Source organism: Scleropages formosus, chromosome 6, assembly GCF_900964775.1.
Source record: "Scleropages formosus chromosome 6, fSclFor1.1, whole genome shotgun sequence".
NCBI lineage: Eukaryota > Metazoa > Chordata > Actinopteri > Osteoglossiformes > Osteoglossidae > Scleropages > Scleropages formosus.
The window spans coordinates 473,718-545,806 of NC_041811.1; the positions used below are offsets into that span (position 1 = coordinate 473,718).

General features: G+C 44.3%; 1 protein-coding gene and 2 long non-coding RNA genes across 4 annotated transcripts; all 3 read right to left on the reverse strand.

Moving 5' to 3' along the window:
* Positions 1-13,217: 13,217 nt before the first annotated feature.
* On the reverse strand, positions 13,218-14,783 carry LOC108931914 (uncharacterized). Its single transcript, XR_001965954.1, has 3 exons — positions 14,373-14,783; positions 13,876-13,940; positions 13,218-13,254 (listed from the first exon to the last, which is right to left on the reverse strand). It is a non-coding gene; the product is annotated as an uncharacterized LOC108931914 (long non-coding RNA).
* A 26,657-nt stretch (positions 14,784-41,440) lies between these two features.
* LOC108931918 (uncharacterized) lies at positions 41,441-44,210 on the reverse strand. 2 transcript variants are annotated; one of them, XR_001965956.2, is made up of 4 exons: positions 43,912-44,210; positions 43,337-43,515; positions 42,065-42,215; positions 41,441-41,761 (listed from the first exon to the last, which is right to left on the reverse strand). It is a non-coding gene; the product is annotated as an uncharacterized LOC108931918 (long non-coding RNA). The 2 variants fall into 2 exon arrangements; XR_001965955.2 differs by lacking the exon at positions 43,912-44,210 and having other exon boundaries at positions 43,337-43,859.
* A 696-nt stretch (positions 44,211-44,906) lies between these two features.
* On the reverse strand, positions 44,907-54,777 carry LOC108931917 (NACHT, LRR and PYD domains-containing protein 3-like). The gene is made up of 10 exons (XM_029253234.1): positions 54,695-54,777; positions 53,867-53,984; positions 52,616-52,729; positions 52,448-52,508; positions 50,895-51,117; positions 48,817-50,587; positions 48,506-48,682; positions 48,234-48,410; positions 48,064-48,110; positions 44,907-45,597 (listed from the first exon to the last, which is right to left on the reverse strand). Exons 2-10 carry the CDS (start codon positions 53,944-53,946, stop codon positions 45,077-45,079), a joined length of 3,171 nt encoding a protein of 1,056 aa, XP_029109067.1. The 5' UTR covers positions 53,947-53,984; positions 54,695-54,777; the 3' UTR covers positions 44,907-45,076.
* Positions 54,778-72,089: the final 17,312 nt, after the last annotated feature.

Below are 72,089 nucleotides of genomic sequence, written 5' to 3' on the forward strand. Positions count from 1 at the left end.
CAGAGTCAGTTGTGAGATAGACGGATCCTGCAGATGTTATGCAGGATGTATCTGCAGGACTGGGTTGTGACTTTGATGTGCTGAGAGAAAGATAGACTTGAGTCGATTATCACTCCCAGGCTCTTAGCTGAGGAAGTAGGCAAAATGAGTGAGTTGTTCAGTTTCATTGAGAGATCGTGGCAGGAAGCCAGGCCAGCTGGGAGCTGTGGAATCTCTGATTTGGAGAGACTGAGTTGGAGGTGGTGATCAGACATCCATGCCGAGATGTCTGATAAGCAGGCAGCAATGTGTGCGGAAATGCCTGATGCTCCAGGTGGAAAGGAGAGGAAGAGCTGGGTAGCATCAGTGTCGCAGTGGTATTTGAATCCATGGGAGGCAATGACAGGGCCGAGGGAGGAGGTGTAGATCGAGAAGAGCAGAGGACCTGTACTGAGCCCTACGGGACACCAGTTGAGAGAGGCAGAGGAGAAGAATCGGAGCCTTGCCATACCAGTTGATAGGATCTGTCGGATAGGTAGGACTCAAACCACCTTAGAGCTGTTCCTTTGATCCCAAGCTGACTAAGAGAGGAGAGAAGAATCTGGTGATTGACAGTGTCGAATGCTGCAGACAAGTCAAGGAGGATGAGGATCGAGGAGAGGGAGGCCGCTCTAACTCACTGGAGAGCATCAGACACTGCCTGGATCACCATCTCTGTGGAGTGACTAACTTTGAATCCACACTGATATCCATGTAGGAGATGGTTACGGATGAGGAATTCAGAAAGTTGATCACAGGCCGCTCGTTCTAGAGCTTTAGACAAAAAGGAAGGGGAAGGAGACTGGCCTATGGTTTTGGATTGAGTTAAGATCCAGAGAGGGTTTCTTTACCAGAGGTGAAATGAGAGCAGTTTTGAAGGCAGATTGGAAGCAGCTAGAGCAGAGTTGCGAGGAGTTGATGATCTTAGTGATGAAGCTGGAGAGTTGCAGGGAGATGGTCTGTAGGAGTGAGGATAGGAGCAGATCTAGCAAGCAGGTGGTGGGACTATGTGAAATCAAGAAGTTGGAGACTTCAGATTCAGAGTGGCTTGAATTTGGAGAGCAGGTCTTCACAGGGAAGTCCAGCATGAATAGGGCAAGGTGAATCTGAGGACTTGTCCGTGACTGCGTTGACATTGTTTTGTTTTTCAGAGACAGTCATCAGCAGTGAGAGAAGGAAGAGGGGACGGCAGAGGACACAGTAAGGATGAGAAGGTAGTGAAGAGTCTGTGGTTCTTTAGTTACAGATATATTTTGTTGTGGAAGAAGGTTGTTTTAGTTGAGGGGAGTGCAGAGTGAAAAGTAGCTAAGAGTTGCTTGTAGACATCCAGGTCCATGCGAGTCTTGGATTTACATCATCGTCTCTGTAGCCCGGAGTTTGGTCCTGTTAGTATGTAATATATCGGTCAGCCATGGGGTGGTACTGGGGTGTGCTGGTCTAGAAGATAGTGGACAGAGAGAGTCAAGAGAGGAAGATAGGGCAGAGAGGAAAATGTGACTAGCATTATCTGTTGGTAGATTTGAGAACAGTGCAGCAAAAGAGAGAGCAGACTGTGGCAAAGGCAAGGTCAAGGCAATTGCCTGCTTTGTGAGTAGCAGGGGATTGGGACAGGGAGAGATCAAAGGACTGTAGTAGCTACAAAAGGTTGGTTGCATGAATGTCCTCAACAGGCACATTGAAGTCACCCAGGAGAATCAACAGAGCGTTGTCCCCTTGGAGAGAGCTCAACAAGATGTCAAGGTCATCCAAGAAGCAGCCGAGAGGGCCAGGGAGGCGGTATAGAACAATCACAACAATAGTGACAGGGACAACATGCCATTCAAAATAGAACAGGTCATGCAGATGGAGAGGGAGAACAGAATATTCTCACCAGGGAGAGACAAGCAGGCCTGTGCCCCCACTTTTTTCAGAGGGATGAGGGGTGTAGGATAAAGAGTAGAGGAGAGGACTGCGGGTCTGACTATGCTGTCTGGGGTAACGCAGGTTTCAGTTGAGGCCAAGAGATCCAGTGAGAGATGGGAGGCATAACCTGCTATGAAGTCAGCCTTTCTTACCTCAGACTGGCAGTTCCAGAGTTCCATGGAGAAACTGAAGCAGGACAGAAGGTTTGACAGATGAGGATAAATCAGGTTACTATAGCAGCAGGAGCATCAGAGTCTCTGTTGGTGGTGGTGTCGCACAGTTCGGTTGCCGTAGACAACTTTGTTCGACATATTTGCTCCAACACAGAACATGATGTTGATGGCGGACTTTACAAGGTAGGGGTGGCCTCACTCCATTGCCTCTGACAGGTAGACTCCCTTGCCTCTGACAGGTAGACTCCCTGCACCCAAGCCTTTGCATGAAGAGGCTGCCGCTATGGGTGTGAGGGGAAAATAAGGTATAATTTAAATGTACCACTGACTCATAGCATGTGTTCTGTAACTGGTTCACAAGGCCCACTGTGTGAGAAGCAGGCTGTTAACAGGCACCAGGTCAGAGGTTATCTGATAAAGGCAGGATGTGCATATCAAGATCATGTCATAAAAGGCCAGTGGTCCTGCCTTGCCAGGAGTGAGTGAGGTCAGTTTAAGGTCAGCTGGATGATGGGATTGGATAGTTCACCTTTAGGATGAGAAGTTGTAAGAACGAAGAACTGGAAGGTTATTAAGCAAAAAGGTGGAAAAAATTGAACACACCTGTTGTAATGCCATGGAATGAATTACATATGAGCTTGGCTCATAAAAGCAGGCAAAGACAAATTGGGGAGACACCCAGTTTGTTGTTGTTGTTAAGTCTTTGTGTGTCCCAGTGTATTTCCTTCAGAGTCGGAAAGTGGAAACGAGAAAGTTTTCTTTCACATGGATCACCAGCTGCTATTTCTACCAGGCAAATTCACATCAGCTGAGTCCTAATCAAAATCTAAACTATTCCAACAAGGGAAATCAACACAGAGACTGAGCTTGGTTTTTATTTTATCTTTACCTAAGTTGGAGACAGAAACATATATAAAGTGTTTGATGTTCTGTACAGCAGTGGGTTGGACCGGATCCTGCTCTCCAGTGGGTCTGGGGTTCGAGTCCCGCGTGGGGTGCCTTGCGACGGACTGGCGTCCCGTCCTGGGTGTGTCCTCTCACTCTTCGGCCTTACGCCCTGAGTTGCCGGGTTGGGCTCCGGTTCCCCGCGACCCTGTATGGGATAAGTGGTTCCGAAAGTGTGTGTGTGTGTGTGTGTGTGTCTTCTGTACAAAATTAGAAGAGATGAGTTCTGACATGATAAAATTAACTCTTTCCAAGAAACACCTTAAGTGCTAGTTTTAAACTCTTTGTACAGTTTTACTGTGTTCTGTTAGCATTTTTCAAATTTCCACACTTTACTCCTCATATCCCCTTTCTCCATAAGCTTATACTGGTAGTTTCCTCTGTTCATATGTGTACTGTGGGTTAACATTTATCTTTAAGAGGACTTCCTGGTGTGGTAAACTGGGAATTAATTAGCAGATTGTCAATATGCACTTAAAATATGGTTCTCTCTTCCTTATTATATTACTCAGTATGTTGTGGAAGAAAACTTAGAAAAATTTCTTACAATGTCTTTTAGTCTCTTGAGGACAAAGCAGTGCAGTTTCTAAGAGATGAGTGGAACAAGTTCAAGAGGATTCTGAGTCAGGATTACCCAGCATGCTTTGAGCCTCGGGATGACAATGACTTGCTCAGTGAAGCTGAGATCCAGAAGATGTGTGGCAGAGAGGGGGCTCTGAAGATCACACTGTACATCCTGAGGACCATGAACCAGAAGGACCTTGCAGGCTCACTAGAAAAGAGTAAGAACTGTGTGTCTCTTCAGTCTCACATGTCTGATTACATTACTGCACCAAACCAAAGAAACATCTGAACAAATAGGCAATGATGAAAATGAATTGTCAGCAAAGTAAAATGAACAACAGAAGGAAAAAAACTTAAGTATTTCTTAAGATTATTTATGTTCCTTCTATTCATTTTAAATGATCTGTATTAGAATTTATTTGTTTCTATGCATACGATTAATAATTTTCTTCCGCATTTTTCATGTATTCAGTTTTTTCAGATAAAATCCTGATGAAATGTCAATGGAAATACAGATGTCATTTGAAGAAGAAATTTGAGTGTGTGTTTGAAGGGAAAGGAAAGCAAGGAAATCCAGTCATGCTCAATAAGATTTACACAGATCTCTACATCACTAAAGGTGGTACTGGAGGGATCAATGATGAACATGAAGTGAGACTTATTGAAACAGCCACCAAGACTCCAGCAATACAAGACATTGCGATTCAATGCAGTGACATTTTTAAACCCTTACCTGGAGAAACGACACTTATCAGAACTGTGCTGACAAAGGGGGTTGCAGGCATTGGAAAAACTGTCTGTGCACAAATTTATTCTTGACTGGGCAGAAGGAAAAGCAAATAGATATTTGTTTCATATTTGCTTTTCCTTTCCAGGACCTAAATTTGATGAGGGGTAAAGACTACACTCTGACTGAACTCCTTCACCACTCTGTACCAGAACTGAAAGAGTTTGGATCAGTTGCGCTTGAAAGACTTAAAATCTTGTTTATCTTCGATGGGCTGGATGACAGTCGACTTCCTCTAGATTTCCAGAACAGTCAGAGCTGGTTTGATGTAACAAAGACAACATCTTTGGATGTGTTGTTGACCAACCTCATTAAGGGGAATCTGCTTCCCTCTGCTCTCATCTGGATAACCTCCAGACCAGCAGCAGCAGGCCAGATTCCTCCTGAGTGTGTCCACCAGGTGACAGAGATACGAGGGTTCAATGATCCTCAGAAGGAGGAGTACTTCAGGAAGAGGTTCAGCAATCAGGATCTGGCCAACAGGGTCATCACACATGTGAAGTCAACAAGGAGTCTCTACATCATGTGTCATATTCCTGTCTTCTGTTGGATTTCAGCCGCTGTTCTTGAGATGCTGCTTGACAGCTGAGAAGATTTACAGGGAATATACGGGGGTGACTGTGTTTGAAAGCAGAAAAGGAAAGTCTAAGGGGTGTTAAAGAGGCTGGGAAGGCTAGCTTGAGGTGCAGGTCTCTGAGGAGAAGGGGTCACAGCAGTGCACAGTTAACTCCACATCCTTACAGCAATCCGCTCAGTGTAACCACTAGCACAGCCAATGCAGCGTTTTCGCCATGCCGAAATGCCCGACACTGGCGGGTCCATGTACTCGCCGCAAAATATCTTTCCGGAGGCTACGAAAAACAAGGAGCTGTCACAGGATTTGGCTGCACACTGGCCCTTCCCATCACCGATACAACAACCCTCCTCGTAAGGAGAGGCTATCCCACTGCAAGCAGTATTTAATTTATTTATTTTTATTTTTATAGAGTGCTTTTCTCACGCAGTGACACAGAGCACTTTAACACAGGCATAAAGCAAGAAAAACAAATACAAACAAAGACGACAGTCGACTAATGGCTACCATCATGAAGAACTTATTATAGAGCTACAAGTAAACCTACTGGCCACCAGGGAAAGGAACAAAAACTCCAAACTGAAGGTTAAGGGAGAAAAAAACCTCTGGGGGTCCACAGGCCAGTGGTTGCCCACCCCTCCTGGGCATTCTAGAAAGTAACAATTGTAGCCAGTGTGTAACAGGTAATAATGATATTGTCGGTAGATGGCATCTTGGATCCCCAGCTCGGCATGGAACGTCTCGATCGTCATGGCAGATGGGCATCATCCTCTGTCAGCATGGAATTTGTCTGTCACCACTGGCCGGCCTCCTCAGTTCTTATGTAGCGAGGTAGTGCTCAGCGAGAAGATAGAACAGAGTCAGTAATTTGTTACTTAAGTAAATTTAATATGCATTTTTATAAAGGTGATAAACAACCAAGGCAGGTTGAATTACATTACGAGGTGGAATGCCTGAGTGAACATATAAGTCTTAAGTCGGGATTTGAAAACAGAAACAGATGGGGCATTTCTGACAGTAACTGGTAGACTATTCCAGAGTTTAGGTGCTCTAAAACTAAAGGCGCAACCTCCTACTGAGGTCTTATTGATCACAGGTACTTTAAGGTAACCTGCATCTAATGAATGGAGATATCGTCCTGGGATATAAAAATTAATGATCTCACAAAGGTAAGCCGGAGCAATGCCATGTATTGCCTTATACGTCAAAAGTAGGATTTTATAATCAACTCTATAAGAGACCGGGAGCCAATGCAAGGATTTAAGTACCGGTGTTATATGGGCGTACTTCCTAGTTCTAGTAACAATTCTTGCAGCAGCATTTTGTACCAACTGTAGCCGGGTGCAGTCTGGTACGGACAACCCGACAATAAAGCATTACAGTAATCCAGCCTGCTGGAAACAAAAGCATGAACCAGTTTCTCAGAATCCCGCCTACAAAGGAAAGGCCACATTTTAGCTATGCTTCTTAACTGAAGGCAGTATGACTTGACAGTGGATCCGTGCAGGGTTATGGCATTCCAAGGTGGACATTGCCCTGACTGTAGGAAACCACACACCACCGCCAGCTCTGAGTTGGCTTCCTGAGCCTAGCAGAGCAATCCCGCGACATCACCAGACAACCCATCACTGGCCGTGTCCACCGCCAGCTCAGTGCAAGTCTCAACCACGGCCCCCTGCTGCTCCTCCAGCTGGTTGCAGTGTCTGCATGTGTCTCTGCTGCAGGGGCACTGAGAGAGTGTGTCTGCATTGGTTTACAGGTGTCTTGGCCGGTGTTAGACCTCGAAGTCGTACCCTTGCAGCAGTTCCAGCCATCGTGCGATCTGCTCTTCCTGCTCCTTGAAATTCAGCAGCCACGCGAGCAAAACATGGTTAGTCTGTAGCAGAGACCTGGTCCCGTAGAGGGAGGGGCAGAAATGTTGCAAAGGGGGTAGGAGCTCTTGCCAGGTGACGCAGTAATTCCTCTCTGGGGAACTCAGCCAGTGACTGTAAAACGCGACCACTCTCTCGCCCCCATCTCCTGCTTGCGACAGCATGGCTCCAATGCCCCCATCGCTGGCATCCGTGTCCACAACGAAGGTCTGCCCTGGAGCGGCAGAGCCAGGACAGGGGCAGACGCCAGCACTTACCTCAGGCGGCGGCACACTCAGGGTCAGCCCGAAAAGGCATCGTGGGGGGGCCATGTCTAGGGGCTCCAGGGGTAGGTCCCGGTGACAATATTCCGGGCAGGGTAAACATTCTCCTGTTTACTTTTTCCATGAAGGTTGGATTGTGTTAGTCTGGATCTTCACTCCAGACCTGTTCGCCTTGGGAGACCCTACCAGGAGAATACTGCTCCCGACGACATAACTCTGGAAATACCTAGATCACGCAAGCCCTCCTGCCATGCCAAGGCCCCGATCCAGGCAGGGTCTGCTAATGAATAAATGTAAATGTATAACAATCAGCACTAACTCATTTAGCCATGTATTGTAATTTATAGACCACAACAGTAAAATATGGTTAATATTAAAAGTAGATAATTACACTAAATGGAAGGAAGATCGAGGGGGCACAGTGGTGCAGTGGGTTTGGCTTGTGCCTGCTCTCTGATGGGTCTGGGGTTCGAGTCCCGCTTGGGGTGCCTTGCGACGGACTGTTGTCCCATCCTGGGTGTGTCCCCTCCCCCTCCAGCCTTATGCCCAATGTTGCGGTGTTAGGCTCCGGCTCACCACGACCCTGCTTGGGATTAGGACTTTCAGCAAGTGTGTGTGTGGGAAATGAAGGTAGCAAAACTGAATACACTTCAAATCCATCACTGAACAGAGTGAGTTTGCACTCTAGAGTATTTCAACATACAGTATGAAATTCTTCCCCTCTCTAATGATACCCCATTCAGTGATTTTTAAGGGAAGTGTAACTGATTTAACAGTAAAAAGTTAAGAATCTCAGCCCTTTAGTACTCTCTGCCATATTATCAAAACAAGATATAGAACACATGTCTAAGTGAAGTAAGGAACAGAGAAAGAGATAAGAAAAGAAAAAGAGAGGGTTGGAGGGAGAGACAGTGTTTAGAATCCAAAGCCCAGCAATAAACAGAAAATACGAACTCTGCTGGTCCACCCACCCTCTCTCAGAGTGTCATGCAGAACCTCCCTTGGAGGAGGGACAGTGTTCGTCGCACGCTGGGGTGACTGGCCGTGACAGAGTCGGCGGCCCACTGCAGGAGTGTTGGTCGCATTTTCACTGGCACATACTCCTTACCTTCTGGCACCACTGGTGGACTGGGCTTGGCTGCTTGTGTGTCCTGGAGCTCCTGAAAGAAGTGCCAGCATATTACAGTACAGAATTCTTTAATAACGCAAAACCAAGCATGCAAGACACACACACACACACATACACACACAATAGAACTGGAGCATTGGGTTTCAAGCTGCATCAACATCAGTTTGAGCATTACAGTTTGACTTATGTCCTCCATCTGTCCACTTAACTGAAATGTTGCCTACCTTACTGCCATCAATCAAGTGTTATTGATAATCCTGAAGGTTGGAGTGGCAGCGCTCCTCAACTGCAGCATATGCAATGCAATATGCATTTTAACATTCAGGATAGAAGTGACAACTGACATTTTTAATTGATTTCACTGTAGTTTCCAGTGTGACACATTTCAGGGTACCAACAGTTCTGAAGTCAGAGCACATGTATCTAAGTATTGGACAGACTCAGGATTATCACTAGGACAGGCAATTCAAAGTGTGTGTGTCCCAAAATTACTTGTTGAATGTAGTATCTTGTTCTTCCTTCATTTGTAAACTTTCACAACAATGAGTCCACAGAGCAGTAGAGCCACACTTACTTCAGCAGTGACAGAGCAGGGTGCTTAGAATGAAAAGACTTCATTTATCATAATGCCAGTTATAATGTATCAAATGTATGATAGTGTTGCACCTTAACACCAGAATGATGTCCAAACGTTCCAGAATTCTTTATAACTGTGATGCAAACCAAGTATTAATATTACGTTAAGTGGAGAACAATGTCATGTATTCATGACAAAGAACTTCCAGTTATTTATCTGTTCATATACCTGGGAAATCTTGACTGGGGCAATTCAGGGTAAGTACTGCATTTGAAGGTATTGCAGCAGCAGTGGGACTATCATGATGCCACGTGCAATGCCTGCTTATAAGTACCGGAGGGCTCTCTGTCCTGTATCCTCACTGCTCTGCACATGTGGCTGCGGCCCTTGCAGATGTTACCCCCACTCTCAGACAAGGGCACCTGAGCTGGAGTGAACTGAAAAGTGATAACGAGACCAGATGCGAGTTAGCATGTAAATGGTCCTGGTGGCAATTACTATTTTCTTAGATTTACCTTGTTTATAAAAAAGTAAAAAATAATCAATTCAATAATCACCCCAACACTTTCATTTAACACAAGCCAACCTTTACCACTTTAAAACTCGTATACAACATTTTCATGCATTATTATTCTACACCTGTAATTATGTCACATGTAATTGGGGTTCACTTAAATTCTCATAGTCAACTTCCTGTATCCACATTTGCTTAGTGTAGGCACCATGTTCTTTAATGCATTTTTCTCCTATCTGACTTCAATGTACAGTTACGCAGCTGAATTACTTTGAGAATGCACACAAATCAGCACATTTTTACCCACTATAGCGTTTACACAAATACCAAAATTATTTCTAGTTTTTAATACAACCCAGACGTAACAGCACACTTCTGTGAGTGATTGTTGCGCTCTCATTGGCCATCCCATCGGTGACACCTGCCGCCTAATAATGAACAACGAATAAAAGGCAGCTCCAGACGTCCCTACATTGCAGAACCTCTGTGAAGAGCAACTGTGGCTTCCCAAAAGGCCGTTGTCTCCTATGTACACTTCCCCCGACTTCCGGGCCTCTCGCGTGTTTCCTGTTTACAATGAAACCTGTCTCTCCTTATTACCGAGGTCTGCCGATCGCTGACCCCCGCCTGTTCCTTGGATTACTCTGGCGATAATAAAGCACAAGCACTGCGCTTTCAGTCCGTCGCCTCCCTGAAACCGGCAACCACAGTGATATTCACATCCTAAATTATAAGTACTGGTGCCCTAGTCAACTGCTGCTTCAGGTGATCAAAAGACTGCTGGCACTCAGTAGACCATGTGAAATGGGCATCCTCCCTCAAAAGAGCGAACATGGGCTCAGCAATACAAGCATACCCTGAAATAAACCTACGATAGTAACTTGTCATTCCAAGAAACTGTCGCACGTTTTTAACCATCTTCGGTGTGGGAAACTGCTTGATTGCGGCCACCTTACTCTCATCAGGACCAATGCCTCTTGGGGTTACCAGGTAACCCAAGTAATGAAGGTTTGGCATACAAACATGACATTTAGCCAGCTTCAATGAAAGGCCATCCTCCGCCAAACGCCCCAATACACTAGCGAGGTCTGTCAGGTGTTGGTCAAAGGTTGGTGAAGCAACAACAATATCATCTAGGTATACCATACAACAGGTGTGTGTGAGCCCTGCCAAGACAGTGTTCATTAGCCTTTGAAATGTCGCAGGTGCATTTGACAATCCAAAAGGCATTACTTTAAATTGATAGAGCCCTTTGTGAGAGATAAAAGCCGTCTTTGGTCTCGAATCTGCAGCCAACGAGACCTGCTAATAACCTCATGCAAGGTCTAGAGTTGAATAGAATTTACCCTGTGCCAAAAAATCCAAAGAGTCACCTACTCTTGGCAGCGGATAGGAGTCCCTCACTGTGCATTTGTTCACTTTCCTAAAATCCACACAAAATCTCGGCTCTGCGCCAGGCTTTTCAACTATCACGATTGGGGACGCCCAGGGCCCTGAAGCCGGCTCAGAAATATCATCCTCCAACATTTTAGAAATCTGCTCTTCGATAATCTTTCTTTTAGCGGGTGAGGCACGATAGGGAGGAAGGCACACTGGTTTCGCAGTTCCTGTGTCGATTGTATGTATAACTAATGAGGTCTTCCCCAGCTTTCCACTGAAAAGATATTCAAAGTCTCGTAACAGGCTTGCCAGCCTTTCTTTGTCTGCTGGAGGTAAAGCTGCCTGATCCAACAGCAGGATAAAATCAACTTTGGTATCCTTAAATGTCAGGCAAGCTACATGACCTTCCAAGTCCCCAAACTCCCCCTCCAACAGGCCTAGGTCTGGTGTGTATGTAACACACGTGCAACACATGGTGTAATGTTTTGTTCTAAGGCCAGTAGGTTCGTCCGTGGAGGTGTAAATAAAGGACCACTCGATTCGGCAATTATTAAAATGAACTATTAAACTGTACCAAAAACTATATTTTTCTCATTTCTCATGTACATTATTTTCAGGAAAACATTACCTTAAATAACATAAAACTGAACTCTGATAACTTAAGCAACAAGGGAAAAAAATAATAATTTGCTTACACACAATACACACCATACAAATTGTAGCAACTAAGGGCTAGACTAAGGGTGCACCTCAATATTATAACTATTAGGCAAACCCAAGCTAACACTTGTTTAACAATTAAAATTTAACACACTAGTAAAACAATCACAATCAGTATTTACAGTTCAAATATTAATTCCTCAGTGCTTCCAGTTTCAACACAGCAGTTCAGTCACCGAAGTTTAAATTACTTCCAACAGGGGAATCGTGTCCATTAAGTCGTGATAGTGTTCGTTATAACAGTAACACAAAACTTGCCAAACTCCTCACTTGAAGATTGGAAATCGAGTCCTTTTCAGTCTTCCGAATCCAAGGCTCAGTTCTTTGGGTGGCTCGCCATCTATGCCTTCGCGTAGAAAATCGTTGTTGCTCCAAAAAAAAATTAAAACTGACCGAATCCGTGTGCAACGGAAACAGCAGTGGAGTGATTTTCTCAATTTCTTAAATTTTATCCCACTCAGTCAAAAAGTTTCGCGTGTGCGCTCTATTCACGACGTTCAGTTACAAGACTGAATCAGTGGCGCTCTTCACAGAACTGCCACGTGGGAAGGCGGGACTTCCAGTTGTGCTCTCATCCTACTGGATGATTGACCCAGTCAATCAATTCTAAGAAATTAGGAAAAAATAAAAATAATTCCTCCCTAACATAAAATTATTTCCCTTAATTTATGTTAAATCTGCTAATCATGTAATATATTGTGTAATATATTTACAGGGTTACATGTAGTTTGCATTGTCTCCCAATTTAACGCTACCTGTGGCCAGATGAATATGAACATCTGCCTGGATCATGAAATCTGTACCCAAAAGAATGGGGCAAGACAGGTCCGGAATTACAGCAAAGCGATGTGTGAACAAGTGACCCAGCAAGCTCACGGGCAGCCACACAACACCTGAGGGAGTGCACTGTTTTGAGTCATCCAACTCAAGTGGGGAGAAAGTCCAAGGGAGAACAATATCCTCATTTATTCCACATTTAAGGAGAGTGGATGGATGGACTGCTGAAATGGACGCGCCAGTATCCAGTGTCGCTCTCAGAAAAACCTGGTTAACCATTATCATTGACGACAAAGGGGAGTTCTTAGACTTCCTTGGGCTGTCCTGTACCAAATTAAATGAGTGAGAACTCTCTGTCCTCTGGGCCCCAGTTCCGCGTTCTGGTTTCCACTTCGGGGTCTCTGAAACCTACGTGGTCGAGCACCCAGGTCACCCCTAGTGTCTTGTGGAGCGTTTGGGTTCTCTTGATCTGCCTGAGGACTCGCAGCTGCCCCCTCCACCAGGTTCTGTGTTTCCACTCTGCCTAGTTTTCTTACGCGTGGTGACACCGGGGTAAAACATTTGTAGCAGTGCAAGTTTGGTCGCCGGGTCAGCTGAGCAGAAGTGGCAGTCCTGTTAGGGGAGAGAGGCCCCAAGGCAGTGTGTAGCTCACGGGCAGTCAGGAGCAGCTCAGTTAAAGTTCTGGGTGCGGCCGCATGGAGGGCCAGTCTATACTGGTCTGAGACATGCCGGCAAATCACCTCGATCTGTTTTTGCTCAGACGGCGGTTGCCTCAGTCATTTGAACTCAGTCACCAGGTCAGCAACAAAAGTGGGAAATGGTTCATCAGAAGCCTGACCACTGTCTAAAATTCCTCTCCAAATTTTCTCTTCATTGTCTGTTGGTAATGGGGGTGCGGTGGCGCAGTGGGTTGGACCACAGTCCTGCTCTCCGGTGGGTCTGGGGTTCGAGTCCTGCTTGGGGTGCCTTGCGGTGGACTGGTGTCCTGTCCTGGGTGTGTCCCCTCCCCCTCCAGCCTTACGCCCTGTGTTGCTGGGTTAGGCTCCGGTTCCCCGTGACCCTGTATGGGACAAGCGGTTCAGAAACTGTGTGTGTGTGTGTGTGTGTGTGTGTCTGTTGGTAAGAATGCTTGACGAAAGAGGTCTGAGAAATGTTCCCATGACAGTAGGTGAGGTTGCATGGCAGAGTACCACTTCTGAGGCTCCCTCTCAAACAACCTCGTCAACTCTAGAAAAAAAACCGAGTACCAGATAAGCCAACCGCTGTTTTGTACAATGAAACAGACTGAAGCCATTCTTCTGGGTCAACAGAATCACCCCCATCAAACTTGGGTGGCACAAGGCTGGAAAGGTGAGCAGAACTAACCAGTGGGGGGTGTGGACATGACTGGGCTGTGCATTTGGAGAGAGTGTGTGCCGCAGCGAGTGTAGTGTGTCCAGGACGGGCACCAGCATTCTGTCTATGTGAATGTTGAGATGCCTGGGCATTTCAACTATTGCGTTTTGTGAGTGTGCGTGTAGCAGGGGTGGAGGTAAACATAGGATGGGTATGTGTGTCTGGTCTCTGTGAGTGTGAAGAGGTCTGGATCTCAAAGTGCTGTAGCAAGCTGTGTTGTAAGTCAATAGTAAGACATACTAAATGCAGATATCAGCATATCTACTTGTTGCTGTAACTGTTTTACCTGAGCAGCAAGACGCTGAATTGTGACCGAATCATCACCCAACAGCCCGAGTGGAACACCATCACCTTCAATGTAATGAGAGAATCAAAACAGAAATGTGACCACGAATAACTGGAAAGAAAACTATCCTAAAGCATGTTACATTAGCACATTTGCATTAGTAAGACACCCTATCACAATACATAAGAAAAATATTATCATCAAATATCACTGCATGTATTCCCCTTGAATTCAGTACAGTAGTCTTTTTTCGTTATTTTGCTATTAACATATATTACACACTCACATACAATTATTAACTTTTTTTTCTTTCTTTTTTCACGGTGCATAGAACTCTGTACACAGTGTCACTAGAGTCCTGTTTGCTGTTATGCGTCCTATCCTATTCCGAGGTTAAACCGCGTATTTCGGTAAACCAAACAAAAACTCCGCAGCGAATGGAAAAAAGACGAGGAAAAACATCCCACGGTCTGCCAAACTTTTAGGTTGCCACACACCGTGCATGAGTGAATGAAATGTCGTAAACTTAGCTGCCTCAGCAGTCCGCTAGTCAACGTGTGCGAGGCAAAGAAAAAGTCGAATTCCAAATAGTTTGCCTGCTTCGTCGTCCACCAAAAACATATTCCAAATACTGTCCATTGTCCAAACCTTTCCTTCTGGGGGTGTTCATTCACAGTTCGGGCGCCATTTGATTTGTAACGATCTGGCTAATGAGTTAGCCCCGATCCTCGTGTGGTGTATAAACCCAGACGGACACGGAAAAATGGAAGCTCTTCGTTTAATATAATCTTGTAGGCAACTATGGGTGACTTATACTTCACACAGCTGTCTTCACGATGAAATAAACAACATTAAAGTCCAAAACGTGCGAGGCACGAAAACGTGTACACAGCCAAGTATATTAGCCTGCGCGCACGGGGGGGGGGAGAAGGGACGGAGGGGTGGGGGCAACCTCTCGGTCTCCACAATAATACGTCATCATTACAGCGGGTCGTTACAATCCTTGCAATTTTACCGAGGATGGACAGTCACATTGCAGGGTTTAGCACACATATAAAGTGTTACATGGGGTGTATGCATAACTGTGGATCAATATAATCTTACTTTTTTTGGAGTTATTCAGTTACAGTGACATATTGTGCTATCAACCATATTTACAAAAAGGTTTTTTTTTTTTTTTTTGTTTTCCTCCTCTCCACAAAGTCCCTTGATACTCCTGATCAGTTCTTGTCAAGAACTCCTGAAATGAAGCGTAGGGCCTCAGGGGGCTGTAAGAAGAAGGTCCCTGCCTCAGAAAAAAGTTTTAAAAGGTGAGCGAGGTGCCAGTATTGTCTTTCATCACTCATCATATACCTTTTAGGAAAGATAAAGTCAAATGCAAATTTTAAAATTGCATTTATGATTTGTGTTAGTTCAAATATATGCCTGAATGTGTATAAATCTCTAATATCCAACACCACACTGACACTACTGCTTTAATAGACAATTCCACCACTGCATTTAGTTTAAAAACTTAACTGCACTTTTCAATCTGTCTGTGTAAACATGTAAAAAGAACCAAGTATTAAACTGAATAATTTGTTCAATGAATGATTTATTTCTATCAATGCTAAGATTATATTTAGAAAGAAAAAAATGAAATATCCTGACATTATTAGGGTTGAAAAACTTGATTTATAATTTTATATTATGATATTTCTACCCTCGTAAGAATTAATTAACATTTTGCATAACAACATATATAATTAGGGTTATAATGATATGGCTCCCATCCCAGGAGGCACAGAGTGAGAGATGGTTCATCAGTAAGTTTACAGTAGCTAAACACACACAAAGACACACTGATTTCAGATCAGTGACCAGCTGAACGGTGATCTCTAACTGTAGGGTCTTTTCACGTTTCTGTCCACAGTGTCCAACAGGAGACATAAGTGTCACCTGTATCCAGCTGTGTATCTATGAAGAGTGATCCGTCAATGATGCAACCTTGCTTGCACAATGAATTCGTAGCTGTACTTTAGTTTCCCCCATTAAAATTGGATGTTTGAGCCACTCCGTGTCACTGTATGCAGATGATGCTTTGCTCCTCCTCTCCAATTTCAAAATTCATCTAGTGTGCTCCAGATATTTGGCTTTATATCTAGTGTGAAGCTAAATCAGCTCTAATGCTCATAAATAGAGAAAATTGAGGGCGACTCTTTCCACAGAAATTCCAGTTACAAACCAGGTAATTTCCTTTGGGATTCAGTCCAAATGCACTGTCACTGAGTTGGCAAAGATAAATTGCACTGGAATCCTGGAAAAATGGGAATTAAATTAGCAGTTGGAAAGCTCTGTCAACATTAGTTCCACCTCCCATGTCTGCAGTAAAAATTAAAATCTTGACATGCGTCATCTTCATCAGTTCTGTGCTGCCTTTAGCACCACCAGCCGATTATTGGTCTAGGGTATCCTTTTTTGTTACTAAGTATCTGCAGTGGGAAACACCCCTGCAAGAAATGGTCTGTATCACAGCAAAATAAACTGAATGGCCTACTCAAATTTTAAAGCTTACATCTGGTCCTTTACACTGTGTCAGTGAAAAGGGCAGGAGACTGAGCAGTCTGTGTGGACCCGGTCACGGGATCTTTACTGTAGATACACAAAGGAGCAGGCAAGAGTCATGGTCGGTGGCAGGTGTGGGTCGGTCGATGAGAAAATGTTCTTGGGATGAATCTGGTGTCAGGGTCAAAGACCAGGGTCATCTTCTTTGTACCCTGCTGCTCTGATTTGGGGCAGGTGCAGGTGTTTGGAGTGAGGACATAGGTGTGACACACTGCAAGCCCTTGTGCACCAGTTCGATTCAAATTGTAATCTAATTATAATCTACACACACACACACACACACACACACACACACACACACCTTGTCTGAAACCGCTTGTCCCATACGGGGTCGCAGGAGCCGGAGCCTAACCTGGCAACACAGGGCGTAAGGCTGGAGGGGGAAGGGACACACCCAGGATGGGACGCCAGTCTGTCACAAGGCACCCCTAGCAGGACTCGAACCCCAGGCCCACCAGAGAGCAGGACCCAGTCCAACCCACTGTGCCCCCCTAATTGTAATCTAACATCATTATTATGTTAAGTTGACTGCAGGACTTCCTGTTCTCAGGAATGTCTACTAGTACATTAAGTGCATTCCCCAGTAATGACTCAAATGCTACAAATCTTCAAGGCTGCAGAGAGTGAAATGGGGATTAAAAAAAATATCATACAGCCTTCCCATAACAATAACTTAGTTACAGGTAATGAACCTTTTGCACAAAACTCTTGGACTGAATACGTGTCCTAGAACAGGGGTCCCCAACCCCCGGGCCATGGACCGGTATTGGTCCGTAGCCTGTTAGGAACCGGGCCACACAGCAGGAGGTGAGCGGCGGACAAGCGAGTGAAGCTTCATCTGTATTTACAGCTGCTCCCCATCGCTCACATTACCGCCTGAGCTCCGCCTCCTATCAGATCACCAGCGGCATTAGATTCTCATTGGAGCGCAAACCCTACTGTGAACTGCTCATGCGAGGGATCTAGGTTGCACGCTCCTTATGAGAATCTAATGCCTGATGATCTGAGGTGGAGCTGAAGCAGTGATGCTAGCGCTGGGAAGTGGCTGCAAATACAGATTAACATTAACAGAGAGGTTTGACTGCACAGAAATCGTAATAAATCAATTGCTTGTAGACTCATATCAAAACCCTATCAGCGAGTGGCAAATGACAATTAAGCTGCATCTGGTGGCAGGCTTTAAGTCAGAATCCAACACTTATTTTAGTCCGCGCGTGGCCCGCCCATTATTTTATTTACTACTTCCGTACGCGCCTCTTTCCCGCACTGCGCACTTATCTCAGTCGCAGTTTTCCGCAGTGACAGCAACCAAAACGAGATTACGGAGTAGACTGGACATATGCAACACACTTCGGGTGTCACTGTCTCCCATCACCCCCAGATGGGCCCATCTAGTTGCAGGAAAACAAGTTCAGGGCTCCCACTGATTCTGCATTATGGTGAGTTGTATAATTATTTCTTATATATTACTTACACACACACACACACACACACACACACACACACACCTTCTGAACCACTTGTCCCATATGGGGTCACGGGGAACCGGAGCCTACCCGGCAACACAGGGCGTAAGGCCAGAGGGGGAGGGGACACACCCAGGACGGGATGCCAGTCCGTCGCAAGGCACCCCAAGCGGGACTCGAACCCCAGACCCACTGGACAGCAGGACCCGGTCCAACCCACTGCGCCACCGCACCCCCCTTAATAATAGAAATAAAGTGCACAATAAATTTAATGCGCTTGAATCATCCTGAAACCACTCCCCCCGGGTCGGTGGAAAAATATTGTCTTCCATGAAACCGATCCCTGGTGCCAAAAAGGTTGGGGACCGCTGTCCTAGAAGACATCAGTGGTCTTCAATTTACTACTTGGTTTTGAAGAATTAGTTGCTCATTACAGCACACCTGAATATTTATTATTTTATTGTATTAGATTTGATTCAGATTGGCACTGAAACACAGAATATTGCAGAGGGTAATAACAAATCACCCAATAATTGATTGATTGAAAACTGTCATTGTACTGGTGTGCAACACAATGAAATTACTTACATGTTAGACTCTCCCGAAAGACATCTCTCTTACCTGTGCTAGACTGATATGTGTTACAAGTCAGAAAGAATTGGGCCATGGCACAGAGGAGAAGTGAGGTGGACTAGAAAGCAGTGTCAGACCACGTTTCTTGAGCCTTGCTTTACCCTGTTCACCACTTTATTCCCTTGAAAGTCTGTTATAGAGCTCATTTGACACTTACAGTGAGACAAGTCATGGGGGTTGATTTCACATCCTTTTTATGCTAATTTGCCACGCCCACACCTCCGGGCCTACACGAAACACCTGGGACGCAACGCAGACTACAGCATAAAAGGCTGCGTCAGACCAGCAGCTGATGTGGAACCTTGATCTGTCTCCTTGTTAGCGACCTTCTCTAGCCACTTCCTGTTCCCGAACGCCTTCCCCGAACCCGTCCCTTGTTCCCCCGATCTCCTGCCTCTTTCTGATTATCGACCCTTGCCTGTGTACTGATCTCGCCTTTTGGATCCTCCCTGTTACGACGTTCGCACCTCGAAGACCCTTTGCCCGTTCTCTGACCTCCTCTCTTGGATTTCCCCGAAGACACCACGATTACCGCTCTGCACTTGGGTCCGCCGCTGCCTTCAAGGCCCGACCATGACATAATTGTCCACAGTGAGGACAGGATACCTTTATGCACACTATGTGAAACTGTCCAGAAGTAAATGTTTTTGGTTTGAGGTTCTTTTTTTTTTCTTTTTTTCTGAGGTTTTTATTCTGTCTCAGATCTGACTGGTGTACACTTTACTGTTAATCCTGATCTGCATCTTTTTAATGACAACTCCAAATCAACTGACACGAAGACCTGATCTCATCTGTTCGTCTTACCTGCAGAAAGACACACCTGGTGGAGGTGTGTAATCTGGCTGGAGCTTGGGGAACCAGGAGGAACCAGGAGGAACCAGGTGTAGAAAAACCCATGTGCTCAAGACACTTGTTCCCTGTCTCCTCGGAGCAGAGAAACAACTGAAGGAACAACAAGAGCGAAACTCCGAGGTCTCCTCCTGCTTCCGGGATCATGCACGTGCATGGGCACGGCTCTGTGGGTGTGGCGCGCTCACAGGTGTGCGGGGCACATGTGCAGATGTGAGTTTCAGTGGCCGGGGGCGCGCGTACACAGGTAAGGGCTGCAGCCGCAGGTGATGAGAGTTGTGCGCGAACACAGCGAAAATGGTTGATGAATGTGTTCATGGGTTTTACATATATTTATGTTTATACAACCTTAACGTTTTGTTTCACTTTTTAGCATTTATATATGTATATATTGTAACGGCCCGCGTTACTGGTACAACCTCTGGCAAAAATTATGGAATCACCACACTTTGAGGATGTTCACACAACTTTTTTACGTTGTAGCAAATAAACAAATCACAGAGAGAACACAAAACAATTTTTGTTTAATAGCTGAATATTCTGGGTTCATTAAACATACCTCAAACAAATTAAATTAAATTATTTTAATTAATGGCAATTTTTTTTTCAGATCAAGTAGAGGAAAAAATTATAGAATCATCAACAAAAAAATACAGCAAAGCCAGAATGTCTAGCTATTAAACAAAAAAAAGTGGTCCTGTTGGCTTCATTGAATCAAGACTTACAGCGTGTACTGGAGAGGTTTGCAGCCGAGTGCGAAGCGGTGGGGATGAGAATCAGCACCTCCAAATCCGAGGCCATGGTTCTCAGTTGGAAAAAGGTGGATTGCCCGCTCCGGGTTAGGGGGGAGTTGCTCCCTCAAGTGGAGGAGTTTAAGTAGTATTTCAGGGTCTTGTTCACGAGTGAGGGAAAAATGGAGCGGCAGGTTGACAGACAGATTGGCGTAATGCGGTCATTGTACCGATCTGTTGTGGTGAAGAAGGAGCTGAGTTGTAAGGCGAAGCTCTCAATTTACCAGTCGGATCTACGTTCCTACCCTCACCTATGGTCATGAACTCTGGATCATGACCGAAAGAATGAGATCGTGGATACAAGCGGCAGAAATGAGTTTCCTCCACAGAGTGGCTGGGCACACCCTTAGGGATAGGGTGAGGAGCTCAGTCACCCGGGAGGAACTCGGAGTAGAGCCGCTGCTCCTCTGCATCGAGAGGAGCCAGTTGAGGTGGCTCGGGCACCTGTTCCGGATGCCTCCTGGGCGCCTCCCTGGTGAGGTGTTCCGGGCATGTCCCACTGGGAGGAGGCCTCGTGGCAGACCCAGGACATGTTGGAGAGACTATGTCTCCTGGCTGGCCTGGGAATGCCTTGGAGTTTCCCCAGAGGAATTGGAGGAGATGTGCGGGGAGAGGGAAGTCTGGAGGACTCTGCTTGGACTGCTGCCCCCGCGACCCGGCCCCAGATAAGCAGAGGAAGATGGATGGATGGATGGATGGATGGATGGATTTGATGAAATGGATCTTATTTCTGCAGGAAAACAGACCTTTTAAATCTGTCTGACTGATGCAATACATCAATATTTTCATTAATTGAAATATATTTTAATAATAATGAGGTGTACTGTTAACATGCTGTGTTGTGTGTATTTACACACCTGGTTTCCACAGAGACCCTTACCTGGTATGTCCCAGTCCAGGGTCCGAAAGTGGAGGTTCTCCCGCAGAAATGTGTCACTCTGGGGAGTGTAAGGAGAGGAAAAAATTCCTCGAAAAAGAGTCTGAACAGGTAAAAGAGGAGCTGTGTGTGTTCGTGTTCCTGTGTAAACTTGGGAAGATGCTCAGAGTAATATTTATTTGATGTGGGTTGGGGCAAAGTGAACTAATACAAATTTTTATGAATTTTCTTGGGGAAATTAGATTATCTGGTTAACTGGAAGGTCACAATGACAGAAATACATTCACTGGAAAGTCTACTAGAAGTTTCTTATGTGCGAGAACAGAGTCCAGCATGAGAGAAGAGACTCACCTGAACCCATCTGTGTGTCCACGAAGAGTGACTGGTCAATGGGGCCACCTATTAACTTTCAACAGGGACAGGATTCTACAGCTGGAAGGTAGATGTGTTTTGAACCAAAGATGTAACTTCTGATCTCTTCATATTTATAAATCATGTACAGATACTTATTATCCATATTTGAGTGTATTCAATCTAATGTTTAATCAACAGAAATCAGTTGAAGAAATGTGACTCAATGCATCAACAGGTTTTCAAGGTATCAAATTATTACTACAGTATATGGCTTTTGTTATTATTGCTTTTGTTTTTATGGTTAGACCTTACTTATCCTTAACACTTTTACCTGTCAGACAGGCAGGCTGGAGACAGGAGGACTGGTAATGGACCCAAGTGCAGGTCAGCTTTATTTCAGGAAGGGTTCGCTGGGACAGACGAAAACAGTGGTCAGGGACAGGCAAGGGTCATTCTAGGAGCAGATGTCGGTAAACAGGCAAAGCAAGACTCAGTAGTCAGGCGAACACGCGAGGGTCAGAAGCCAGGAGATCAGAATACAAAACAGAGACTAAAGCAAGGAATAAATGCTGATGCCTCAAAATCCATACCTCTGTGTGGTTACAGAGCTCCCATTATACCGGACCGGGTTAACAAGCTGCAGGTGTGGTCGCTCAGCTTGATCCCGGGGGCCTGACATTACCAGCCTTTACAATGGGATATTTATTACAGTAGCAGACCTTTCTTGAGTTTTGAATCAGAAACCATGAGATTACAAGTCTGTGTCCTTCACTAATTCACTACCTACTGTCTTGCTGTCCTCTGTTTGGTTCTGATGGTGACAAAGCTGCACTCCGCCCCCACCTCGGCTACTCGGACCACATCACTGTTATGTTAATCCCAGAATACAGACCGCAGCTGAAACGTGCCAAACCAGTCCTGAAACAGGTGAAAACCTGGTCTGAGGGAGCCATCTCAGCACTTCAGGACTGCTTTGAACAAACAGACTGGAAGATGCTCAGAGAGGCTGCTACATACCACAACACCACCAACTTTTTTATTTATTTATTTTTTATTTTTATAGAGCGCTCTTCTCATGCAGTGACACAGAGCGCTTTAACACAGGCATACAGCAAGAAAAACTGATACAAACAAAGAAGACAGTCAGCTAATGGCTACCATCATGAAGAAATTGTAGAGCTATAAGTATACCTACTGGCCACCGGGGAAAGGAACAAAAACTCCCAACTGAAGGTTGAGGGATAAAAAAACCTCTGGGGGTCCATGGGCCAGTGGTCGCCCACCCTTCCTGGGCATTCTAGAAAGTAACAATTTGTAAGCCAGTGTGTAACAAGTAATAATGATTATGTTATTATTATTAGTAATTATAATGTTGGTAAATGGCATCTTGGATCCCCAGCTCAGCATGGAACGTCTCGATTGTCATGGCAGATGGACATGCTCATCGGTCAGCATGGGATTCGTCTGTCACCACTGGCCGGCCTCCTCAGGTATTATGTAGTGAGGTAGTGCTCAACGAGAAGATAGGACAGAGTTAGTAATTTGTTACTTAAGTCAATTTAAAATGCATTTTTGTAAAGGTGATAAAATAAACAACCAAGGCACGTCTAATTACATTACGAGGTGGAATGCCTGAGTGAACATGTAAGTCTTTAGTCAGGATTTGAAAACAGAAACAGACTTGAAGGAATACACAGAATCAGTGACTAGCGACATCAGCAAGTGCATAGATGATGTGACTTCCTTCAGGACCATTACCACACGTGCAAACCAGAAACCGTGGATGACTGCTGAGGTGCGTTCACTACTGAAAACCCAAGACACTGCCTTCAGGCCTGGTGACAAGGCAGCGTACGGCACAGCAAGGGCCAATCTATCCTGGCCATCAGAGAGGCAAAGTGCAACTACGCAGGAAGAATCCACCGTCATTTTATAAACTCCAAGGACACAAAGTGCATGTGGCAAGGCATTCAGGCTATCACAGACTACAAAGCTACATTACTTATCTGTGATGGCGACGCCTCGCTCCCAGATGCACTGAATGATTTCTACGCATGGTTCGAAGCACAGAACAACATGCCAGCAGGTAAGGCCACCCCAACTCTCACCAACCGGGTACTTTGTCTGTTTGCAGCAGATGTCAGGAAGACTCTTTCCAGAGTCAACCCACAGAAAGCTGTGGTTCCTGACAACATAACTGGCCGGGTACTCAGGGAATGTACTTTTCAGCTTGCAGATGTCTTCACAGACATCTTCAACATTTCCCTGAGCCAGGCTGTTGTCCCTGTGTGCTTCAAGACAACCACCATCATCCCTGTCCTGAAGAAATCATCTGTGTCCTATCTGAATGACTACTGACCGGTTGCACTCACGCCTATAATCATGAAGTGCTTCGAGCGACTAGTCATGAAACACATAAAGAGCAGTCTTCCAACCACACTGGACCCATTCCAGCACGTCTACCGTCCCAACTGTTCAACAGAAGATGCCATATCTGCTACCATCCACCTTTCCCTGACCCATCTGGACAAACAGGACAACTATGTAAGGATGCTCATCATTGACTTCAGTTCAGCATTCAACACAAACATCCCTCAGAAATTGATTACAAAGCTGAACTTGCTGGGTCTGACCACCTCCCTCTGCAGCTGGATCCTGGACTTTCTCACTGGAAGACCACAGTCAGTCAGGATTGGCAACTCCACCTCCAGCACCACCACACTGAACACGACACTCCCCAGGGCTGTGTGCTCAATCCACAGCTGTTTACCCTACCGACTCATGACTGTGCTGCAAAGTTCAGTTCAAATCATATCATCAAGTTTGCTGACGACACTACAGTTGTGGGCCTCATCAGCAACAATGACAAGTCAGCATACAGAGAGGAGGTGAACCAGCTCGCAAAATGGTGCACAGTCTCTGACCGCAAGACCCTAGAGCGAGTGGTAAGAACAGCTGAAAAGATCATTGGATTTCCTCTTCCCATCATCGACACCTCATACAAAAACCACTGCATCCACAAAACCACCAGCATTGTGGATGACCCCTCTCACCCCTCTCATGGAGTCTTCGCCCTGCTGCCATCTGGCAGGAGGTACAGGAGCATTCGTGCCACCACTAATAGACTTTGCAACAGTTTCTTCCCTGAGGCAGTCAGGTTACTCAGCACCCTGTGCCTCCCAACACTCACCTGGCACAGTCAAACAGTGAACCCAGTACTACACTACACCACAACTGCCTACAGCTCACAGTCATACCCACGTCCTGTCCTATGTATTTATTTACTGTCTTGTGCTATATTATGTGTCCCACCATGGTCTCCGGAGAAACAACATTTCGTTCCATTCTATACAAGCTGTATAGAGGAATTACAATAAAAACAACTTGAACTTGAACGGTTCAGTTCCATACTTCACAGGAGTTAAGACAGACTGGTGTTGACATCAACGTGTAAATACTGACATCTTTGTGTGATATAAGAGCCAGAACATGACCTGCTTCTCCCGCTCTCTTGTGTTGTTTTCTTTATAACCTTTGTCTCATAACATACAAAAATGAAACTGTTACATGATGTCTAAGAGTCTTGTAGCTGTTGAGAAGATACATTCCATCCCCAAAAGTGTTGTACCAAAGCATAAGGCAGTAAGTGTTAATAGAACAAGATGAGTCCCTCGGGTGTTTCCCTCAAGTGTATAAAGGGACATTGCTCTGGCTCCAGGGTTGGCTCTCTTTGGCTGCTCCAACACTGCTCTTGGTGAACCATGTGAGGAACAGCACTGTGTAATGATTCATACAGTTATACACAAGAACAATGTTCTACACAACTGATATCTGTCTTCACACTGATCTAGGAAAAGATTTCATCAGACAATTATCGCTTCACATAGAATAAACTGTTTTTCACTCATGATTGATCTTTTTCCAAGTTGGAGGCACAAACATTTATAAAGTATTTGATGTTGTGTACAAAATTTGTGGAGATAAAATTAGTTAAATTGTGTTCAGTTACATAACGAATGACATAATGAAGCAAACTCTCTCTGAGAACCACCTTAACTGACAGTTTTTAACATTATGTTCAGCTTTACTGTGTTCTGTTTATATTTTCCAGATTTCCACAATTTTATCTTTTCATCCCCTTTCTGCATAAGTTTATACTGAAAGTTTCCTCAGTTCATGTGTACTGACTGTTAACATGTTTCAGATAGTTTGGTCATGTTTTCCTTCACCCTGCTGGATTTATGTATAATATCAGTTTATTGGGTTAATGATGTTTCTATTGTTTGTCCACCTTTCTATAAACCATTTATATATCTTGCTACATTTGCTACATTAAATCAGTTAACAGGACTTCCTTGATGTGGTAAATGGGAAATTAATTAGTGGCGTGTAAAATGACACATATTTTTAATGATAAAGAACCATATTTTATTGTTCAAAAAGTTCAGTATTGCTTTTAGTCACTTGAGGACAAAGCTGTGAAGTTCCTGAGAAATGAGCTGAACAAGTTCAAGAGGAATCTGAGTCAGGATTACACAGCATGCTTTGAGCCTCAGGATGACAAAGACCTGCACAGTGAAGCTGAGATCCAGAAGATGTGTGGCAGAGAGGGGGCTCTGAAGATCACACTGTACATCCTGAGGACCATGAACCAGAAGGACCTTGCAGACACACTGGAGAAGAGTAAGAACTTTGTGTCTCTCTTCACAGTCTCACATGTCTGAAATATTACTGCACCAAACCAAACAAACATCTGAACAAATAGGCAATAATAAAAATGAATTGTCAGCAAAGTAAAATGAAGAACAGAAGGAAAAAAAACTTCCGTATTTCTAAAGTAAGAACTTTGTGTCTCTTTCTGGGTAAAATGTCCTGTATGACTAAAATATTACTGAGCTATATCTGTTGAGGAACATTTGAGCAAAAAATTCACTCAGGAGATTCTGGCAGAACCAGCAATGTAGAAAATGTACTTACAGCAAAATTAAAAACTTGATGGTACAACACAGGAGACAAGAATTTAACAATGTTTTGAACCCTCCGTTAGACTTGATCTTCTTGTCTTCTTGAAAGTCTCAGATGGTGAGATTAACTGTGTTCACATCTTCAGGTCTCAACTAGAAATACATTTTTTTTTATGATAACTTGAGGCAAACTATTATTCTTCTGTTATTTTTAGGTGAGAAGCAGTTCAGTGTAAATCTTTCAAATACATTTCAGAGCAAAGAGCTTCCGGTTATTTAACATCTACTTCTTCAAAGTATTGATCATTTTTTCCACTTTTCTGTTTTATTGTTCTTCCAGATGAACTCCTGAGAAAATGCCAACATGAATATAGATGTAACCTGAAGAAGAAATTTGAGTGTGTATTTGAAGGGTAAGCAAAGCAAGGAAATCCAGTCCTGCTCAATAAGATTTACACAGAACTCTACATCACTAAAGGTGGAACTGGAGGGATCAATGATGAACATGAAGTGAGACTTATTGAAACAGCCGCCAAGAGTCCAGCAATTGGAAAACTGTGTCTGTGCACAAATTCATTCTTGACTGGGCAGAAGGGAAAGCAAATAAAGATATTCATTTCATATTTGCTTTTCCTTTCCGGGACTGAAATCTGATGAAGGGTAAAGATTACAGTCTGATCGAACTCATTCAGAACTTTGTCCCAGAACTGAAAGAATTTGGATCAGCTGACCTTGAAAGGTGTAAAATCTTGTTCATTTTTGATGGTCTGGATGAGAGTCAACTTCCTCTAGATTTCCAGAACAGTCAGAGCTGGTTTGATGTAACAAAGACAACATCTTTGGATGTGTTATTGACCAACTTCATTAAGGGGAATCTGCTTCCCTCTGCTCTCATCTGGATAACCTCCGGACCAGCAGCAGCAGGTCAGATCCCTCTTGAGTGTGTCCACTAGGATCATCACACATGTGAAGTCAACAAGGAGTCTCTAAATCATAGATGTCATATTCCTGTCTTCTGTTGGATTTCAGCCACTGTTCTTGAGAAGCTGTTTACTAATGAAGACAGTGGAGAACTCCCCAAGACTCTGACTCAGATGTACACACACTTCCTCATCTTTCACTCAAGTCTGAATCAGAAGTATCAGAAGAAACAAATAATGGAGCTTTATAAGATTTTAAATCCAGAGAGAGAATTCCTTCTTAAACTGGGGGAACTGGCTCTTAGGAACCTTGAGACAGGAAATCTTATATTTTACAAGGAGGATCTGAATGAGTGTGGTATTGATGTCAGTGAAGCTTCAGTGTACTCTGGAGTGTGTACAGAAATCTTCAAAGAGGAGTCTGGGTTATGCTAGAAGAAGGTTTACTGCATTGTGCATCTGAGTGTTCAGGAGTATCTTGCTGCTTTGTATTCAGTGTTAAACACAAACAAGAAATATAATTTAATTAAACAGAATGCAGCTCATACTGAAAACTGGTCTGAATTCCTGAACAGTTCAGTGGATCAGGCATTACAGAGCAAGAATGGACACTTGGACCTCTACTTCCACTTCCTTCTTGGCCTTTCAGTGGATTCCAGTAACAGTCACTTTTCTCTTTTCCGTCATCTGGAAAGCGGCTCAGGTCTATTCGAACCTGCACTGCTAGGTACAGGAATAGCTTTAAACCCACTGCTGTAAGAGTATACAACACTAATCAATGTGCCACCTTTAGTAACTAGAGCTGGACTGCTCCTTCCAAACACATTGGTAGCTTACATTGTCACTTTAAGCATTCCCATGTTTTGAGTTCTCTGGCTGTCTGCTGTTATTTATTGTTATTAGTACCACTCATTGTCATTGTTATTGTTTTGTGCAGTGTTTCTATTGTCTTTATTCATTGTCTGTGGAGAAGCATTCAAGAAGAATTTCATGATATTTGTATCTAGATAGATAGAGAGATATACTTTATTGATCCCACACGGGAAATTATTATGTTACAGCAGCAGAACACAAGTCAGATAAATACTTGCAATATATTTTTAAAAAACATATAAAACAAGTGGAAAAATACAAGTTAAAAATACTAGATAAAAATATATGTGCAATTATGTATACTGTTGGAAAAATAGAAGAATAAAAAGTATATTAAATAAAAGAATAAAAAGTATATTAAATAAATTAAAACAGTATGTAGTGCAACAGTAAAGTGCAAGTTGTACAAAACGGTAATACAATCAGTAACAAGATGAACTAACAATAACGCTGAATAGTTCATCTGTCACACAGAGGTGAGCTGTTGTACAAAGTTATTGCGAACAATAGAAATGATTTCCTGAACCGTTCTTTACGGCAGCGGAGCTGAATGAGTCTTTTAGAAAATGAGCTACGCTGTCTCTGCAGCGTGCTGTGCAGTGGGTGGGAAGGAGTGTCTATGATGGAGAGAGCAGTTTGTTCAGTGACCTCCTATTCCTCACTGACTCAAACGTCTCCATGTTCTGTCCAATGATGCTGCCGGCCTTACGGATGAGCTTGTTCACCCTGCCTGCATCTCTGGCATTGATGCTGCTCCCCCAGCAGACCACGGCAAAGTAGATGGCGCTCGCAACAACAGACTGGTAGAAGATCTCCATCATCTTGCTGTACACATTGAAAGATCTGAGCTTCCTCAGAAAATAGAGTCTGCTCATTCCCTTCTTGTACACAGCATCAGTGTGGTCCCTCCAGTCCAGACTGCTGTTCAAGTGGACACCTAAGTACTTGTAGTTCTGAACAGTCTCAACCTCCTCCCCCAGGATCTTTATGGGTCTGACTGCAGTTCTTGTCTTCCTAAAGTCGACGACCATCTCCTTGGTCTTCCGGACATTTAGGAGCAGATGATTCCTGCTGCACCACTCCACAAAGTTATCCACCAGGTGCCTATACTCCAACTCCTTTCCATCTCTAATACACCCCACCACTGCAGAGTCATCAGAGAACTTCTGCAAGTGGCATGATTCAGTATCATACTGAAAATCAGAGGTGTACAGAGTGAACAGGAATGGTGACAGAACAGTTCCCTGTGGTGCTCCTGTGTTGCTAACCAAAACATCAGACAGGAAGCTCCCCAGCTGTACAAACTGAGGCCTGAGATCCAGGAGACCGTAGATGCACTGACACCCATCCCCAGCAGCTTCTCACTCAACAAAAGAGGTTGGATGGTATTAAAGGCACTGGAGAAGTCAAAAAACATGATCCTCACAGTGCTGCCACTCCCATCCAAGTGTGAATGAGCTCGATGCAGCAGATAAGCGACGGCATCATCCACACCCACATGAGGCCGATAGGCAAACTGAAGAGGGTCCAGACTAGATTTAACCTGTGGTCTCAGTTGTATCAGCACCAGTCTCTCCAGTACCTTCATAACATGTGATGTTAGGGCAACTGGTCTCAAGTCACTGGGGCCAGATGGGATGGCTATCTTTGGCACCGGTACTAAACAAGATGTCTTCCATAGCACAGGAATCCTTTCCTGCAACAGACTCAGGTTAAAGATGTGTTGCAGGATGCCAGACAGCTGGGCCGCACAGGACCTCAGGACCCGGGGGCTGATGTGATCCGGGCCTGCAGCCTTGCCTTGATGGAGTCTCTCCAGCCGTCTTCTCACCTGGCCAGTGTTCACATTCATAGGGGTTGGAGTTGGGGGGTTGTGGTCAGACGTACACTGTGGGGGGTGGGAGTGGGTACGATGCAAGGCATTAGAGGGTGACAAAGAGGGTGTGAAGACTGGTCCGGTGTGGGGAGGGCCAGCAGGGGGTCCAGTGCTGAACCTGTTAAAGAACAAATTCAGCTCATTGGCTCTGTCCAGGCTGCCGTCCTGCTGACGATCTCTGATGTTATATCCTGTGATCTGCTTCATGCCCCTCCACACATCCCTCATGCTGTTCAGCTGGAGTTTATTCTCCAGCTTTTGTCTATAAGAGTCTTTACACTTCCTCAGTGCCACCTTCAGTTGGCGCTGTATCCTTCTCATCTCGTCCTTGTCACCAGACCTGAAGGCTCTCTTTTTTTGGTTCAGCAAACCCTTCAGGTCACTGGTAACCCAAGGCTTGTTATTAGGAAAACAGCGTACTGTCCGGGTTGGAATGATAGTGTCCTCACAGAAATTAATATAGTCCGTGATGCAGTCAGTGATGTTATTGATGTCATCCCCATGTGGTCTGCAGAGCACATCCCAATCTGTTGTTTCAAAGCAGTCCTGCAAGACCTCACTGGCCTCCTGAGTCCACCTCCTCACATTCCTTGTGGAAATAAGCTGCCTTTGAACTGCAGGGACATACTGAGGTGTTAAAAGGATAAGACTGTGGTCTGATCTACCAAGTGGGGGCAGGGCAGTGGCGGTATATGCATTCTCAACATTTGCATACAATAGATCCAATGTTTTGTTTTCCCTCCTAGTGCAATCAATGAACTGATGAAAAGTTGGAAGAATTGAGTCCAATCTAACATGATTAAAATCTCCGGTAACGGCCACAAAAGCATTGGGGTGCTGAGACTGTAGCCTAGCAATGGTGGTGTGTACCGCGTCACATGCCGATGCCCCATCAGCTGATGGTGGAATGTAAACCCCGACCAGTATGACGGAGGAGAACTCCCGTGGTAAATAATATGGACGAATACTCAAAGCTAGGAGTTCGGTGTCCGGCGAGCAGAAACGTTCCTTCACAGTAATATGTCCGGGATTGCACCACCGTTCATTCACAAACACTGCAATCCCACCGCCCTTCTTCTTACCGCTCAGCCTGACGTCTCTGTTCGCCCGAACCGTCCTGAAGCCGGGTATGGAGGCACTGTGTTCCGGGAAGTCCGGTTGCAGCCATGTCTCCGTAAAGCACAAAATGCTGCTGTCCCGGTACTCCCTCTGGGTCCGAATCAGTGCCCACAACTCGTCCATCTTATTTCCCAAAGACCTCACGTTATCGGTGATGATCGACGGGACAGATGGTTTAAATCTCCTCCTTTTTGCTCTTCTCTTTGCTCCGGCTCTGCACCCGCGGCGTCTCCTCCTGAGCTCCTCCGGGATAACAGGCCTAGATCCGGGCAGGTATCCTGTATAGGAGAGCGCTAGCAGCTGATCGCGTGTGTACACACTACAGACACAACGCCACTCCGCTCAGCATGTCCCCCCATTACAAAAAGTGAGGAAAACAGCGATACGGTCATTAAAAAGTAATAAAAGTGATAAAAAGTAATAAAAGTCAACGATCAGTTTGACAAGCGACAAGTTTTTTTTTAAAAAAAAACAAGAAATCTAACGAGCTGCTGCAACAAGCTGTCACTCGGCTGGCGCCATCTTTAGTTTACTACTTACTTATCTATGACAATAAACTTGAACTTGAGTCTGTTACAAGAGCTCCTGACACAGAGAAGCTTCTGAAAATAACATCACACCTAATCAATAATTCTAGAAGAAAGTCACATGTTCACCATGGACTGCAGAAAAATTTTAAAACCAAACTTAGAAATGATTCAATATGTTAAACACATTACATACTGACAACACTTCCTGGGAATAAAGGAGAAATTTCTAGTAATGTTAGAATTGCGGCAAGAAATAAATTAACCAGCAGAGAGCAACTAAACAGAAACAAGAATGACAAATTTGAACAAAACAGAACATTATTAAAAACAACAACATACTATTAACACAGTCCTGTCTCTAAGCTCTGCAGGAAATTTCTTTGACCTCAGGGTTTGGCTTTTACTCTGATACACATTTTTCAGTGTGGGACCTTATACGGATAGGTGTGTGTCTTTCCAAATCATGTCCAATCTATTGAATTAACCACAGGTGGACTCAGAAAAAGGTGTAGAAACATCTCAAAGATGATCAATAGAAATGTGATGAACCTGAGCTACATTTCAGGTATCAAAGCAAAGGGTCTGAAAACTTATGTCAATGATATTTCACTTTTTTATTTTTAATTAATTTGCGAAAATATCTAAAATCCTGTTTTCACTTTGTCATTATTGCGTATTGAGTGTAGACTGATGAGAAAAAAAATTCATTTAAATGATTTTAGCCTAAGGCTGCAACAAAAAAAATGTGAAAAAAGTAAAGGGGTTTTAAAACTTTCTGAATACACTGTACCTATGATACTCTGTGTTTATCTACTAATCCAGCCTTTACTGCTGAAACAAAACAACAGAAAAGACAAAAGAAATCTGTGACAACAATACAAATTGACACTCTGTCTCTCTGTCTGTCTCTGTCTCTGTCTGTGTGTGTGTGTGTGTGTGTGTGTGTGTGTGTGTGTGTGTGTGTGTGTGTGTGTGTGTGTGTGTGTGTGTGTGTGTGTGTGTGTGTGTGTGTGAACAAACTGACATGGTGTCACACAGCACCAGTATGCACCATTCAGCATGAGTTTAAAACCCCACTCAGTCTGTGAGAACTTTCTTCACACTTTTTTTCTGATTTTTTCACTTACTGGACCCAGGATACACTAAAGAGTTAGAACAATAACAGCACAAACAGGACAGGAAGTAGAGAGATGTTGACTAAACACGTTTCCACACTGTAACTGACAAAACAACCACCTGGTGCTGTAGTGTGTCTCAACCATGAGCATATAGGAGCTTTTTAAATGTGAAACAGGATAACTTTGACAGAAAGTCACTCCTGCACCCCAAGTATTAGCAATTTTTTAAAAAAGAAATATATAATATAAATTTATATAAAAATGTAGAAAAAAATATATATTTTATATATAAAGTTAGGGGGCGCGGTGGCGCAGTGGGTTGGACCACGGTCCTGCTCTCCAGTGGGTCTGGGGTTCGAGTCCTGCTTGGGGTGCCTTACAACGGACTGGCGTCCCGTCCTGGGTGTGTCTCCTCCCCCTCCAGCCTTACGCCCTGAGTTGCCGGGTTAGGCTCCGGTTCCCCGCAATCCCGTATGGGACGAGCGGTTCTGAAAGTGTGTGTGTGTGTGTGTATATAAAGTTATATATTTATATATATATATATATATATATATATATATATATATCAAATATATATAAAAAAAATGTATAAAATTTATATTAAAAAATAAACATTTTTATTATTTTTAATAAAAATATAAATAGAAAATAAGTTCCTTCAGAAACACAAATTTCTATAACTGAAACATTTGTGTCCTGGGGATGACTATACATGAAAAGTATTTGTTTTACAGTATTTAAATGTTTTTAAATACAGCTGCTGGGTCGTATTTCCCCTCCAGCAAACACATTGTGCTTTGCTTTACACATTACACAGACATACTGTAGCTAGCATATAAATAAGTGATTTTTATATTGTTTACCTGTTTTCTTTATTTCAGGATTACAATTTCTAATGTATCTCACTGTGAGGTGTATGTAATGTATCCCTGTGCTGGGTGAACGGATCTTTTTTTCATTTTAAGGTTATTTGACGCTTTAAATAATGAGGTATTATAAGTTGAACAAGTTGGTTTGTTATAGTTATCACCAGATGTTATCCACCACAAATACACACACATGCACATATGTTCTGAGTCTTTTTATACTGCTCAACCTGTCTTATATCCCTGTAGAAGACACAAAGAACTTCCAATGTCTTCCCCAAGTTGTTCTTAAATGGAGTTCCACCAGTAGCATAAATACACTGTTCCAGAAACTTCCACAGAAGGACATATCACAGAATAGAATTAATAGCACATGGTATACTACATAAGTAACAGTAAAAAGGTGAATTTGAAGCAAAATAAATCAGAATATAATTGTCAATTTAAATCAAAAAGGGAACAGGTCAGTGGGCCACACTTCTCAGAACTTCTCAACGTTGGATCTCAGGAGTGCTTACAACTTAGTCTGTATCAAAGAAGGGACTGAATGGAAGACAGTGTTTAGTACGTCACTGGGGCATTATTAGTATCTCGTTGTGCCTTTTCGTCTTGCGAATGTGCCATTTGTATTTCAGGCCTTTGCCAACAAAGTGTTTTGAATTATGATAAATCAGTTTGTTCTCGTATACTTTCAGAAGACCAAGAGATTCAATTCCAGACAGATACAATGGGCACTGTTCTTCACCAGGTTCAACGTCACCGTTATTATCACCCAGGGTCAAAAACAGTTAAGATTGTTTGAAGCTTCTCCCAGGGATGCTTCCCCAGACACCATTCTATCTGCCACCCGTTTTATCGTCTCAATCCAGTGGGCCCTTCTGGACAAAATCAGGCCTGTTCAAGGCTCCTACCTTTCTGACAGATCCTATCAAGTGGTCTGGCAGGACTCCCGTTCCTCTCCTCTGCCTCTCTCTACTGGTGTCCTCCCCTCTTATTGATATACACTTCCTACCTCGGCCCTGTCATCGCCTCCCATAGATTCAAATACCACTGCTACGCTGACACCCAGCTCATCCTCTGCTTTCCACCTGGAGTGTTAGACATTGCTGCCTGCCTGTTGGACAGCTCTGAATGGATGTATGATCACCACCTCCAACTCAACCTCTTAAAAACAAAGATCCAATACCTCCTAGTTGGCCTGTCTTCCTGTCACGATTTCTCAGTCAAACTGGACAACTCGCTCATTTTGCCTACTTCTTCAGCTAAGAGTCTGAGAGTGATAACGGACTCAAGGCTTTCTTTCTTTCACCACATCAAAGCTAAACTTGAACCTGGAGATACATCCTGCATAACATCCACAGGATCTGTCCTTACCTCACATCCGACTCTGCCAAACTACTTGTCCAGGCCATGGTGACATCCTGTCTGGACTACTGCAACTCTCTCCTGTCTAGCCTTCCCTCTATTGCCATCAAACTTCTACAGCTGATATAGAATGCTGCTGCCTGAGTTGTGTTTGATTTGCCAAAGCATTCCCATGTATCTCCCCTACTCTTTTCTCTGCCCTGGCTTCCTATAGCTGCTCTGATCAAACTGAAGACCCTGGTTACAGCCCACAAATACATCAATAGAACTGCTCCCAGCGATCTACAAGACTTAATCAACAGTTACCCCAACCAGACCACTACACTCTTCCACACCTGCCCATTTAGTGGGCCCACGCACAAAAAGTAAAGCACGGAGGTTCTCAGTTTTGGCTCCGTTGTGGTGGGACAACCTCCCCCTCTCACTCAGAACCGCTGAAACTTCGTCCGAAAACTCACCTCTTCCAGACTCACTTTGCCCATGATCTAAGTTCATGTAAGGTGTAAATGTTCATGTACCATATCTTTAAGATCATGCCCAGATAAGCCTTTATGCAGCTACTGTAATGTACATATGTTTATATGTATCTCAAAAAAAAAAAATTAGTAGGAAGGTTATGAGGAATTGTCAATATTCCGAAAGTTTTATGCTGCTATTTGTGTGATGAACATTGTTGGATATGATGGAAAGAAACTACTTAAAAATCACACGTCTGCAATTGTGTGTTTCCTTTTCCTAATGTAATGCACAGATTGTATTTTCTATCAGATGTATGTCACTTTGAAAAGTGTCTGTAAAGGTAAATGTAAATGTCAAGGCCAAGACCCTGGACCGGGAGAAAGGCAGAGGGACGAGGGGTACGTTATGAAAATTCTGCGTTCAAAGCTCCTTCACTGGGCCCATGACTCCCCCAGTATTGGATGCCCAGGGGCGAGTAGGACTATAAAACTTTTGTCAGAAAGTTTCTGGTGGCCAAACTTGAAGAATGATGTGCTGGACTTTGCCTTAACCTGCGACACCTGGGCACAAGCTAAAGCCCACGATAGTTGCCTGCAGGACTCCTAGAACCACTGCCTATTCCTTATTGACTATGGTCACACATGGCAACAGACTTTATTAAAGATCTGCCCAAATCAGATGGGAATACGGCTGTAATGGTGGTGGTTAACCTGTTTTCAAAGGCATGCAGGTTGATAGCCATCAAGGGGCTACCCACAGACATGGAAACTGCTTAGCTATCATTCTTGCAGATCTTCAGACTGTATAGTATCCCTGAAGACCTTGTTTCTGTCCAGGGTCCAAAATTCATGTCCAGGGTATGAAGAGCTTTCTATTCTTGGTTTAGGGTATTGGTTTGCCTGAGCTCGGGATATCATTCACAACGTTACACGATGGCGCCGCGGATGGCCGCCTCGGTGTGGAGCTCCACAGTTGTTTTACTGTTTTTGTTAGTTTGCCCTGTCTTTAGTTATACTCCGACAATCAGTTTTACCAGGGAAGAACTGCTGAACATTCGGCAGTACACACCACCCGACATTTTACCGGTTTTCAACTTTTCTGACGTTTTGCTGGACATTGTAGTCGGAGGTGCAGCGGCGCTGCTCAAGCGCTCCAAGCGCTCCAAGACGCGCAAGCGCGGAAAGCGAGCCGGCGCGCTTGTCAAGCTCCGAAAGCGCGGCTTTAGAACAGCGCTGCCTAGTATCCATCTGGCGAACCTCCGCTCCTTACCCAACAAAATGGACGAACTTTTCCTCCTGTCCCAAAGAAACAAGGACTTTTTCAACTCTGCTGCTCTGTGTTTCACGGAAACCTGGCTGAATGAAGCCATCCCGGACAGCGCGCTACATCTGCCGGGCTTCCAGCTGTTCAGAGCGGATCGCGACGCGGAATCAGCGGGGAAATCACGTGGCGGTGGGACATGCTTCTACATCAACGAAAGGTGGTGTACAGATGTGACAGCGTTGAAGAAGATGTGCTGTCCCGACCTAGAAGCGCTCTTCATCAACTGCAAGCCTTTCTACTCGCCGCGGGAGTTTTCCTCGTTCATCCTCGTAAGTGTTTACATTCCACCGCAAGCGTGCGTGAACGCAGCGCTGCAACAGCTGGGCGACCAGATCACTGACACAGAGCAACAACACCCGGACTCTGTTATAATCATTCTCGGGGACTTTAATAAAGCAAATCTCTCCCGTGAACTGCCAAAATACAGACAGCATATTACATGTCCCACCAGAGACAGTAATATTTTGGACCACTGCTACACCACAGTAAAGGATGCATACCACTCTGTTCCACGGGCAGCTTTGGGGCTCTCTGATCACTGTCTGGTTCATCTTATACCGACCTACAGGCAGAAACTGAAATCAGCTAAACCTGTAATAAGGACTGTTAAAAGATGGACTGGGGAAGCAGAGCAGGACTTACAAGCCTGCTTCGAGTGCACTGATTGGAGTGTTTTTGAGGCTGCTGCTAGCGATCTGGATGAGCTCACAGACTCTGTAACATCATATGTCAGTTTCTGCGAGGATATGTGCATCCCTACCAGGACTCGTTTAACATACAACAATGACAAACCGTGGTTCACTGCAAAACTCAGACAGCTTCGTCAGGCCAAAGAAGACGCCTACAAGAACGGGGACGGAGTCTTGTATAAACAGGCCAAAAACACACTGGCAAAGGAGATCAGAGTGGCTAAGAGAAACTACTCTGAAAAGCTGAAGAAACAGTTTTCAGCCAACGATCCTGCGTCAGTGTGGAAAGGCATGAAAGACATCACAAATTACAAGACACCACCCCCCGGCACCGTGTCAACTCAACAACTAGCCGACGATTTGAATGAGTTTTATTGCAGGTTTGATAAACCCTGCCTCACACCCTACACCCATTCAGACCCTCTCTCCACCAATCACTTAACAACTCAAGTAACCCCCACCTCCCCCCCTCCTGTACCTTTGATCTGCGAAGAGGAGGTGCGTCGGGTCTTCATCAAACAGAAGACAAGGAAAGCACCAGGCCCAGACGGTGTCTCACCGGCCTGCCTAAAAACCTGTGCTGACCAGCTGGCCCCTATCTTCACAAAGATCTTCAACAGATCACTGGAGATGTGCGAAGTTCCTTCCTGCTTCAAACGCTCCACCATCATCCCCATCCCAAAGAAACCAAGATCACAGGACTTAATGACTACAGACCTGTCGCCTTAACATCTGTGGTCATGAAGTCACTTGAAAAACTGGTGTTGGACTACCTGAAAGACATCACTGGACCCTTGCTGGACCCCCTGCAGTTTGCTTACCGAGCAAACAGGTCTGTGGATGATGCAGTCAACATGGGACTGCACTACATTCTGCAACATCTGGACAAACCAGGGACTTATGCGAGAATCCTGTTCGTGGACTTCAGCTCAGCCTTCAACACCATCATCCCACACCTCCTCCTGTCCAAATTAACCCAACTCTCCGTGCCCACCTCCATCTGTCAGTGGATCACCAACTTTCTGACAGACAGGCAGCAGATAGTGAGGCTGGGAAAATTCTCATCCGAAACTCGCACAATCAGTACTGGAGCCCCCCAGGGATGTGTGCTCTCCCCACTGCTCTTCTCCCTGTACACCAACGACTGCACCGCAAAAGACCCGTCTGTCAAACTCCTGAAGTTTGCAGACGACACCACACTCATCGGCCTCATCCGGAATGGCGACGAGTCTGCCTATAGACAGGAGGTCCAAGAGCTGGCTGTCTGGTGCAGTCATAACAACCTGGAGCTGAACACGCTCAAAACAGTGGAGATGATCGTAGACTTCAGGAGAAACACCTCAGCATTATCCCCACTCACCATCATGAACAGCACTGTGGCAACAGTGGAGTCATTCAGGTTCCTGGGCACCACCATCTCACAGGACCTGAAGTGGGAGCCCCACATAGACTCCATTGTGAAGAAGGCCCAGCAGAGGTTGTACTTCCTTCGTCAGCTGAGGAAGTTCAACCTGCCACAGGAGCTACTGCTGCAATTCTACTCCGCAGTCATTGAGTCCGTCCTCTGCACCTCTATAACTGTCTGGTTCGGCTCAGCTACGAAGTCAGACATCAGAAGACTGCAGCGGATAGTTCGGACTGCTGGAAGAATCATCGGCACATCCCCCCCAGCTCTCCAAGAACTGCACTCGTCCAGAGTCAGTAAAAGGGCGAGCAAAATCATTCTAGACCCCTCACATCCAGGCCACTTCCTCTTCGAACCCTTGCCATCTGGCCGGCGCTACAGAGCACTGTGCACCAGGACAGCCAGGCATAAGAAAAGTTTCTTTCCTCAGGCCATCTACCTCATGAACACCTAAATCTCTCCCCTAGAGAGTAAACCGTGCAATACATAATGCTATTTATATTTATAACTATTTATCACATTTCTCTTACACTCCCTTGCATTTGTATCTAGCGACTATTTTTGTACTATTTTTGTATATTGGGTACTTCATATTTCTTAAATATTTTTTATCCCTTGCTCATATACTCTATCTTCTCATCTGTGTCTTGTCACTGTCATTCTGTCTGTGCTGTGGTAGTTCCTGTCACCAAGACAAATTCCTTGTATGTGCGAACATACTTGGCAATAAAGCTCGTTCTGATTCTGATTCTGATTCTGATTCTTAATGGACAAGTGGAGCAAGTCAATCAAGAGATTGGACACTATATGTGCAGCTTCTGTGCATGCAATCAAATGAAGTGGAGTCGGTTCCTCCTGTGGGCAGAGTATGCCCGGAATCCCCTTGTTCTTTCCTCCACCAGACTAACTCCTTTTCAGTGTGTTTTAGGCTACCGACCCCTATTGTTCCCCTGGACAGTTTAATCCACCACGGTCCCTGCAGTAGAGACTGCTACAAAAGGAGTGAGGCCATATGGGAATTTGCTCATACTCATCTCCAGGACTCAGTGGCTTCACAGAAGAGGAAAGTCCACAGAAGACGTCAAACTGTATTGTATCACCCCAGACAACAAGTGTGGCCGTCGACTCATGATATCAAACTGTCTTCCTTCAAAGAAGTTAGCCCCCAGATATATTGGGCCACTTATGATCCTAAACAGGATCACTCTGGTTGCGTACTGTTTACAGCTACCTCCCCATTACAGAGTATGCCCCACCTTCCATGTTTCCCAGCTCAAACCCCATTGCATGTCCCCTTGACAGAGTCAGTCCGTCTCCTCTTCACCTCCCATGGACATTGATAGTTCTCCACCATATTTGGAGCGGGCCCTCCTGGAATCTAAATGCTGCATTGGTACACTCTGCTACCTTGTTGACTAAGAGGGGTATTGTCTTGAAGAACAGTTCTGGGTGTCAGCCCATGACATTCTGAACCCAGCCCTTATAGAGGACTTCCATAGGACACGCACGGACCTACCCTTTCCTCATCCTAGAGGTCGTCCCCCTTCTTGTTGACAGCTAGCATTGGGAGCCGCTGTTGGAGGGGGGTGTACTGTCATGACCCAGAATGATTTGAGCGATCATGATGAATGCAGCTCCAGATCCATCCAGCCCCACCAGGGCACCTGATCCCAAATTGCTAACCAGCCATATAAAGGGGGTGAAGGGGTACCACCGGATTGCAGATAATTAGTCAGCATCACACTGCCTTGCCTGCATTCATCAAAAGATCCTTGTTAATCTACCTGTTTTCTGAAAGTCTCACTCTCTGTGCATTTCTATTCCTGTCTTGTCTGCACCAGTCCTTCATGCCCCTGTCCAGGTTCCGTGTTCTAGTCCTATCTCCATAATGCCTGTACACCTGTTCCACTTATTGTCCTCGTAAGAAAACTGTATGCATCTCTTTGCCCCGTGTTTATCATATTGCTTGAGCCCTTATTAATCTACAGTGAGCACTTTTATTTAGATTCTGCATTTGGATTGTCACTACTTTCATCTGTGTCCGGACGTTGCAATTCTACTGTCCATCAGAATGAAGGGTTGCCTTTCATTTACATAGATGTAGTAACACTAAATTAACAGTGACAACTGAAAGTTCACTATAAAAACAATAAACTGTAATACACTGTCATTTACATTTATGAGACACTTTTCTCCAAAGTGATATTGAGCTCAAAGAAAACAAAGGTTCATCTGTAACCTGGTGAATGAATGATCACACAAGGTCCAGTGGAATTTCAGAGAGATTTAATCTTGGGCTCAAAGAGCTATTTACTGTCCAGAGTTACACACATATAATAAACTTCAGTTATCGAAATATAGAAATGTCCCAGAAAGGATATGTTACCCTGATGGTATAACTGACTTGTAAGAATAAGTCAAAAACAATATAAAATAAAATAATAATAATCAATCATGTCAGTTTGTCTGATACAAGTGCCAGTAATCCAGTATCTCAAGGTTACATTAACAGGATTTGGTAAAATCTGTTTTTTATCTGGACATTTAACACTATTTTTACAGTGTTTTAACTGTGTTTCATCTGCAGACTCCTGCCAGCTCACACTGGACCCCAACACAGCACACACACTCCTGTATCTGTCTCAGGACAACAGAAAGGTGACATGGAGTAAAGAGAAACAGCCACATCCTGATTATCCAGACAGATTTGACTGTTATAGACAAGTTCTGTGTGTGTAGAGAGTCTGTCTGGTCGCTGTTACTGGGAGGTTCAGTGGACTGGATATGGGGCTGCAATAGGAGTGACTAGAAATAAGGAGGGAAGGAAACAGTGTTGACTGTGGGTTTGGATCCAAAGACAAATCCTAGGTTATGTACTGCACTTTTAGGAGATACTTTGTCAGACACAATAAGAAACACACTGCCATAGCTGTACACCCCTCCTCCAGAGTAGGAGTCTATATGGACTGTGTGTCTGGCACTCTGTCCTTCTGCAGCATCTCCTCTGGTGAACTTCCGCACCAATGTCAGCAGGTACAACTAAGCAATACATGTTACGTGATACACAACACGCAGGTGTGCCGTCAGACGATACATTCAGGAACTTACGGTGAACAGGGACTCCATTCTTTTCAAAGATGCCGTCTCAGCTACTGGCGTTTGACGCTCTGCCTCCAAGTTCCTCCTGTACAGGTTCACCTCCACATTCACTGAGCATCTCTGTCCTATTTTTGGGCTTTATGGTTATTCCTCAGTGTCCCTGTGTGAAGTGGAATAAGAACAAACACGCACACACAATTATATAGATCAATTTAATGTCTTGAACTGATGCAGTAAAAATTACTCAGCTGTAATTGTAACTTAATACTGTTAATATGTAATGTATATAATGTGGAGTACTGTGTAGAGCAAAGTGTGTGTGTGTGTGTGTGTTACTTCCTTGTACAGGGTTTTGGTGTATTTTTATTTCTTCTACAGGTCTGATGTCAACCATTAGTTCTCATCTCTGACCGTCATCTCATCGCTGACAATCATCAGTCCTGCATCACTTCCTCCGTTTGGACCAATCACTTCTAAGCTTTCATTTTAAAAACACCATCTGTAGGCATAAATAGAAAGCCCTGCAAAATAAAAATGCCTGCACCGTGACAGTAATGTCTTCCACTATACTGGTTAAAGTGATTCACCTTGCAACAACAGGACAAGGCTCTGGATGCTCTCAATTTCTCTCCTAAAAGTTCTTCTTTTTTGGGCAATTCTCAACCGATTTCCATGAAATATAACTTATTTCAAAGCTGAATATATTTTCTATCAGTTGATCAAACCAGATACGAAACATCACTTAGACAGAAAGGTGAACGATGCCATGAACTTTACACATGTAAATATACAGTATTGGTTCCAAGGCATTGGGCTATTGTATCAGCTACTGTCGGTAATGAAATAAAAATTCTGGAATGTTGAGTTCTCTCTCTGCGTCTCTTTAAACATGACTAAGTTTAAGCTGTATTTTGCATTAACTGATGTGCTTGAGTAAAAAAAAAGTGTCAAGAACTGTCAGGAGCACATTATAGCGGCACAGTGGTGCAGCAGGTAGTGCTGAAGCTCAGTCACCATTGACAGACACTTGAGGAGATGAGATCAGGCAAAAGGCCTCATGACTCTTGTTTCTTTGTTCTGTTTTTTTTTTAAAAATACAGTATATAAACAGTTGAATGAATGTGTAAACGCTGTGTCATGCCGCCGCCACCGGACCAAACAACCACACCTGTGCCTCATCAGAGCAATGGGACATAAGCAGAGCCACATGGACTAACCAGGTCATGGAACCTTGTAAATTCTCACCATTCTTGCCTGAGATGCTGCACGCACGCTTCTTACCTCCTTTCTGGTCTTCCTTGCCCCTTTGCCCTTGTTGTTCCTGGTTCTTGAGATTCCATGTTCCCGACCTACAGTCTAATTTGACAGATTCTGACTCTTGTCTCATGCCCTGGACGACGTAAGCACCTTGGAAGATTCCCACCTGTCCCAGACCTTGATTTTGGATTGCCCCATTTTTTCTAGAAAATAAAGATCCCCATGACTGGGTCCACAACCTCATCCTCAATCTCCAGTCTGAGTCCCTTGACATTCTGAGTGCCTGGTGTGTGTGTTTTGTTTTTCAGTGTCAGATTAGTCTTTGGTACGTTACAGGTATAACAAAGCCAAAGCAGGGCAGGTACACAGCATGGTATAGTACAGTGCAGTATAGTCCAGTACTAGAGTGATTCATGGAGGAAACTCCACTCTTATGCTGTGTTATAATAAACAATGATAAATATTGAAGTAACTGTCTATTTCATGGGATTTGGTCATATCTTAGAATAAACAAGTGTCAATTTCGGGTTTTAAGAACCAATAAAAGTGTCTACTATTAAAAGTAACAGTAATTGCCACTTTGGTTTGTGACAACTCACCTCATATGAAAGATATTTGAAGGGTTACACCACCAGTACGTCGCTTTATCATGGGCACAAGTGTAACTCATCGTTTTCCGTGAACTTCAGTAAACAAAAATCGATGGACAAAGAAAGAGAACAGAAGAGACAGAAGAAGAAGAGGGGCAGGGAAGTAGAAAACGAGGAAAAAAGAGGATCTTAGAATTTCTCAATTAGAATGATTGAGAATGTCTACACCGCCGGTCCGTTCCACTATCATAATATTGTAACGACCCGCGTTAGTGATTTAATGTAAATAGTTGCATTATAGGAAATCTGTAAATAACGTCTGTAACCGCTGGGGGCACTTCGGGGGGAAATGGTGGGTTGACTGTGTCTGCCAGTGTGTTGAGGGAGAACCTAGGAGCGCTAGGCAGGCTGGCCGTAAGCACAGGTCCTGGAAGAAACGGAGTCCTCGGGCCGAGAGCATCATTTCCTTTGTGCCGGTGTTCGAATAAATCATTCGTTATGAACGCTGTCTCCGCGTCCTTCTTCGCCCCGTCCAAACACACACGCCGGCGCTGCCGCGCGCCACAATATGTCTTATCCTTTCATTTACGGGTTAAGTTAAAGGTATTTAGAGAAGCCTACAATCAATTAAACATTTGCGGTTGAGCTTTGATTTATTTTATTTGTTCAATTTTCTATCAGCAGCTCACACAGCCTGAACTACACTTCCTGACCAGGACGAGCTGGACGAACACGAGCATGAAGCTGTTAGACTGCAGTGTTGCTTTAAGAGAGCGGTGCATTGTGGGAAGTGAGTACAGTTTCAGGCCACTACTGTCCGCCATGTTGGGTGATGGAAGTGACGTGTGTTCGAGCGGGAGACACTGGAGCGATTAGCTCGAAAGCGGAGTTTGTTTTATATTTATTGTATGAGATTATGAACAACAGGTGTACAATTCAGGCAGACTTTTATCAGCAATAAACACCATCAGTTGGTCTCGCCAGTTCGCTTTTCATCCAGGTAGTTTATTATTTATATTTTAATATTACCACGAGTTTATCTCTGAACTGAAGTGAAGGAAACATTCAATAAACAAAATAAATACACCACAGCCGGTCTAAGTCACACCAACAATAAAACAGTGGTAATAAAACGAAACAGACCAAGGACACTGGTGGTATTTACTCCATGATCTCACACAGGAACACTGACTGAGGAATCCACAACCCTAAACGCAGGATAGAGGGGCTCAGTGAATGTGGAGGTGAACCTGTACAGGAGGGTCAGTTCACCAGAGGAGACGCTGTAGAAGGACAGAGCGCCGGACACACAGTCCACATACACTCCTACTCTGGAGGAGGAGGGTACAGGTATTTCAGTGTGTGTCTTATTGTGACTGACAAAGTAACTCATGTCAGTACAGAACAGAACCCAGGACTTGTCATTGCATCCAAACCCACAGTCATCACTGTCTCCTTTCCTCCTGATTCCTTTATAAGTCACTCCTATTTCAGCCCCATTTCCAGTCCACTGAACCTCCCAGTAACAGCAACCAGACACACTCTCTACACACACAACTTGGGGCAAACGGTCAAATCTGTCTGGATGATCAGGATGTTTCTGTTTCTTTTTACTCCATGTCACCTTCCTGTTGTCCTCAGACAGATACAGATGTGTGTTTGCTGTGTTGGGGTCCAGTGTGAGCTGGCAGGAGTCTGTAGATGAAACACAGTTAAAACAGTAAAAATAGTGTTAAATCTCCAGATTAAATATAAATTCACATTTATTCATTTAGCAGATTTTTTCCTCTGAAGTGATTTAAATCTTTGCCGCAACCCCCCTTGGGACAAGTGGCTTCAGACAACGTGTGTGTGTATTTTCACTAAATTCAGTAAAACTTCACTAAATCCTGTGTATGAAAATGCATTACTGGCATCTGCATCAGACAAAGTGACATGATTTGTTCTTATTTATTATTCACACACACATACATTGACTGAAACCACTTGTCTCAAGCAGAGTTGCAGTGAACCAGACACTGACCTGGAAACACAGGGTGTAAAGTTGGAGAGGGAGGGGATACATCCAAGACAAGATGTCAGTCCATCACAGAGCAAACCAAGCAGGACTCGAACCACACCAAAGAGCAGGGACAGGCCAAACCCGCTGTGCCACCCCTCAACCACTGTTTATTATTTTTACAAGTTAATTATAACACTGTGATGACATCCTTTTTGGGACATTTCCATATTTCAATAACTGAAGTTTGTTATTGGTTGGAACTCAGGACAGTAAATATCTCTCTGAGCTCAAGATTAAATCTCTCTGAAATTCCACCTGACCTTGTGTGATCATTCAGTCACCGGGTTACAGATGAGCTTTTATTTTCTCCGAGCTGAACGCCATTTCGGAGAAAAGTGTCTCATAAATGAATAAATGTAAACGAAACTATATTACAGTTTATTGTTTTTGTAGTGAACTTTCAGTTCGCACTGTTAACTTAGTGTTACTTCACGTAAGTAAATAATTGCAAGGTAGCGCTGCACACTGGACAGCACAATTTCTACAGTTTAAACTTTGAAACAGTTAGATTACATCACTTCACAGGAGTTTAAAAAGTTACAATGTGTTCAGCATCTAAAATTATTACCTTTTATTTAGCCATTCTGTACTTAATACTACTACAGTCTATGATAATAAACATGAAACTACAACTACAAACTACAACTAAAATCAGTCATCAATAGAAAACAAACTGCATTCACAGCAAACTTAAAATGAAACATGGAACACATTGATTTACACTAACTGTTACAACCCCTGGGGACAATACACTAGTAATCCAAAATACACACCTCACTCAAACACTCTTTAACAGAAGGAGGTCCAACCCACACTGGTCATAGGGTTACAACCCTGGAAAAGTTCTCAGACTGACCACCAGAGAGACCTTGCAGGACACCGACAGTCAGAAACGCACGTGTTTTCAAACTCACCAAAGCAGTGCATAAAAAGCAATGTATAAAAGAGTACGGTCCAACCACAACCCTTGTGGAATCTTGATAGAAAACATACACCTTTTTAGAATTTCTTCCAGGACCTTGTCTGCGATTTCAATTCTCGGTTTTGACCCCCGTTTCATCTACAACACCCACTGGGAGACCCACACTTGACCCACCCACTGTAGCATTTATTCTGATTTATTTAGCTCTATGTTGATTTTCTCTCCTGTTATTATTTCAATTATATTATTCATCTTTGTATCATTGTCAGGTGTGTCTGTGATATGTCCTGCTGTAGAAGTTTCTGGAACAGTGTGTTTGTGCTACTGGTAAAACTCCATTTAAGTGCAACTTGATGAAGACCTTGTAACGTCTTTGTATCTTGTACAAGGACATAAGACATGCTGAGCAGTAGAAAGACACAGGACAGATGTGCAAGTGTGTGTATCTGTGATGGAGAACATCTGATGAGAACTTTAATAAACCAGCTTTTTAAGCTTGTTGTGTCTCGTTATTGAAAACGTTAAATAACCTCAAACTGAAAAAAGATCAGTTCTAACACAGGGACACATTACACACACCTCACAGTGAAATAGCGAAATACACTAGAAACACACACACATTTTCAGAACCGCTTGTCCCACACACAGGGTTGTGGGGAACCGGAGCCTACCCGGCAACACAGGGCGTAAGGCCGGAGGGGGAGGGGACACACCCAGGATGGGACGCCAGTCCGTCGCAAGGCGCCCCAAGTGGGACTCGAACCCCAGACCCACCAGAGAGCAGGACTGTGGTCGAACCCACTGCACCACCGCACCCCCTACACTAGAAACAGCCATCCTGAAATGAAGAAAACAGGTAAATAATATAAAACTCACTCATGTATTTAAAAGCTGTGTGTGTGTCATGTGTAGAGCAGAGCACAGTGTGTTTGCTGGAGGGGAAATACAGCCCAGCAGCTGCTGCTCATCAACAACAGAGTGTTATATGTGTATAGAATAAACATCAGAGTGAGCAACTGGTCTGGCTATGATCTCCTCGAGAAAACACTCCCAAGTGTCCTGACATCAGTGACACAACAGTAATGAGGAACACATCAGTCACACACACAGGAGGAGGAGTCACACACACCACCATCATGAACATCTGAAGACAACTCTTCAGTATAAACACACTTACATTTCCTTGGTCCTTGTCTGATCCTGCACTGTCCACCATGGTCCACACTGTAGAGAAGCAGAAGGACACACAGTGACTGAGAGACATACACTGCCTGTCTCTGAAACTCAGAGCCCTGTGGCATGTATGAGGGTTAGCAGTAATCACACACACACACACACAGTACTTACTGCAGTGTCTGCAGTTTACAGTGTGGTTCTTCCAGTAGATCAGAGAGCAGCTTCGCTCCTGAGTCTCCTGGGTGATTGTAGCTCAGATCCAATTCTCTCAGGTGTGAACAGGGGTTTGAACGCAGAGCTGAAGCCAGAGAAGCACAGCCTCCCTCTGTGACACAACAGCCAGACAGTCTGTAGAGAGACACACACACACACTGATTCAACGTATTATTACTGATACACACATCACTGATCATGTACAGTATTTATTCTGCAGTAGTACTGACCTCAGTATCTCCAGTTTACAGTGTTTGTTCCCCAGTCCAGCAGAGAGTATCTTCACTCCTGAATCCTGCAGGTCATTGTCACTCAGGTCTAACGCTCTCAGGTGTGAACAGGAATTTGAGGTGAGAACTGAGGCCAGAGCTTCACAGCATCTCTCTGTCAGTCTGCACTGGTTCAGGCTTTAAAATGCCACATTTGGATATATAGTAAAAGGGAATACTGTGTTAATTTACAAAGTAATATATCTGCAGTTTACCACAAGGTGTCTAAATATTATGACTGATCTTAACTACCATTAGAGAGGAGAACTTACAGAGCTGTTTTGGACACCTTGACCACTGGCAGCAGCCTCAGAAGACCTTCCTCTGATATGATGTATTTCTTCAGGTCAAACACATCCAGTTCCTTGTCTGACGTCAGTAACACAAAGGCCAAAGCTGACCACTGTGCAGGTGAGAGGTCTTTGGCTGAAAGGTTTCCTGAGTTCAGGTAACCTTGGACTTCTTCCACTAAAGAATTGTCATTGAGTTCATTAAGACAGTGGAACAGATTGATGGTTCTCTCTGGAGACAGATTCTCCCTGATCTTCTCCTTGATGTACTTCACTGTTTTTTCAGTATCAAATGATTTGGTTCTTCTCTCTGCCAGTAGCCCTTGTAACAAATTCTGGTTGAAATCCATTGAAAGGCCAAGAAGGAAGCGGAGGTAGAGGTCCAAGTGTCCATTCTTGCTCTCTAAGGCCTGATCTACTGCATTATTGAGAAAGTGGGACCAATTTTCCGTAAGAAAGGGTACATAAGTAATAAAACTGGATTCCTTCTTTAATGCTGAATACAAAGCAGCAAGATACTCCTGAACACTCAGATGCACAAAGCAGTAAACCTTCCCCTGGTATAACCCACACTCTTCTTTGAAGATTTCTGTACACACTCCAGAGTACACTGAAGCTTCACTGACATCAATGCCACACTCATTCAGATCTTCCTCATAAAATATGAGATTTCCTGTCTCAAGGTTTTTAAAAGCCAGTTCCCCCAGTTTAAGAAGGAATTCTCTGTCTGAATCTAGAATCTTACAAAGCTCATTTTCTTGTACCTTCTGATACTTCTCCTTCTTTAAACTGGACTGAAAGATGAGGAAGTGTGTGTACATTTGAGTCAGAGTCTTGGGGATTTCTCCACTATTTTCATTTCCAAACAGCTCCTCAAGAACAGTGGCTGAAATCCAACAGAAGACAGGAATATGACACATGATGTAGAGACTCCTTGTTGACTTCACATGTGTGATGATCCTGTTGACCAGGTTCTGGTCACTGAACCTCTTCCTGAAGTACTCCTCCTTCTGAGGATCCTTGAACCCCCGTATCTCTGTCACCTGGTGGACACACTCAGGAGGGATCTGACCTGCTGCTGCTGGTCTGGAGGTTATCCAGATGAGAGCAGAGGGAAGCAGATTCCCCTTAATGAGGTTGGTCAACAGCACATCTAAAGACGTTGACTTTGTTACATCAAACCAGCTCTGATTATTCTGGAAATCTAGAGGAAGTCGACTCTCATCCAGACCATCGAAGATGAACAAGATTTTACACCTTTCCAGCTCAGATGATCCAAACTCTTTCAGTTCTGGGACAAAGTGGTGAATGAGTTCTATCAGACTGTAGTCTTTACCCTTCATCAGATTTAGGTCTCGAAAAGGAAAAGCAAATATGAAATGAATATCTTTATTTGCTTTTCCTTCTGCCCAGTCAAGAATGAATTTGTGCACAGACACAGTTTTTCCAATGCCTGCAACCCCCTTTGTCAGCACAGTTCTGATAGGTGTTGTTTCTCCAGGTAAGGGTTTAAAAATGTCACTGCATTGAATCGCAGTGTCTTGTATTGCTGGACTCTTGGTGGCTGTTTCAATAAGTCTCACTTCATGTTCATCATTGATCCCTCCAGTTTCACCTTTAGTGATGTAGAGCTCTGTGTAAATCTTATTGAGCAGGACTGGATTTCCTTGTTTTGCTTTCCCTTCAAACACACACTGAAACTTCTTCTTCAGGTTACATCTGTATTTATGCTGATGTATCATCAGGAGTTCATCTGACAAAATAAATTACAGGAAAAATGGGGAAAAAAGAATTATTAATAATATTAAAACAAAGCAAAGCCAATTCTTTTGCAGACCAGTGAAAATGAGCAGAAGGAAATAAATGTTATGTTTCTGATAGTTTTTGTTGTCTTTTTGTATCATTCATTTTATTTTGCTTACAATTCATTTTCATTATTCCTTATCTTTGTCATATATTTCACATGATATAATGTTTACTGAGTGAAAATTTTTTTCAGATGTTCCTCTGGTTTGGTGCAGAAATGTTTAAGCCACGTGAGACTTTAAATAGAAACTTACTCTTTTCCAGTGTGTCTGCGAGGTCCTTCTGGTTCATGGTCCCCAAGATGTACAGTGTGATCTTCAGAGCCCCCTCTCTACCACACAGCTTCTGGATCTCAGCTTCACTGTCAAGGTCATTGTCATCCTGAGGCTCAGAACATGCTGGGTAATCCTGACTCAGATTCCTCTTGAACTTGTTCAGCTCATCTCTCAGGAACTTCACAGCTTTGTCCTCAAGTGACTAAAAGAAATACTGAACTTTTTGAGCACTAAAATGTGGTTTTTTATCATTATAAATAAATATCATTTGACAAGCCACTAATTAATTTCCTATTTACCACATCAAGGAAGGCCTGTCAACTGATTAAACGTAGAAAATGTAGTCAGAATTATAAAAGGTATAGAGAAAGATGGAAAAACAATAGATTCATCATTAACCCAATAAACTGATTTTATACACAAGTCCAGCAGTGGGAAGGAAAATACGACCAAACTATCTGAAATACGTTAACAGTCAGTACACATATGAACACAGGAAACTACCAGTAGAAACTTATGGAGAAAAGGGATGTGAGGAAAAAAGTGTGGAATTCTGGAAAATATGAACAGAATACAGTAAAACTGAACAAAATCTTTTAAACTGTCAGTTAAGGTGGTTCTCAGAAAGAGTTCATTCTCTCATGTCAAAACTCATTTTATCTCCACTAATTTTGTGTAGAATATGAAATACCTCATACATGTGTGCCTCCTATTTGGGTAAAAACAAAATAAAATAAAAACCAAGCTCAGTATCTGTGTATAAAGTGTCAAGAAATTTGTTCTATTTGTGTAGTAATAACCATCTCAAACAACCTGTTCCAAAATCAGTGCGAAAACAGATATCAGTTGTGTAGAACCATATGAATCATTACCCAGTGCTGTTCCTCACATGGTTCATTAAGAGCAGCCAAAGAGAGCCAACCCTGGGATCAGAGCAATGTCCCTTTATGCACTTGAGGGAAACACCTGAGGGACTCATCTTGTTCCATTAACACCTACTGCCTTGGGCTTTGGTACAACACCTTTAGGGATGGGATGCGTCTTCTCAACAGTTACAAGAATCTTAACAATCATGTAATACAGTTTAATTTTTTATGTTGTTATGCATGTTATGTGACAAAGGTTATAAAGGAAACTCAGCAGACGACAGCAGAAGGAACAGGTCATGTTCTGGATCCTACATTACAAATAGATGTCAGTATTTATATGTTGATGACAAAACCAGTCTGTCTTCATTAAATACTGTCAAATATGGAACTGAACAAAAGTGAACTCTGTGTTTTAGTTTTGGTTCAAACTAAGCGAATAGAGGACCACAAGATAGCGGGTAGTGAACTGGTTAAGGACACAGACTTGTAATCTCATGGTTTCTGATTCAAGACTCAAGAGAGCTCTGTTACTGTAGCCTGGAGAAATAAATGTAATTTAGACTGGTCTATTAAATACTCTGTTGTACAGACTGGCAAAACTGCACATAATAGATTAAAATAAAAACGAAAGCCATGTACTGTACTATAGTAATAATGTGATACCTTGAGAACTGCTGACAAATTCATCTGTTGATGCATCAAGTCACATCTCTTCAGCTGATTCCTGTTGATAAAACATTTGTTTAAATACACTCAAATATGGACAATAAGTACCTGCACATGATTCATAAAGAGTTCAAAAGTTACTTCTTCGGTTCAGAACACATTCACCTTCCAGCTGTAGAGACCTGTTCCTGTTGGAAATTCAGTGGGTGTTCCATTGACCTGTCACTCTTCATGGACACACAGCTGGGTTGAGGTGAGTCTCTTCTCTCCTGCTGGACTCTGTGGTCACAAATAAGAAACTTCTAGTAGACTTTCCAGTGAATGTTTTTCTTTCGCTGTGACTTTCCAGTTAACCCAGGTGGGCAAACTTTTTGACTCAAGGGCCACACTGGGTTTTAAAATTTGACAGACAGGCCAGGCCAGTAGCAGATGGAGGGGATGAACTAATGTAAATTATATGTGAAACCCATTACCTAAAAAGTAAAGAAAACTTTTACTGAATTTCAGTGGGAACAGTGTTGTTGGTCACCCTTTTTTACCAGCGCATCGAAGTTTGGTGTCAGTTTAGTTGTGGCAATTCTCAGGTCAGATCGCAGGTGTTTGTCAGTTGTCTGTAGTGTGCTTTGTTGATGTTCATCACGCTGAATATCTGCTCACACATGTAGGTAGAGCCAAACAACACCAGCATCTTCTGTGCCATCTGCCAGATGTTTGGAAACTTGGTTTTGCTTAGTGAAGCATAAAACTCATCCAGTTTAAGGGAGTTGAACTTCTCCTTTAAACCTCTGAGCAGTAGTCGCCCTTTCTTGCATTGACTGGTTGCTAGCGTAGTTAGCATGCTCGGTGGAAAAGTGGTGGCTGATACTGTATTTTTTGAAAATTGCAACAGTTTCTTAGAAAATAAGACATATGGCCTTTGATTGGACTTTGGTGAAAAAATATTTAGCTGTCCACTCCTTATTAAAAACTCAGCACTTTTCTTTTCTTTGGTCCATTCATTGTTAAAGTACGGCTCAATGCAATGACAAATGTGAAGAATGAATATCTGTATGTAGAGACGATAGACTCAGCTTTAGTAAAGGTCGGTAGTGTTTGGAGTGCACCATCTAGTGGAAACAACTGAAACGCAGGGTATTGCAGGAAAAAGGCAAAATGAATGCAGTCTTTAGGACAATTTTGTAAATACTCGACGAGCCGGATTAAACAGCCCAACAGGCTGTATGCGGCCCGCGGGCCGTAGTTTGTCCACCACTGAGTTAACCAGATAATCTGATTTCCCCAAGAAAATTCGTAAAACTTCACTTTGCCCCTCAACCAGCATGAAATAAATCTTACTCTGGAGAACCCAATTAACTGAAGAGTCAGCATCTTCCCAAGTTTACGGAGGAACATGAACACACACACCTCCTCTCTTACCTGTTCAGACTCATTTTTGAGGAAGTTTCTCCCTCCTTACACTTGCCAGGGGGACTCATTTCTGAGGCAGAACTCTCCATCTCAGGACCCAGGACTGGGACACATCAGGTAAGGGTCTCTATGGAAACCAGGTGTGTAAATATACACATCAAGGCACATTAAGTACACCTCATTCTTATTAAAATATATTTCAGTTAATGAAAAACTGATGTACTACATTGGTCACGCATATTTCAAAGGTTTGTTTTCCTACAGAAATAAGATCAATTTCATCAAATCATTCTGTTAAAATATATTCAGTGTGAAGACATGTGACATGATAAACCAGATTAACATAAAAACATTTCACATCTGGGAAATATTCACAGCTAGATGCAAAGCAAACTAAAAAACATAAATATTCACAGCCAGCAGTGATCCTTCCTCGTGGTAATTACCACAGTAAATATATTGTATTTAAGAGACAGACATGCCAAAGTATTGTAACTGTGATACTTCCTTGTTCTCAGAGACTTTGTGTTAGTATGAAACAGAGCTAAACTCAACTAAGAAGAAAAGATTTTATAGAAAAAACTGATCTGTACAGAACCCAATAGTTTAAAATGTTCATTAGGTCAGTGTGGACTGGAATATTTAAGATATGAATAATGCAGTTTTGTACTGTTGTTTTTTTTTTAGTTTTTCTGTTTGTATAGAACAACAGTAAAAGTGAAAGTAAAAGTTAAAAACGTTTCCCTTCAAGTCTGAAGAATGCAGATAAAACAGAATGTTTTCTACAAATTTAATACAGAATTATTCTGTTTTACACACAAAAAACTTAGTACTTACCTTAGGAAGTACTGTAAATATCCAAAATTGTTATTTATTATGGAGGAGATCTGTGTCTGACTATCAAAATGTCCACCAGGAAATGGTCGCCAACTGAATCTACTGGCTGTAACTGAACACAGGTGAATCTCATTGACTGAAAATGAATATGACGAGAAAATTATTGTTCACGTACCTGAAACTGAAAATTAAAACAAGTCTTTTAGTCATTTAAGATGAAATATGTAAAGCTGGACTGAATGAGTACATGTACTCATTAGGAGAACTTCAGTGTTGACAGTATTTCTGTATGTGTTCCAGTAAAATATCTGAACACTTTCCAAGGTCTACAAAATACAGTTCATACACACTTTAATAATATATTCACAAATATACATATTTTCCCTCCCTGGATCAGGAGCTTGTCATGGCAGAAGGGTTTGTGTGATATAGGGATCTCTGGAGCTATATCATCATGAGCAGTATGCTTCTGGTAGGGTATCCCATTGTGACCAGGTCTGGAGTGAAAATCCATTTACATTTATTTATTTAGCAGATGCGTTTCTCTAAAGCAACTTACAGTGGATACTATGTAGTGTTACCAGCACACACACCTTATTCACCAAGGTGACTTACACTGCTAGATACACTACTTACAAAAGGTCACTCATCCATACATCAATGGAACACACACTCTCTATGTCACTCACATACTATGGGCAACCTGAACAGCATGTCTCTGGGAGGAAACCAGAGCACCTAGAGGAAACCCATAGAGACACAGGAAGAACATGCAAACTCCACACACAATGAGCAGAGATCAAACCCACGTTCTCTCGTACCACCCAGGCACTGTGAGACAGCAGTGCTACTCGCTGTGCCACCGTGCCACCCAAGATCGAGACTAACACGATCAAAAAAACCCCTATGACGAACGTAAACAAGTCAAGGTTTACCCTGCCCAGAATAGGGTCAGCAGGACCTACCCTGGAGCCAGGCCTGAGGTTAGTGTTCCTAGGCGAGCACCTGGTGGCTGGGCAGCCCTCTTAACCTGGCTAGGCTCAACCCGAAAAGGCAACGTGGGAAAGCCATGTGGGCCCACCACCCACAAGGTCTGACATGGGGGCCTAGTGCAATGCCTTTCAGGCAGCAAGAGGGGGCAGGGTGGCGCATGGCATCATAGACCCTCATGACAGAAACTGACTCTTGGGACATGGAATGTAACCTCACTAGGGGGGAAGGAGCCGGAACTGGTGCGGGAGGTTGAGAGATGCCAGCTAGATATAGTTGAGCTAACTTCGACTCACAGTGTTGGCTCTGGAACCAAACCCCTCAGTAGGGGGTGGTCTCTCTCCTACTCAGGAATTGCACAGGGTGAGAGGCGCTGGACGGGTGTGGGGATACTCAAAAGCCCTCGGCTGGCTGGCATACAGTTGGAGTTTATCCCGGTAGACAAGAGGGTTGCCTCAATGTGACTTAAGGTAGCAGAGAGGAAAACTTTGACTGTTGTGTGTGCTTATGCACCAAACAGCAGTTCAGAGTATTCAACCTTCTTGGAAGGAGTACGTGGGGTTCTTGACAGGGCCCCACCTACAGACTCCATAGTTCTACAGGGGGACTTCAACACTCACATTGGCAATGACTGGGAAATCTGGAATGGGCTGACTGGGAAGAACAGCTTGCCTGATCTGAACACGAATGGTGAAATCTTATTGGACTTTTGTGCTAGCCATGGTTTGTTTTTAACAAACACCATGTTTGAAGAACAAGATGCTCATAAGTTTATGTGATCTCACTGCTCCTTGGGCCAAAGGTCAATGATTGACTTTGTAGTCATTTCATTTGACTTGAGGCCACATATTCTGGACACTTGGGTGAAGAGAGGTGTTGAGCAATCAACTGATCACCATCTGGTGGTGAGCTGGATCAGATGGTGGGGAAAATGGATGGACAGACCTGGTAGACCCAAGCACATATTGAGGGTATGCTGGGAACAATTGTCGGAGGACCTTGTCTGGAATGATTTTAACTGCAACCTTCGTGAGAACTTCTCCCATGGCAGCTTGTTTGTGCCAGTCATGGCAGCAACCCAAGAACCCGTGGGTGATGGAAGCCGTCAAGCTAAAGAAGGAGGCCTGTAGGGACTGGTTGGCTCTGGAGACTGCTAACTCAGCAGATAGGTACCAGGAGGCAAGAAAGGTGGCAACGGCTGCAGCTGCAGAAGCAAAATCCAGAGCATGGGAGGAGTTTGGAGAGGCAATGGAAAATGACTTTCGGTCAGCCTCAAAGGGGTTATGGAGAAAAATCCAAAGGCTCAACTAATTAATTTTTCTCAAGATGTGCTCAGCAAAGGTGGAGAAACTCTGTGACATTGTCGGGAAGTGGAAGGAGGACTTTGAGAAACTCCTAAACCCAAGAGATATGTCTCCCTTACAGGAGTCAGGGACAGGGCTTCCAGGGCATCAGAGTTCATTTCCCTGGTGGAAGTCACTGAGGTAGTTGGAAAGCTCCACAGTGGAAAAACACCAGGAAAAAAGCACCAAAGCACCTCAGACTGAAGAGGAACAATGCAGATTCTATCCTGGCTGTGGAACAGTAGACCAGCTTTTTACCCTTTCACAGATAATTGAGGGGGCATGGGAGTTTGCTAATCTACATGGGGGGGCATGGTGGCACAGCAAGTAGTGCTGCTGTCTCACAGCACCTGGGCGGTGTGAGAGAATGTGGGTTTGATCCCCGCTCAGTCTGTGTGGAGTTTACATGATCTCCCTGTGTTTGTGTGGGTTTTCTCCCATGGTCCAAAGACATGCTGTTCAGGTTCCCCCATAGTGTGTTTCACTGATGCATGGATGAGTAACACCTTATAAGTAGTGTATCTAGCAATGTAGTCACCATGGTGAATAAGGTGTGTGGGCTAGTAACACTACATAGTATCTGTTTTAAGTCACTTTGGATAAAGGTGTCTGCTAAGTGAATAAATGTAAATGTACATGTGTTTTGTGGACTTGGAGAAGGCCTACAACTGTGTTCCCCGAGAAATTCTGCGGGAGGTGCTTTGTGAGTATAGGGTGCTGAGGCCACTACTGCGGGCCATTCGGTCTCTGTACACACGGAGCGAGAGCTGTGTCCACATACTCGGCATTAAGTCAAGCCTATTCAATGTGGGTGTTGGACTCCTCCAAGGTTGTGCCATGTCGCCACTCCTGTTTGTGGTTTTCAGTATACATTAGTGACTGGTCAATACATTACAATGCCATGGTGTATGCAGTCCACATTAATGACTGGACTGTATGTTAATTTTGTGAAAATGTGACGGATTTGCACTGACAGCAGGAGGCCACACGCTCCGTGTCAAAGGTGAAATGACAGGGTTAACCCTAACCCTAACTCTAACCCATAACCCAACTCTAACTCACTAGATGGTAGCATATACCAGCTACACAGTCCATCCTCAGGACAAAAGATTATATTCAGGGGGGTCATTGTTTCATTCTTGTAATTTAAATTTTTGTAAACCACACACACACACACACACACACACACAGCTGTGTACCTGTGTACTTGCGTACCAGTGGACCTGGTGGAGACCAGATGGAGTGCCACGCCCACACCTTCAGACCAACACGGAACACCTGTGACCCAACGCAGACCGCAGCATAAAAGGCTGCGTCGGACAACCAGCTGATGCGGAACCTTGATCTGCCTCCTCGTTAGCGACCTTCTCCAGCCATTTCCTGTTCCTGAACGCCTTCCCCGAACCCGTCCCTTGTTCCCCCGATCTACTGCCTCCTTCGGATTATCGACCTCTTGCCTGCACACTGACCTCGCCTTTTGGATCCTCCCTGTTACGACGTTCGCACCTCGAAGACCCTTTGCCCGTCCTCTAACCTCCTCTCTTGGATTTCCCCGAAGACACCACGATTACCGCTCTGCACTTGGGTCCGCCGCTTCCCTCTGACGCGACCATGACATGGAGGATCCTTGAGGGCATCTGATGTTTCCCATACCGGGTTTCCTCTGCTCAGGAAGTTGTCCCAGGATTCCTGAGAAAGTAGTTTGTACTCCAAGGAAAGGCTCAAAAGCCTTTTTCACGTGACTTCTGCCAACGAAGGCCATTGCTGGAGAATCGTGAAGAAGTGTGAAGAACATGCTAGAAACGAAACAGTGAGCTGTTGCCCTGTGATGTGATGGAATCATGGGTGGAGAGTCATGGGGTACTGACAGTTCAAGTTCGTGACCCTTTTGTTTCAAATCGCAACAAATGTTGCGATTAACACAGTCAAGGAAAGAACAGAAGAAAATGTTACAGATGAGGAGCTGCAACAAAGTAATAAAAGGACCTCAGAATCACTGGAGTACTCTGTGTGTGTGTGTGTGTGTGTGTGTGTGTGTGTGTGTGAATGGAGATGTATGTGTTTCATGAGTGGGGACAGCAGGGGGCGCGGTGATGAGGGCCTCCCGACCAAAAGCACTCAATCCCACATCGTGCTGTAGTGCCCTTAACTGAGGTACTCGCTCGTAAACCAGGTTGAGCAGTTGGTAAAGCGGGGTAAGTAGGTCTGTGCAGCGCTAACTCCACGCTGTAAGATGCCTTGGAGAAAAATGGAAGACAGAAAATGTCATTAATTCCGAGGGAGTGTGTGTCGCACCGCTGTTTCACACACACTGTGTAAGGAGAAGGAGCACGCAGTAGCTTGAGCGAATAGTGTCAGGGGAAGAGATGAATGAAGAGGATTATTAAAAGCAAGCATTTTCCTTGTTTCACAACTCCATTTGGCAATTGGTGCTGACAGGTTGGCCACACGCCTTTCACATTTGCCACACCCCCTTTACAGTGGCCACACCCACTGCCATGTCTTTAGTACAGTTATCAGTGCTGATGACTGCAATTAATTCTTCTCATGGATCAGTGGTGTTTTGTAGAAACACATGCGTTTCCTCTTCTGGCTGATTTAAGGGTCAGAGGTCATGTGACTAACACCATGCACAGAGCCTGTGTGCCACCCGCTCACCATCGGTTTGCCATCAGCGCCACCTGATTTACACTCTGACGCTGTGTGAAATGTTGAGGGTCAGCAGGTGGCGTAGTGGTTCGAGCACCACCTTGGAGTGTTAACACAACTTGGAGCTGTAGAAGATTGGTGAGCCTGAACTAATCCAATAGATTCCACAGGCGTTTACGTGGTAAATCACGGTAAGTACGGTTGTGAGGAGACAGTGAAGGCCATGGAACTTTCCTCCATCGCCGGTACAGAGAGTGTGGAGAAAGTTAGAGCTCTCAGAATCGAACGGTCATTTTCCTGCTGATTGTGCTGCATGCACAATGCTGTTTCTGTTTTGCTGGGCCTTCGACTCCCCCCATCCCATCCCCTAGGCTGCTCTTTTCCCCGCTGCCTCCTGCAGGGTTAAGCCCCTGTTCAGGATTATGGAGAACATGGGAATTTACATGATCTGGACAGGATTAGTACCAGAATTATTCCGGCACAACACGGAGCTTTTATTAGTGAGACAGTTAAAGATCTCAAATTATGCAAACGTGTGTGGCGACGGTTCTGGGCGTGACTTGGTCCGTCCTGGGCTCCCCACTGCTCAGTGTGCAGTCGGTCAGCTGTGGCCGCTTTGGATGTGAAGTACAAGAAGTTCATCACCATCATGCAGGCGGCCATGGGAATCGCCCCCCTGAACAAGCGCGAGGCGCTACCTCTCTGGAGAAAGCTGTGGGGACAAGAGGCATCTGAGGACTCTGTGTCTGGGGTTGCTGATAGACACTGAGGAGCATGAGGGCACTCTTTAGTCTGCGTTACTGATTGACACTGGATGCTGGGGTTGAATCCTGGGTTTTCTGAGCAAAGACAGTAGCTTTAACTATTTTGCTACCTGCTGGTGTCTTGTTCCCTTGCAGATCTCAGCATGCGTGAGGCATATCTGAGAGGTGTGTGAGGGGCATGTGAGGTCACTGCAATACTTCAGTTCAGCTCTCAGTTATGACTTTTGAACCCGGGGTTCTGCACACACAGTGACACACTGGTATTCCCCGCATGGACGACATGTTTACAAAACATTCAGAGATTATTAAAGAGAGAACAAAAATATTAAGTGACTCTTTCATTGTGAAAAGGAAGCCATAGTGTTGCTGGTCATCAGTCAATGTCAGTCATTATTAGTCATCACCTGTGGCGTGAAAAAGTCCTGCTTGTCCTGGGAATGAATATAATGATATTCATTTATAACTGTAGGTTATTGAGAGTATGTGGCTGTCTGAGTTCCCACTGAGGGACATACGCCGCTCTGTCTCATCCCTCCATGGGACACACCTCTCTGTCCTGTCCCTGCGAGAGACACACGCCACTCTCTCCCATCCCTCTGAGGGATGCATGCCACTCTTTCCCGTCCCTGCGAGGGACGCACATCGCTCTGTCCTGTCCATGAAACACTTTTAACAGCACAGGTGAAATCTGCCGTTCGGTGTCTCACTTGTCACTTGACTTTGTCCCCCTCTGTCCCCCTGTTCCAGGGACCAGTCAGGCTTAGACTTTTTTGGCTCCAGCTGCTCCTGGAACCAGTTCTGCTGGACCCGCGAAGCCCCACATTGCCTGTGTGTGCTGGAGCAGCGCTGCCACTCGGAGCCCACCTTGTCCTCACCTGAGCAGGTAGCGCTGCCTCCTCCCCATGTTTGGGCCTCAGAGAGACATGCCTTTGGGCGTTCAGGTTATCTGGTGAGTCCTTCAGGTCCACGCTCCGGGTTCGGCTGAGACATGTGCGACCTGTGGCGAAACTTGCTCTGTTTGGATCCTTCTGTCTGTCCGTGTCCGTCTCCACCTGGACAAGAGGCTATTCACCTGCAGCTTCATGTAACATGCATGAAATTAGTGACACGATGCATGACACACATTCCATTCCTATGAAAACACATGCACAAACACAGAAGGTCTGCTTTGAACTGCAGTGGTGTGGACTGTGATTTCTACTCTGCTTTAAGAGCAGGCTCGTGGATAAGATGCTTTCAGATGGCGAGGACGCTGGCCAGGTGGGACTCGGAGACAGGAGTGCTGGAACGTTAAACCGTCCCCATTGGATTTTCAAGCATCCCACCTGGAACGTGCTGGAACTTTAAACCACCTCCCCTGGAGCATTATAACCCAAACCCCACTGGATATGAAGCATCTCCATTGAAATATCCTGGAACTTTAAACCATCCCAACTGAAAGGTGCTGGAATGTTCACCCCTGCCAACCAATGAATATACTGGAATGTTCAATATGACCTTATGCAGATCAGCCAGTGTTGACTGCGAGGGTATCATTCCATCCTGATGTTCCTGCTTGTGAAAAGGTGAATGTGGCACTTGTATTAATTCCTGAGGGGCAATCAATTTTTTTCATCCGATCAACATGACCAAGTTCACTGATCAAGGTCCCGAGCTTAAAAGATGTCCTCCCGCAACAAGGTGAAACATATGGAGACTTAGTGCCCATGTAATCAGGCAGGAGAGCAGGTAACTCGTCCATCTACAATGCTGTGAAAAAGTATTTGCCCCCATCCTGATTTTTTATTTTTGCATTTGTCACAGTTAAATGATTGAGATCAAACAAATTTTAATATTACACAAAGATAACCCGAGTAAATAGAAAATACAATTTTGAAATGATGATTTCATTTATTAAGGGAAAAAAGCTGTCCAAACCTACCTGGCCCTATGTGGAAAAAGTAATTGCCCCCTCACCCTCCGTTAAATCATGAATGAACTGTGGTTAACCACATTTTTTGGAAAGCTGAGTTAAAGTTCACTTGCCACACCCAGGCCTGATTACTGCCAGACCTGTTGAATCAGGAAATCACTTAAACAGAACCTGTCTGACAAAGTGAAGCACGCTAAAAGATCTCAGAAAGCAACACATCATGCTGCAATCTAAAGAAATTCAAGAACAGATGAGAAACAAAGTAAGTGACATGTATCAATCTGGAAAGGGTTACAAAGCCATTTCTAAGGCTTTGGGACTCCAGCAAACCATGGTGAGAGCCATTATCCACAAATGGAGAAAACTTGGAACAGTGGTGAACCTTTCCAGGAGTGGCTGGCCTACTAAAATTACTCCAAGAGCGCAACGACGACTCATCCAGGAGCTGATAGAAGAAGCCAGAACAACATCTAAAGAACTGCAGGACTCACTTGCCTCAGTTAAGGTCAGTGTTCATAATTCAACAATAAGTAAGAGACTAGGAAAAAATGGCATCCATGGGAGAGTTCCAGGGCGAAAGCCACTGCTGACCAAAAAGAACACAAAGGCTCATCTTGCATTTGCCAGAAAACATCTTGATTATCCCGAAGACTTTTGGGCAAATATTCTGTGGACTGATGAGACAAAAGTTAAACTTTTTGGAAGGTGTGCGTCCCGTTACATCTGGCATAAAACTAACACAGCATTTCATAAAAGGAACATTATACCAACTGTCAAACATGGGGGTGGTAGTGTGATGGTCTGGGGCTGCTTTGCAGCTTCATGACCTGGACGACTTGCCATAATTGATTGAACCATGAATTCTGCGCTCTACCAGAAAATCCTAAAGGAGAATGTCCGGCCATCAGTTTGTGACCTCAAGCTCAAGTGCACTTGGGTTATGCAGTAGGACAATGATCCGAAACACAACAGCAAGTCCACCTCTGAATGGCTCAAAAAAAACAAAATTAAGGTTTTGGAGTGGCCTAGTCAAAGTACGGACTTAAATCCGATTGAGATGCTGTGGCATGACCTTAAACAGGCCGCTCATGCTCAAAAACCCTCCAATGTGCCTAAATTAAAACAATTCTGCAAAGAGGAGTGGGCCAAAATTCCTCCACAGCGATGTGAAAGACCTATTGCCAGTTATCGCAAATGCTAGACTGCAGTTGTTGTTGCTGCTAAGGGTGGCACAACCAGTTATTAGGTTTATAGGGCAATTACTTTTTCACATAGGGCCACGTAGGTTTGGACAGCTTTTTTCCCCTTAATAAATGAAATCATCATTTAAAAACTGCATTTTCTATTTACTTGAGCTATCTTTGTGTAATATTAAAATTTGTTTGATCTCATTTAACTGTGACAAATGCAAAAATAAAAAATCAGGACGGGGCAAATACTTTTTCACAGCACTGTATGAACTCTGAGTGGTCTGAACACTCTGGATGGGCAGGGGTGGCACTGGGGGCTGTTATCACAACATAACGTTGGTGGGGGGCTGAAAAGAAAGATGTGATGGTGGAGGCAGGCAGAAGCACTAACCATGGATTTGTTTCTTCAATACAATCTGGGACAGACTTCCACAGCTGGTCTGGGACCCTGAACTAGTATCCCTCATCCTCCCCCAGTGCAGATTTATGACATGCTGGAATATTAAAAATACACACAAACTTTCTTCAGCAATACAGAGAAGAAATTTCAAATGCAGTGCACTTCCCACATCATAACACACCAAGTTCTCATGTTACAAATATTAAAGTTAAACATTTTCAAATACACTAATTCCATTAATCTTTATATCATTTAAAGTTTTTATTTTTATTTATTTGTAAAAATGTTTTTGTAGAGCATTTATCACCTGCATTTCCACATCAGCATTCAGTCACCAATAAACCTCAGTGTCTAGTCCATTAATAAAGTCTTAGTCTTTAACTAATTGTAGTTTTATCTGAGAATTTTACAGAACCGAACCAGTCAAGAAATCAAGGGACATCTAATTATTAAGCTTTTATTGATTGTGACATACAAAGAAATCAAATTATGAAGAGACTTCTGGCCCCAGTTGTGTTTATAAGTTGACGATCCATTGTGCCAGCACTGGTTACTGTTTACTATAGTAAACGACACACTGCACTTGATTCTTGCAGTGGTAGTATTGTTCAGCATGGGGAGCATTACTACACATCTAATCAGGCAGAACTGTGGATTCATATCCTAATTTTAAAAGGGCCACCTGAAGCTGGGGAGGATGCCACTGGTCCAGCAGGACTAAAACACAACCTCCCTTCCACACGCAGTCCTCACCAGCCTCAGCTAAACCACATAGTGACAACCAGCTGCTGCAAAATGAGAAAGAATTCATTTTTAAGCAGCTGGTCTGAGGACTTGGGGAACAGTTTTGGGGAATATTTGAGGGAGAAAGAGGGCTTCCTGGACCTGACCTCACCTGTCCTGACCTCGGGCCGGTCTTGAGCTCACTGAGTCTTGTTTTGTTACTTTGGTTTCATTGCTCTTAAGGAAGTCATGTACCAGTTTGATTTGGTTCCTTAATAAAATCCTTCGATGTGTGGGTGGAACCCTGAGTCTGGCACTTTTATTATACCCACTAAGGCTGCCTTTGCCACATAACTGGTCACAGTATTTTGAGACATCCTGTTAGACTCCTCATTTCACCTCCTACCTCATTGGCTAAGAGTCTGGGAGTAACAGTGGAATGAAATCTGTGTTTCTCTTAACATATCAAACCCACAGCCTGGTGCAGTAGACACATTACATTTATTCACTTAGCAGACACTTTTCTTTAAAGTGACTTACAACAAACATTATGTAGCATACTAGCCCACACACCTTATTCACCAAGGTGACTACACTGCTAGATACACTACTTACAAGGAGCTACTCATCCATGCATCAGTGAAACACACACACTAAGGGGGGACCTGAACAGCATGTCTTTGGACTGTGGGAGGAAACCAGAGCACCCAGAAGAAACAGGGAGAACACACAAACTCCACACAGACTGAGCAGGGATCAAACCCACGTTCTCTCGCATCACCCAGGTGCTGTGAGACAGCAGCACTACTCACTGTGCTGCCGTGCCACCCCACATGCTCCATAACATCCATTATCTCAGCACAAACTGTGTAGAACTCCTGGTCACGGCCATGGTGATACATCCACCTTAGATTAACACCAAAGCAGCTTTCTTTTGCAGTGGAAATGTCTGTAGTTGTGTCACATGTGAGCAGCACAATAATGTCACATTAACTGAAAGTTTGCAATTACTGTACCAGTCAAAAGTTTGAGTACTTAATGCACTTATGGTGTGTTATGATACATAATGAAAAATATTGAAATAACTGTGTCCATTTCATGGGATTTGGTCATACTTTAGAATAAACAAGTATCAATTTCAGGTTTTAAGAACCAATAAAAGTGTTTACTATTGAAAGTAACGGTAACTGCTGCTTTGGTTTCTGACAATTTACCTCATATGAAGGATATTTGAAGGGTTACACCAGTACGTCGCTTTATGGATACAAGAAGTGGCACCGTTTGTCAGATACTGAGCTGTGACAGGCATGCTGGGAGCAAAGAATCAGTAAGATGCCGGCAAAAATACCATCAACGTAGTACTGAATCTTGTTGCTGCTACTGCCTGTTCACATGCATCTCATTTTGTACTGTTATGTTGTTCATTTTGGTACAGTATGTCACTTACCATTTTCTGTTTGAACCAGGTTGGGTGCTGGGAAAGGCCTCCCAGTATCCATTTGCCCTTAACTATTAACATTTCTTTTCTAAAGTATGACAAGTACATGCACTTGGTTGTTAAAAGTAAACACATTTATTCCTGTTTTCAAAAATCATTTCTATAATCCTTTTACTTACCATTCAACTATTTGGCATTTTGTTGTGCTGGGTAGCTTGTATTGCAAACCAGATAGCGTGAAGCATTCGGGGTATTTCTACGTGGGTGTCCTTGGGAACAACCAACTTGACAGGTGTTTTACTGCGTAATGGGATAAATGTTTTTTTATATTGAAAGATGGGGATATTTATAATAGACAAATGTTTTGAATGGTTTGCATGTTTTTGCATTTATGTTGGGTGTTATTTTTGGAGAATATGTATTTTGGAATTAGTTTTTGAGGCTGTTTTGGTGTAGCCAGAAGGGCGGAGTTACTGCTATTTAAGCTTGTATTAGGTCACCAGTGGGTGGTTGCCAACTGATGCAGGCTCACCTCCACCTCCACCTCAGTTGGTGCAAGGGGTTAAGCCCATGGCTCGTAGGTCTTACGGTCTTTCGTAATTTAATGTTTTGTGTTTTTTTTTGTATTTGGTTGGGGTTAATTGTGTTTTGAAGAACATCTTTTAAGTAAAGAAAAATAAACCTTTTTGGTCCAACTACTTCAGTTCTCCACTGCTCTGCCTCCATCCGTCATCCATACCCTCACACGGGTACCAAGTACCAAGATGGCGGCGCGGTAGCACGCAGCGGCCACTTCGGGATCCTTAAAAGTGATGCATGTTTTGTGTCATCTACACCACTCGGGGAAACTCTTGTCGAGATGTGCATCAGAAGCACTGGTGCACATACCTATCATCGCCAACTTCTGCTGAACTTGATTGGAAAACAAAGCTCAGGAGGAATAACTGATGTGCTTTGGGAAGAGCTACGCAACCTCAGGCTGCTACGCAAACCAGGCCTTAGGACCATGGGATCGCCTGATGCTGCAGGCCAGGTTAGGGGGCGCCCGAAACGGCGTGCGAGGCAGCGGAAGCACTGTAAGCGAGTCGGAATTCATGTTAAGCTAAAGGCTAACCCTAATCTCCTGGCTCTACCATCCATTCTCCTCTCCAATGTTCGCTTTCTCGACAATCAACTAGACTTCCTCAGACTACAGCTAACTATCCAGTCCGAAGTCAGAGAAACATGGCTCAACGACAGCACTCCGGACGCAGCCATTCAGCTAGCCGGGCTAACTGCGCATTGCGCTGACAGGATAGCATCATTGTCTGGTAAGACTCGTGGCTGTGGTCTGTGTTTACACAAACAACGAATAGTGCAGAAATACTGTTGTAGTCTTTAGCTACTGTTCGTCGCTGGTGGAGTTCATGATCGTTAAGTGCCAGCCATACTATCTGCCCAGAGGGTTTACCGCTGTGCTCATTGTCGTGGTGTACATTCCACCTGGTGCTAATTGCAAAGGAAGTGCTAAGCGAACTCTACGGGGCTATCAGCAACTTACAGACAGCACATCCTGATGGATTTTTCATTGTCGCTGCAGACTTTAACAACACCAATCTGAAATCATCCATCCATCTTCTGTCCCGCTTGTCCTAAAAGGGTCTCGGTGGCAGCAGGGAGAGCAGAGAGGCCGAACCGCCCCTGTTCTCTGCAACTTCCTCCAGCTCAACCTGGGGGATCCCCAGCCATTCTCAGGCCAACTGTGGGATATAATCCCTCCAGCGGGTCCTGGGCTGACCTCGGGGTCTCATCCCAGTTGGCCGTGCCTGGTATACCTCCAAAGGGAGGCTTCCATCATCTCAACTGGCTCCTCTCAATGTGAAGGAGTAGCGGCTCTACCCTGAGCTCCTCCCGGATGTCCGAACTCTTCACCCTGTCACGAAGAGTGAGTCCCAGCACCCTGCGGAGAAAACTCATTTCGGCCGCTTGTATCCATGATCTTATTCTTTTGGTCATCACCAAGAGTTGATGACCATAGGTGAGGGTAGGGACGTAAATCGACCGGTAAATGGAGAGCTTCACCTTATGGCTCAGCTCCCCCTTCGCCACTACAGTCCGGTACAGCAACCGCATTACTGCTGCCACTGCTCCCAGCCTGTGGCAGATCTCACGCTCCCTTCTTCCCTCGCTCGTGAACAAGACCCCAAAATACTTGAACTCCTCCACCTGAGGCAAAAACTCTCCCCTTATGTGGAGGGGGCATACCATCCTTTTCTGTGAGAGAACCATGGACTCAGACTTTGAGGTACTGATCCTCATCCCCACCGCTTCACACTCGGCTGCAAACTGTTCCAGTGCGTGCTGGAGGCAGCCATGTGACGGTGCCAAAAAGGACAACATCATCTGCAAAAAGCAGAGACGTCACTTTCCGACTCCCACAGAGAATGCCCTCCTGACCTTGACTGCGCCTTGATATCCTGTCCGTTGCGAGGGGGCGGGGTGGCACATGGCGTCAGGGCCCCTCGCAACGAAAACTGGCTCAATCTGAAATCAGTTTTGCCAAAATTTCACCAGCATGTCGATCTTGCAACCCATGGTACGAACACTTTAGATCTCGTTTACACAAACATTCCTGGTGCCTACAAGGCTGCACCCCACCTCGGTTACTCGGACCACATCACTGTTATGCTAATCCCTGCATACAGACCACTCCTGAAACATGCCAAACCAGTCCTGAAACAGGTGAGAACCTGGTCTGAGGGAGCCGTCTCAGCACTTCAGGACTGCTTTGAACACACAGACTGGAAGATGTTCAGAGATGCTGCTACATACCATAACATCACAGACTTGGAGGAATACGTAGAATCAGTGACTGGCTACATTAGCAAGTGCATAGATAATGTGACTTCCTTCAAGACCATCACCACACCTGCAAACCAGAAACCGTGGATGACTGCCGAGGTGCGCTCACTGCTGAAAACCCGGGACACTGCCTTCAGGTCTGGTGACAAGGCAGCGTACCGCAAAGCAAGGGCCAATCTGTCCCGGGCTATCAGAGAGGCGAAGTACAACTACGCAGGAAGAATCCACCGTCATTTTCTAAACTCCAGGGACACAAAGCGTATGTGGCAAGGCATTCAGGCAATCACAGACTAAAAAGCTACATCACTTGTCTGTGATGGCAACGCCTCGCTCTCAGATGCGTTGAATGATTTCTACGGACGGTTCGAAGCACAGAACAACATGCCAGCAGGTAAGGCCACCCCAGCTCCCACTGACCAGGTACTTTGTCTGTCTGCTACAGACATCAGGAAGACTCTTTTCAGGGTCAACCCACAGAAAGCTGTGGGTCCTGACAACATTCCTGGCTGGGTACTCAGGGAATGTACTGTTCAGCTTGCAGATGTCTTCACGGACATCTTCAACATCTCTCTGAGCCAGGCTGTTGTGCCTGTGTGCTTCAAGACAACCACAATCATCCCTGTGCCAAAGAAATCATCGGTGTCCTGTCTGAATGACTACCGACCAGTTGCACTCACGAAACATATAAACAGTCATTGTCATGAAACATATAAAGAGCAGTGTTCCAACCATTCAACAGAAGATGCCATATCTGCTGCCATCCACCTTTCCCTGACCCATCTGGACAGAAAGGACAATTATGTAAGGATGCTGTTCATTGACTTCAGTTCAGCATTCAACACAATTATCCCTCAGAAATTGATTACAAAGCTGAGCCTGCTGGGTCTGACTACCTCCCTCTGCAATTAGATCCTGGATTTCTTGACTGGGAGACCTCAGTCTGTCAGGATTTGCAGCACCACCTCCAGCATCACCACACTGAACACAGGCTCTCCCCAGGGCTCTGTTCTCAGTCCACTGATGTTTACCCTACTGACTCATGATTGTACTGCAAAGTTCAATTCAAATCATATCATCAAGTTTGCTGATGACACTACAGTTGTGGGCCTCATCAGCAACAATGACGAGTCAGCATACAGAGAGGAGGTGAACCAGCTCGCAGACTGGTGTAAAGACAACAATCTATCTCTAAATGACAAGACTAAAGAGATAATTGCTGATTTCAGGAGGACCCGAGTAGACCACTCACCTCTGCACATCAATGGAACAACTGTGGCGAGAGTCAAAAGCTCCAAGTTTCTTGGTGTGCACATGATGGAGGACCTCTCCTGGATCCTGAGCACCACCTGGGAGTGGTAAGAACAGCTGAAAAGATCATCGGAGTTCCTCTTCCCGCCATCGACTCCATATACAAAAACCACTGCTTCCACACAACAGCATTGTGGACGACCCCTCTCACCCCTCTTATGCACTCTTTGCCCTGTTGCCATCTGGCAGGAGGTACAGGAGCATCCGCACCACCACCAGCAGATTCCGCAACAGTTTCTTCTCTGAGGCAGTTAGACTACTCAACACCCAGCTACCTACCAACACTCAACTAGCTCCGCTGACGAATTAACTCAGGACTACACTAATCCATAACTGCCTACAGCTCACAGCCATACCTGTGCCCTATCCTGTGTATTTTTTTATTCATTTATTCATTGTCTTGTGCTATGTTCTGTCTTGCACCATCGTCTCAGAAGAAACGACATTTCGTTCCACTGCACACAAACTGTATGGAGGAATGACAAAATCTTCTTGTAACTTGTAAGTGTGTAACTTTTCGTTTTTTGTGAGCTTCACTGAACAGAAATCAATGGACAGAACAGAAGAGAGAGAAGGAGAAGAAGGGCTGGGATGCAGAAAATGAGGGAATGAGATGAGCTAGGAATTTGTTTGCTTAATAAAAACAGTAGAAACAACATAAAGTCTCTTTGCTACAGTTCCACCGAATACATAACAATATCTAAGATCTTAATAGATCTTAAACCCATAATTAATTCATAAGTTACGTTAAGAACATGTAAATTTAAACATACAGCTAAAGCTACAACTAATTAAACATTTGCTGTAGTGCTTTTATTTATATATTTCTTCTCTTTCCATCAGCAGCTCTCACAGTCAGCACAACACTGCCTGACTGGGGTTGGACGAACGGACATGAAACTGTTAGAGTGCAGTGTTGCTTTAAGAGAGCGGTGCATTGTGGAAAATGAGTACAGTTTCCTGTCCATTGCTGTCCCCTATGATGAGGGATGAAGGTGATGTGTGTTCGAGCGGGAAACATACTGGAGCAACTAGCTCAGAATTCGAATTTGTTTCATATGTATTGTGTGTGGTTATGAGCAACCAGTTTACAGTTCAGGCAGGGTTTGACCAGCAATTAACACCATTAGTGGGTCCTGCTTTAATTTGTTATTCATCCAGCTAGTAGGTATTACCGCGAGTGTTATCAGCAGAGTCTGAAGGAAACATTAAAATAAAACAAAATAAATACAGCCAGTCTAAGTCACACACACATTTTCAGAACCGCTTGTCCCAGACGGGGTCACGGGGAACCAGAGCCTACCCGGTAACACAGGGTGTAAGGGGACACACCCAGGACGGGATGCCAGTCCGCCGCAAGGCACCCCAAGCAGGATTCGAACCCCAGCCCCACTGGAGAGCAGGACTGTGGTCCAACCCACCGGTCTAAGTCACATCAACAATAAAACAGTGGTAATAAACCAAAACAGACCCAGGACACACTGGTATCTAGACTATTCCATCTCACACAGGGACACTGAAGAGCAAGTATAAACTCGAAAGGCAGGATAGAGGGACTCAGTGAATGTGGAGGTGAACCTGTACAGGAGGGTCAGTTCACCAGAGGAGACGCTGTAGAAGGACAGAGTGCCAGACACACAGTCCACATACACTCCTACTCTGGGGGAAGGGGGTACAGCTATGGCAGTGTCTTTCTCACTGTGTCTGCAAATACATCTCTTATCAGAGCAGTATAGAACCCAAGACTTGTCATTGTTTCCAAGCCCACAGTCATCACTCCATCCTTTCCTCCTGATTCCTTTATAAGTCACTCCTATTACAGTCCCATATTTTCCAG

Excerpts from the sequence above, each read along its gene's own strand:
- LOC108931917 (XM_029253234.1), bottom strand. The coding sequence starts at position 53,946 with ATGGAGAGTTCTGCCTCAGAAATGAGTCCCCCTGGCAAGTGTAAGGAG. Across the intron at positions 52,730-53,866 it reads TCAAAAATGAGTCTGAACAG|AGTCCAGCAGGAGAGAAGAG; the intron begins GTAAGAGAGGAG and ends TTGTGACCACAG. Across the intron at positions 52,509-52,615 it reads CAGGTCTCTACAGCTGGAAG|GAATCAGCTGAAGAGATGTG; the intron begins GTGAATGTGTTC and ends TTTTATCAACAG.